The sequence below is a fragment of the Pelophylax lessonae genome (genome assembly GCF_965119305.1).
Source record: "Pelophylax lessonae genome assembly, chromosome: 4".
NCBI lineage: Eukaryota > Metazoa > Chordata > Amphibia > Anura > Ranidae > Pelophylax > Pelophylax lessonae.
In genome coordinates, this window is record NC_138771.1 from 325,380,032 (window position 1) to 325,452,120 (window position 72,089).

General features: G+C 46.6%; 2 protein-coding genes across 2 annotated transcripts; one reads left to right on the forward strand and one right to left on the reverse strand.

The window, feature by feature from the left end:
• Positions 1 to 2,383: 2,383 nt before the first annotated feature.
• Positions 2,384 to 43,408, reverse strand: LOC309552092 (sulfate transporter-like; the record flags this gene model as incomplete). The annotated part of the gene is made up of 3 exons (XM_082252870.1): positions 43,357 to 43,408; positions 7,933 to 8,532; positions 2,384 to 3,979 (listed from the first exon to the last, which is right to left on the reverse strand). Exons 1-3 carry the CDS (start codon positions 43,363 to 43,365, stop codon positions 2,384 to 2,386), a joined length of 2,205 nt encoding a protein of 734 aa, XP_082108996.1. The 5' UTR covers positions 43,366 to 43,408.
• A 14,294-nt stretch (positions 43,409 to 57,702) lies between these two features.
• LOC309552643 (uncharacterized protein) lies at positions 57,703 to 58,905 on the forward strand (the record flags this gene model as incomplete). The annotated part of the gene is made up of 1 exon (XM_082253581.1): positions 57,703 to 58,905. One exon carries the CDS (start codon positions 57,703 to 57,705, stop codon positions 58,903 to 58,905), a length of 1,203 nt encoding a protein of 400 aa, XP_082109707.1.
• Between the last annotated feature and the right edge of the window lie 13,184 nt (positions 58,906 to 72,089).

The following is a 72,089-nucleotide window of genomic DNA, read 5'->3' on the forward strand; positions in this document are numbered from 1 at the left end:
GGCTATACCACTGGCACCATACGGCTATCCTTTTTGTGCTCCCTTGTTGTTTTTGGGTGCTTCGCAGCGTAAAACCTGAGTATTTACTAGTGCCTCCCAAACTTTACACCATTTTCTAATGCGACACCAGATGTGGCGGTGTCTCTAACAGTGTTATCCTTTATTTGCTCTCTCCCTTGTTTATGTTGACCCAGGTTACACCAAGCTGCTGTATATCAAGTTGCGATACAATCGTACTCCAATGGACTTGGTAGATTCTGTTTCGTCTCAACACTGATTGATATTGTTTGTACTAAGCACTTACTTGAAATTCATTGTGTGACATGGCTGTGATTTTTTTCTGTTTGCTCCTTGCTCCTTAGCTTTCACCCATATTCTGTAAAACTCCTTTTTCTTAATAAACTCAGATTGAACTAAAAAATAAGATACACTATATTACCCAAAGTATTGGGACACCTGTCTTTACACACACATTAACTTTAATGGCATCCCAGTCTTAGTCCATATTGTTCAATATTGAGTTGGCCCACCCTTTGCAGCTATAACAGCTTCAACTCTTCTAGGAATGCTGTCCACAAGATTTAGGAGAGTGTCTATGGGAATGTTTGACCATTCTTCTAGAAGCGCATTTGTGAGGTCAGGCACTAATGTTGGAGAGAAGGCCTGGCTCGCAGTCTCTGCTCTAATTCACCCCAAAGATGTTCTATCGGGTTGAGGTCAGGACTGTACAGGCCAGTCAAGTTTCTCCACCCCAAACTCACTCATCCCTGTCTTTATTGGACATTGTTTGTACACTGGTGAATGTTGGAACAGGCAGGGCCCATCCCTAAACTGTTCCCACAAATTTTGGAGCATGAAATTGTCCAAAATGTTTTGGTATGCTGATGCCTTTAGAGCTTCCTTCACTGGAACTAAGAGTCCAAGCCTAACCCCCTGAAAAACAACCCCACACCATAACCCCCCCCCCCTTCCCACCACCAAATGATTTGGACCAGTGCACAAAACAAGGTCCATAAAGACAAAGATGAGCGAGTTTGGGATAGAGGAAATTGACTGGCCTGCACAGAGTCCTGACCTCAACCCAATAGAACACCTTTGGGAAGAATTAGAGTGGGGACTGCAAGCCAGGCCTTCTCATCCAAATGCCCTTCTGGAACAATAGTCAAACATTCCCATAGACACACTCCTAAACCTTGTGGACAGCCTTCCAAGAGGGGTTGAAGCTGTTATAGGTTGAGCCAAATCAATTTTGAACCCTATTTACTAAGACTGGAGTGCCATTAAAGTTCATGTACGTGTAAAGGGAGGCCTCCCAATACTTTTGGTAATATAGTGTATGTAACATTGTGCAACATGTTAAAATATTGTTCCATAGATGTTGTTCAATTTTATTTTTGGTTTTGAATGAGCATCATTTCACATTTGGCTTCAGTTCTTTTTAATTATTTTCCTCAAATTCTGTATTAACTTTACCTGAATAAATGAGCACTTGCTGGCATAAAAAGTAAGGCATGGTGAAAAACAGCTGTCCTATGCAAAGTGCAGTAAACCACAGCAAAAAATAAAAGTAAGAGAAAAACATATTCGGCACTACTGAATTCAAATCAATAAAAAAATAAATTTTGATTGGCTGTCAAGGGTTGCTACTCTAGACATGTCTCTTTACCTGGATTTTTGTTGATTTAGAATAGTAATAAACCCAAAAGCAAACATGTTTTACTGATGTACTCAAAATAAGTGCTTTAAAGGATAGGTTCACCTTTTTTTAACATGTTACATATGCTACAGCCCCCGCTCTTACCCGATCCCGCATTCTGACATATAGCGGGGAATCTTTTCCCCTAGCTGGCTGTCACAATCTAAAAAAGACTTGGCCAAGCAGGGCTCCGCTCTGCAGAGTCATCCATTTACAGTGTTCTGTGAATGGGAAAACTACAAAGTCCGACAGCCTTTTCAGCTGTCGGCTTGGAGTTCTCCATGAACTACCATGGTGCTGTTGAGTGCTGTGGTAGTTCATTGAGCTTCCTATCCTAAGTGTAACTGCTTGCTCGTATCAGAGGTATGGGCAAACAGATACACAGACAGTCTGCGTATCTGCGTAGTGTACACACTAGCTGAAAATCGTACGATTTTACCTCGGAACGGGAATTTTCGGCAGATTTTCTACTAGTGTGTACCCCACTTTACACAGATTTAGCCAGATTGGTGAACAATATTTGAGAGAAATTTTGTGTACTTAGAAAAAGTCTTAGATCTTTGAGTTCAGCTCATGAAAAATGAGGGCAAAAACAAAAATGTTGCCTTTAAAATTTTGTTTAGTGTATATATTGGATTTATATTAAACATTTACTGAAAATGAATTGCCTAATACAACTGAACATTTTCACTTTGTGAGGTCATTGCTTATAGCTTGATCTGGATCAAATGAGAAGGCAGCATCCCTCAACTGAATTTCTTTCTGTTTCTCTTTAAATTGCCTCTCAGCAAACGTCACTGCATCATGTACACTGTGAAAGGCAAGCAGTTCTATATCACCGCTGGAGTTCCTGAAATACCCCCCATCATGAAGGGATCGGCGAACTGATGGATTGCAGTTAACAAGGTACACTCGTACACCTATCTCCTCATAGTCACTTCGGACTTCTTTAAGAACACCTAGCCCCACCGTGTCTATAAACTGCATGGCACCACAATCAATAATAAGAGAGTGGATGTCAAGCTGTGGTACAAAAGTTTTAGTGGCTTTCCTCTTCTCGGTTTTAATCAAATTAAACCTTGCAATGAACCTATTTCCTGTCACTCTTAAAGCTGCTTCTTCTTCTTTCTTTGCCTTCCTTTGTAATGTAGACACTACGGAGGGGTTAATTCCAGTTTTGCTATAAAGAGAACTTCTAAAGTAGTCTTTGTTGGCATAGTAGAGAGAGGCATCAAATCGGAATATTTTAACATTAGGTATGTTGTTCAGCTCTTTGTATGTGAACTGGTCTTCATAAATCTCCGTTCCGCTCACTTTACCCAATAGAGTTGCCCTTGGCCTCTGAGTACGGAAGATCACACAAAGCATTGAGAAGCAAACAGCCACCAATAATCCAATCTCAGTTGAAATTAAGGAAGACGCCAACATGCTGACCCACCAGACCACTGTATCAATTTTACTAATGCGCCACATTTTTGGAGTGTCAGCAAATTTTCTCAGTGCTCCCCTAAGACTGGTTATAGTTATGACACCTAAAATGCAATTTTGTAGTGAATAGAACAGAGGGGCAATGGCAAGCAGTACAAGCAATAATACAGCTGAGCTGATTACACCGTTTAGCTGGGTGTTGGCACCTGTAGATTCTCTTAGAAGACTTTTGGCAAGAGCGGCACAGCTTGAAAAACAAGAAAAGAAAGATGGAATGAGATTACACATGCCTATAGCAATCATCTCCTGATTGGTGCTGATTGTGTAACCATGCTTTTTGGCAAATATTTCAGCAAGAGATACTGTCATCGCAAATCCAATAATTGCAATTGGCACTGCATCAGCCGCTATGCTGGGAATCAAGCTCCAGTCTGGGGCTTTTGGAACCTGGAATCCAGTGGGAATGGTGCCACAGATTGAGGATTTATATTTCACATTAAAACTGAAGTAATAGGAAACCACTGTGGCCACAATAATCACAATTAATTCTATTGGAAAGGGGACTTTCATTTTCTTCTTAAATCGATCATTTATTTCCTTGACCGGGACAATTAAGAATATTGCAGTAATGCTAGTAACTAAATCACATATATTAGTGCTTTTTAAATTGGAGAAGATGTCAATCCAAGTAAGAACCAAAGCCCCAGGGCCATCACGACGAGGGATCTTTAACCCAAGGAGATACTTCATCTGTGAGGTCAGAATTGTTAGTGATGACCCAGTGACAAAACCACTCAGCAGAGGCTCTGACAAATACATCGAGATGAATCCTAGCTGAAAAATTCCCATGAGGATCTGAAAAGTAAACATGGATATAATGAAAATACATCTGTTTTACTTTTTTCTTCTTTTTTTTTTTACAGTTCAAAGTTCAAATAAAATGCTCAAAGAATAAAGAGATGGGACTCTTCTATTTTTTTTTTTTAATTTTCTTGCTTTTTTTCTTGCTTGCTAGAGTTTTTCAATTTTCTTTGAAAGCTTCCATGGTAGGTTAACCACTTGCCGACCGCCGCACGACTATTTACTGCGGCAGTCAGCCCCTACTGGGCAAAGCGACGTAGTGCTACGTTGCTCGCCCACGAGCCTCTAGGGGGCGAGCGTGCGCCGCTCGTTCAGTAACATCCCCGGGCAAGTGACCGGCGGCTCGGATGTCCGCCGGCCACTCGCGATTTCCCGCTGGAGAGAGAGAAAGGAAGGCGGCTAATGTAAACAAAGCCGCCTGTCATTCTCCCTGAAGTAACTGCAGAGACTGTACGATCCTGCTATGTAGGATCGTATGTCTCTGTGGTTACATCACTAGCCACGCCCCCCCACAGTTACAAACATGCCCCTAGGGATACATTTAACCCCTTGATCACCAATAAAGTTAACCCTTTCCCTGCCAGTGTCATTTTTATAGTAACAGTGCATATTTATAGCACTGGTTACTGTAGTAATGTCACTGGTACCCCCAAAAGTTTCAAAAATGTCAGTCAAGGGTCCGATCTGTCCGTCGCAATGTCACAGTCCCGCAAAAAAGATCGCAGATCGCCGCCATTACTAGTTAAAAAAAACAAAACAATAAAAACGACATAAATCTTTCCCGTAGTTAGTAAACGCAATAACTATTGCGATTTTTTCACCAAAAATATGTAGCAGAAAACAAATTGGCCTAAAATGTTAAAAAAATTTGATTTTTACATTTTTTTTTTTGGGGGGGGGATTTCATATAAGAAAATGGGAAAAATATTGTTATTTTTTCAAAATTGTTGCTTTTTTTTTTGTTTATAGCGCAAAAAGTAAAAATCGCAAAGGTGATCAAATACCCCCAAAAGAAATCTCTGTTTGTGAGAAAAAAGGACGTCAATTTCATTTGGGTACAGCGTCGCACGACCGCGCAATTGTCCGTTAAAGTCACGCAGTGCAAAATAGGCCCTGGTCTTTGAGCAGCCAAATCCTCCGGGGCTTAAGTGGTTAAGCTGTAAGAACATTTTTGTTACAGTGAAATGATCTTAGATGCTTTTGGTGCTCATGGTATACTTACCTGCTCTGTGCAACTGTATTGCTGGATCTACAAGGTGTCCCAGCCTCTTCACATCTCCTTTCCAGCCACCCGAGACACTGACGGAGCCTACAGGGTGGTGGCAGACACGACGGGAGTAGTAACACTATGATGAGCGTGACTATCTCTTAGAATTTGTAAGTGTTTTTTACCTTGTGCAATAAATGCTGATGCCCTAATATTACACTCAGATGGCACCTCTCCTCTTTCCCCTTTTAGGGATATGAAGTCTCAATGCTGATCTCAGTGAGGACAGCTCTGAGCCCTGATTGGAGTGAAGGGACATATGCCCCTTCACACAGTGCATGGAGAACAGGCTGTGCTGTGGATATTACTCACAGACTGTGTGCTGGAGTTCTCCTCCCCAGTCACTTTTTTATGTCTTGGTGTTGGAGAAAGCAGTCTGAGATGACTCATGCTGATAACAGAGGAACGAGGCAGCAGAGAGAAATCACATTTAGTGCTTTGGATTGAGAAATGTACATAGTATTAGAATACATAAGATGTGCTTTGTTCACTTTTTATGTTTAAGGTTTACAACCACTTTACAAAGTGGTTGTAAACCTTAAACATAAAAACATAAAAACATCTACAACATACAAACATCTGCTTTATCTGTCTTTTTACATATGTGAAATGTAATAACTGTATGATGTTCTTAACTGTTGCAGTTACCTATGTAATGCAGTGGCGGCCGGTGTACAGAGGGTGCAGGGGCGCCGCCCCCCATCCATGCGTCCAGCCCCCTAATCTGCATGCAGGGGCGCCGGACGCATGGAGTTCAATGGGAATTTTTCTTTTTTTTTTGCATCACCTGATTAGAGCCAGGGCATGTATGCTGGTCACTGCATTGAAGGAGGCATACACGCTGATCTCTGCATTGGGGGCATGTATGCTGGTACCTGCATTGGGGGCATGTATGCTGGTCACTGCATTGGGGGCATGTACGCTGGTCATTGCATTGGGGGCATGTACACTGGTCACTGCATTGAAGGGGACATGTACGCTGGTCACTGCATTGAAGGGGGCATGTACGCTGGTCACTGCATTGAAAGGGGGCACGTTGGCCACTGTGCATTGAAAGGGGGCACGTTGGTCACTGTGCATTGAAAGGGGGCACGCTGGTCTCTCTGCATTGAAAGGGGGCATGCTGGTCTCTCTGTATTGAAAGGGGACACACTATACCCTAATTACTGAAGGCCCCTTTCACACTTTTGCGACCTCAAAGTCATGCAATTTTTTACAGCGTTTTTTGCCGCAAAGCATTGCCTATTACATTTTTCTGTTTGTGTCCCCCCAAAAATTTTGAGCACCAGCCGCCACTGATGTAATGTTAAATGACAACACAATGGCAATTTAAAGTTGCAAGGTTAATTTGAGATTTGTTTCTCAGACAAGCCAGTTTACTATTGACTGATATGAAGTGTCAATGCTCTCCTCATTTTTGGATATGACAACCCCAAGAGACTAGGCAGTCAAGATTAGTAGAATTCCAGCTATAGTTTTTGTTGATAGTTTTTTTTTGTGTAAGGTGCAGTAGATTTAAATTTCTGTGATATGAATTGCTGACTGCTGTCTGTTAGGAAATCCCCTCAGTGGGCATCTTTCTCCTAGTCCAACACAGACAGTAATGTGAACCCTTTTAAATGGTAAGAAAAAGGTTTAGCACCAAGTGAGACATTGATATAGGATGTGTAGAATGGACAAAGAAGGTACATAGCAAATCCAATTAAGAATATATAACAGCAGACTAACGGGTATATTGCAAGTAATGGAGTCCTTACTTGTATGACAGAACACCATTGTTTCCTGGCTGGAAGGAACCCTCAGAAATGATAGTGTTAAGCCAAAACTAGCAAAACTGTAAACTACTCAAATTTCTGGCATCTATTCTTATTTAGATAGGAGAGATAAGATAGGACCTGCATCTAGATGTAGACAGACCTTACAGATAATGTATAACTAAAGGCAAAACCTTATTTTTAGATTTGGATAAAGTGCAGAGGGATTAGAACACCTGTGAGGTTTTAATTGTTGTCTGTATCCCCATTAGGGAAATGTGCCCTCTCGGTTTGTCCCGTTTTCACCAAAAGTGAAAGAAAATCACAAATTTTGGGTTGTTAACAGAACAGGAATAAAGGGGAAAACTAGTTCTGGTGACCCTGGTGACAGCAAACCATTCCCTCACTTTGATGTGATTTCCTCTCACTTGTCTATGGTAAATCTCCCCAACTGGGCACAGAGGGCAAAAAACCCTGACAGGGGTTATAACCCTAATTTAAATCTAAAATTTAAAAAAATTGCCTAAAGCTCTACTTTACTATATAAATTGTATAGAAGATTAGAACTCTGTTAATTAATGGACATGACAAGGCCTCTAGGGCGGGGGGTCTATAGGTGAAAAACAGTGGACAGACCAATTGCTGTGAGACCATGAATAGTTTAGTTCATAAAAAAAAAAATGAACAAGCAAACCCATGGTATGGGTTCTAATAGGCCCCTGTCATTACAGCATAGAATTACTGTTAAGAAACTGGATGGTATTGGGTTTGAATGGGCTATAACAAATTATATACAGTCCTCAGGAAAAAAAGGTGTCTGTTTTATCTCTAAAATGACTGCGATCTTTGTACCCTATGTAGTGCAATTGGGGGCTTTTTTTAACTGTTAATTTTCAAACATGCTACAGAATACTTCTTTTACCTACCTGGTATACACCAACAATAAAGGTCAAAGAGGTTGCCACAGTAATGGCATAGCAGCTTTTACCACATATAGTTCCATTGACTAGTGTTGAGTTTACTACTGCTGTGGTAGTTTCATCTGTAACATAGCCTGCTGCTTTTAACTGTTTGTTGACTGCCTCACCAACCATAAGACATAACACTCCGTATGTGCCAACGCAATTGTGACGTGACGTGGCTGTTAAGAAATAGATGATGCAGCAGAAAAAGTTGGTGTACAATCCATAGATGGGGTCTTGATTGGCTAACAAAGAGTAAGCAATTGACTGTGGAATGGTGACAATGCCAACTACAATACCAGATGTAATATCGCCAGGCAGGTACTTTTTGATCTTGTAACGTGGAAGCCATGTGAGTACTGGGAAGAGGGTTAAAAAGAAGTTGGAAAACACCTTTGGACCATTTCTGCAAACCTCTTTAGATATCTCTGTGATGCGTTCCTTGGTACTGAGTTCCGGTTGGGCATGTTCCTCAAGTTTCACATGCATATAGTTAAATGATTTGGAATCGTGATGTTCATTTGACTCCGGAAAATCATTCTTAGAGTCTTCAGGGTCTTCCACCTTAAAAAAATATGAGTATAAGTATCAGAGTGTAGGACTCCTGTCACTAGACGCAATCCACAAAACTTAAATTTACACATAAAAGCTATGCACCTCCAGGTGTTCCCAAAACTGTTGGTGCCATTAGTATGCAAATGTTAAGAAACACCCCTAGAACATCAGACAGACAATGTACTGCAGGCAGTGCTGAGACAAGGGTTGGGCTAGTTGCAGCAGAACAAATGGAGAGAGAATGGACACAGGGCAGTAAACCCATTCTAAGGCATGCATTAACAATGGGGGAGGGGGCACGGTTACGCATCCTTGCCCTGGGCACTAGATGAACCTGTCCCAAGGCTGATTGTGGGGTTCTAAAGTCATACATAACAGCCTTCATATCCTATTGAGAAGTGCCTAGCATTACACAGTGGGATGAGCTAGAGGTGTTCCACAGCTCAAACATTTTTAAACCAGCTTCCTAAGTTTTAGTACCTGATTTGAAATAATCAACCGCATGCCGTCCTGCCCTATCCAGAGTAAATAGATATACGCTATATTACCAAAAGTATTGGGATGCCTGCCTTTACACACACACATGGACAATAATGACATCCTAGTCTTAGTCCGTAGGGTTCAATATTGAGTTGGCCCACCCCTTGCAGCTATAAAAGCTTCAACTATTCTGGGATGGCTGTCTACAAGGTTTAGGAGTGTGTCTATGGGATTGTTTGACCATTCATTCAGAAGCCCATTTGTGAAGTCAGGCACTGATGTGGACAAGAAGGCCTGGCTCGCAGTCTCCGCTCTAATTCATCCCAAGGGTATTTTATTGGGTTGAGGTCAGGACTCTGTGCAAGTTCCTCCACCCCACACTCGCTCATGCATGTCATTATGGTCCTTGCCTTGTGCACCGCTCCAAGTCGTTTGGTGTTGGAGGGATTATGGTGTGGTATTGTTTTTTTAGGGTTTGGGCTTGGCCCCATAGTTTCAGTGAAAGAAACTCTTAAGGCATCAGTATACCAAGACATTTTGGACAATTTCATGCTCCCAACTTTGTGGGAACAGTTTGGGGATGGCCCTTTCCTGTTCCAATATGACTGCGCACCAGTAATATAATATATAGTAATATAGTGTATGTCACACTTTACGAAATATGTCACACTTTAAAATTGTGCATACACATGCAATGGAAACAAAGCGTTTACATATGCATGCAAAACCTACGTACGTGTTCGCATTTGCATGTAAGCACCGGGGGCGAGGCGATTTTTCTGTTTTTTCATAAATGTAGCAAACATTACTCATTTCAGAAAAGTGATGCGGCTTTGGTCATCTGTGCTATACATTACGTGTCCTGGATGCACAGTTAGCCACAGGGACCTAAAGACATTAATAAATGACCTTTTTTAAAATAAACTAGTAAATGAGTGGATATTCTTAAAAAGTCACTAAAAAACAAGGGATAATGGGGTTGATTTACTAAAACTGGGAAGTGTAAAATCTGGTGCAGCTCTGCATGGTAGCCAATCCGCTTCTAACTTTAGCTAATTCAATTAGTCATTGACAAAAACCTGGAAGCCGATTGACTACCATGCACAACTGCACCAGATTTTGTGCTCTCCAGTTTAAGTAAATCAACCCCAGTGTCTCCTGACAGCCCACCACCCAGTAAATTCTACTCACCAATTTGTGCTCCTCCATTTCCCTTTTGCTTAATTGGAGCTTCTGCTCTGTTGCTCTAATGGAGCAAGAATTCTGACTATGGGGGTGGCGGTCAAGTGACCTCCTCAATGTGATAGTGTTTGGGCCTGAGCAGGCAATCGACAGGGAAATGAGGTCAGCGACGTCATCCACCTGGGTAGCCCTGATACAATCTGATACTTATGGTGGCCATACATGCTTCAATAAATCATGCATTTCTTTTCTAATCAATCTCTCCCGATAGTAATAATTGATCTAAAGTCGACAACCCAACTAATTAATATGTCACACACAGGGAAGTAGATTTTGATTGATAGTAGGAAGATACAATGGTTGCAAAAGGATTGATCATTTTCTGCCCTTGCTGATTGGCTCAGTTTGATCAAATCAAATCAAAATAAGGTCTAAATTGATTGGAAGGGAAGGTAAGGCTATTTGATTATTTGCTGATTTGCTCATCAATAGGATAATAAAATCAAAGTGTATATGGGCACTCTTACTTGGGGTGAACTCCTGCAGTGGGGAGGTGGCGGGAGAGTGTAAATCAGTGAGTATACCTTGCTGGGGGATTATGTGGCCTATCTGGAGACACTTAATCTGCACTGATAGGCTGGCACTTATGGGTAGAGATGTATAGAACTGTTCGCCGGCGAACAGTTCCCGGCGAACTTAGCATGTTCGCGTTCGCCGCTGCCGGCGAACATATGCGATGTTCGGTCCGCCCCCCCATAAGACATCATTGAGGCAAACTTTGACCCTGAACTTTACAGTCAGCAGACACATTTCCAGCCAATCAGCGTACCTCCCTCCCACACCCTCCCACCTCCTATAAATAAGCAAGGGCAGCATCCATCTTAGATCATTCTGAAGCAGTGTGTGTAGTGAGAGTAGGGAGAGCTGCTGCTGCTGCTGCTGCTGTTAAGCTAGGGACAGTTAGTCAGTGTTCCTGGTCTTGCAGTGTTCTTGGTCCACTACTGCTGTAATATCAGCACCCCAAAAAGCCCTTCTAAGGGCTGGTATTTGTGTTTTTTTTATATATATATATATATATATATATATATATATATACCTAGCGTCCCCAAAAGCCCTTTTAAGGGCTGGTAATTGAGTTGTTTCTTCATATATATATATATCTATATCTATCTAGTGTCCCCAAAAGCCCTTTTAAGGGCTGGTAATTGAGGATTTTTTTTATTTATATATATACATATATATATATATATATATAGTGTCCCCAAAAGCCCTTTTAAGGGCTGGTAATTGAGGATTTTTTTTATTTATATATATACATATATATATATATATATATAGTGTCCCCAAAAGCCCTTTTAAGGGCTGGTAAGGTAATAGATTTTTTTCTTTATATATATATCTATATATATCTATTGTACACTGCAGTTGCCTGCCCGCTGTGTGTGAGAGGCCACAGACCTACCACAGACTGTACTGTGTGCACACCACACTCATTTCGGGTGGCACAGGCACAGTACCTGGCATTTTAAAAAATATTTTTTTTTCCTCTGTCATAATTGCAGTGAGTGCTGTGTCAGGTCCACGGAGTGCACTGTACCCACTGCAGTGCACTGCCCACCACTGATATATATACGTTGGCACAGCATCTTGTTGCAATAAATTGAAAAAAAAAATATTTTTTATTATTGCAGTTGCCTGGGCTGCCAGTGACTGTCAGGTCCACAGAGTGTACTGTGCCCACTGCAGTGCCACTGTGTGCCCACCCACCACTGATATATAAGGTGGCACAGCAGCTTGCAAAGTAAAAAAAAAATATATATTTTTTTAAATTGCAGTTGCCTGGGTGCCAGTGACTGCTGTCAGGTCCACAGAGAGTGTACTGTGCCACTGCACACCCACCACTGATATATAAGGTGGCACAGCAGCTTGCAAAGTAAAAAAATATATATATATTTTTTAAATTGCAGTTGTCTGGGTGCCAGTGACTGCTGTCAGGTCCACAGAGAGTGTACTGTGCCACTGCCCACCCACCACTGATATATAAGGTGGCACAGCAGCTTGCAAAGTAAAAAAAAATATATATATTTTTTAAATTGCAGTTGCCTGGGTGCCAGTGACTGCTGTCAGGTCCACAGAGAGTGTACTGTGCCACTGCCCACCCACCACTGATATATAAGGTGGCACAGCAGCTTGCACTCATAGTACAACAGTAACAACACATTAAAAAAAAAAATGACAGGCAGAGGCAGGCCACCCCGCAAGGGCCGTCGTGGTCGTGGTGCTGTGATTTCCTTAGGCCCTAGAATAATGCCCAGTGTTCAGAGGCCACCACAGACCCTGAACTCAAAAAATTCTGAGGCCATAGTTGACTGGCTTACACAAGACACCCAATCGTCTACAGCTTCCGCTCGGAACCTTAATGCACCATCCTCCTCCAGCTCAGCTTCGGGCACCTCTCAATTTACCACTCGCCAGCCCGCCGGCACCACCACCAACACTAGCACCACAGCCGCTTCACTTGATCCGTCAGAGGAGTTATTTTCACATCAGTTTGAAGAAATAAGTGATGCGCAACTATTAGTGCCAGAGGATGTAGATAACGGGGATATGTCTCAGTCAGGCAGCATTATACACATGGACGTACATTGTGATGATGATGATGTTGTACCTGCTGCTGCTGCCTTTGCTGAGTTGTCAAGTGAAGCGGCTGATGATGACGATGTGTCTGTGGATGTCACCTGGGTGCCTGCTCGAAGAGCAGAAGAAGAGGGGGAAAGTTCAGATGGGGAGACAGAGAGGAGGAGGAGACGAGTTGGAAGCAGGGGGAGGAGGTCATCGCAAGGAGCTAGTGGCGCAGTCAGACAGCATGTAGATTCGGCACCCGGGGTCAGCCAGACAGCACGCCAATCAACGCAAGCTGTTGCCACCACCAGAATGCCGTCCTTGCAAAGCTCAGCAGTGTGGCATTTTTTTTGTGTGTCTGCCTCTGATATCAGCGATGCCATTTGTAACCTGTGCCAAAAGAAACTGAGTCGTGGGAAGTCCAACACCCACCTAGGTACAACTGCTTTGCGAAGGCACATGATCTCACATCACAAACGCCTATGGGATCAACACATGAGTAAAAGCAGCACACAAACTGAAAGCCACCATCCTCCTCCTGGTCCAGCATCTTCAGCCACGTCAACCACTGCTGTCCTCCATGCCCCCTATCAACAACCCGCCCCTCCGCCTCTCACCTTCAGCAGTTCCTGCTCGTCACCTGCCCACAGTCAGGTGTCTGTGAAGGAAATGTTTGAGCGTAAAAAGCCAATCTCGCAGAGTCACCCCCTTGCCCGGCGTCTGACAGCTGGCTTGTCGGAACTCTTAGCCCGCCAGCTTTTACCATACAAGCTGGTGGAGTCTGAGGCCTTCAAAAAATTTGTCGCTATTGGGACACCGCAGTGGAAGGTACCCAGCCGAAATTATTTTTCACAAAAGGCAATCCCCAACCTGTACTCTATTGTGGAAAAGGAAATCATGTCACGTCTGGCACACAGTGTTGGGGCAAGGGTCCATCTGACCACTGATAGCTGGTCTGCAAAGCACGGTCAGGGCAGGTATATAACGTACACTGCGCATTGGGTAAACCTGCTGGCGGCTGCCAAGCATGGAATGCGTGGCTCTGCTGCAGAGGAGTTGGTGACACCGCCACGACTTGCAGGCAGGCCTGCTGCCACCTCCTCTACTCCTCCTACTCCATCCTCTTTGCTAACCTCCTCGGCTGAGTCCTCTTCTGCTGTTGCGTCTTGCTCCACACCAACTGCACCCCCCCAGCTCCCCAGGGGCTATTCCACATGCCGGATACGACAGTGTCACGCTGTCTTGGGGTTGACTTGCCTGAAAGCAGAGAGTCACACCGGACCAGCACTACTGTCCGCCCTGAATGCACAGGTGGATCAGTGGCTGACCCCGCACCAACTGGAGATCGGCAAAGTGGTGTGTGACAACGGGAGCAATTTGTTGGCGGCATTGAATTTGGGCAAGTTGACACATGTGCCGTGCATGGCACATGTGTTGAATCTGATTGTGCAACGTTTTGTGCAGAAGTACCCAGGCTTACAGGACGTCCTCAAGCAGGTCAGGAAGGTGTGTGGCCATTTCAGGCGTTCCTACACGGCCATGGCGCACTTTGCAGATATTCAGCGGCGAAACAACATGCCAGTGAGGCGCTTGATTTGCGACAGCCCGACACGTTGGAATTCAACACTGCTAATGTTCGACCGCCTGCTCCAACAAGAAAAAGCGGTCAACGAGTATTTGTATGACCGGGGTGCTAGGACAGCCTCTGCGGAGCTGGGTATTTTTTTGCCACGCTACTGGACGCTCATGCGCAATGCCTGTAGGCTCATGCGTCCTTTTGAGGAGGTGACAAACCTAGTGAGTCGCACTGAAGGCACCATCAACGACATCATCCCATATGTTTTTTTCCTGGAGCGTGCCCTGCGAAGAGTGCTGGATCAGGCCGTAGATGAGCGTGAAGAGGAAGAGGAAGAGTTGTGGTCACCATCACCACCACCAGAAACAGCCTTACCATCGATTGCTGGACCTGCGGCAACACTGGAAGAGGAGTGTGAGGAAGAGGAGTCAGAGGAGGAATGTGGCTTTGAGGAGGAGGAACACCAACCACAGCAGGCATCCCAGGGTGCTCGTTGTCACCTATCTGGTACCCGTGGTGTTGTACGTGGCTGGGGGGAAGAACACACCTTCAATGACATCAGTGAGGACGAGGAATTGGACATGAGTAGCTCGGCATCCAACCTTGTGCAAATGGGGTCTTTCATGCTGTCATGCCTGTTGAGAGACCCTCGTATAAAAAGGCTGAAGGAGAACGACCTGTACTGGGTGGCCACGCTACTAGACCCCCGGTATAAGCAGAAAGTCTGTGATATGTTACCCAATTACCGGCAGTCGCAAAGGATGCAGCAGCTACAAAATAAGTTAAAAACTATGCTTTACACAGCGTATAAGGGTGATGTCACAGCACAACGGGAATCCAACAGGGGAAGAGGTGAAAGTAATCCTCCTCCTACCACCACAACCACGCCGGCAAGGACAGGACGCTTTACAGACGTCTTGTTGATGGAGGACATGCGGAGCTTTTTTAGTCCTATGCTTCGCCACAGCCCTTCGGGGTCCACCCTCAGAGAACGACTCGACCGACAGGTAGCAGACTACCTTGCCTTAACTGCAGATATCGACACTCTGAGGAGCGATGAACCCCTTGACTACTGGGTGTGCAGGCTTGACCTGTGGCCTGAGCTATCCCAGTTTGCCATTGAACTTCTGGCCTGCCCCGCTTCAAGTGTGCTGTCAGAAAGGACCTTCAGCGCAGCAGGAGGTATTGTCACTGAGAAGAGAAGTCGCCTAGGTCAAAAAAGTCTTGATTACCTCACGTTTATTAAGATGAATGAGGCATGGATCCCGAAGGGACTGACAGTGGGGGATGCATTTGACTAAAAAAGGCCTGGTGATGACTGAGATGCCTTGGCCTAAAAATGGTCCACACGCTGCTGTATATAATCATTCTCTGCATGCCGGATGACTTACGTGACGTCTCCGCCACCAAATACGGTTCAAGCCGCAATGTTTTAGTGCACTTTCTGCCTTAAAACCTCAATTTTTCAGGCCACTGCTACAGCAGCGGCTGCAACAATACCTACTTTTTCATGCATGTGTACATGCCTAATTTTTCTGGCCTCTGGTGCTACACTGTGGCTGCAAAAAAACCAAAAACAAAAAAAAAGGCACATACATGTGTCAATTCCCCTTCGTGATCGTTACCTTGTCGTGGTGAAGGGGCTTGCGTATCACAATGAAGCGATCACCTCTAGGATTGTGTTGGCACACCCCAGATGATAAGGTCGTTGCTTCATTGTGTACAGACCAAAAGCGATCCGCAGGATAATTTTTCATAAAAAAAAACATTCATTTTCTTTCATTCTTTCTGCGGAGCTGGGTATTTTTTGGCCGCGTTACTGAATGCTCATGAACAATGGCTGTAGGCTCATGCGTCCTTTTGCGGAGATGACAACCCTGGTGGTCAGTCGAACCCAAGGCAACATCATCGACCTCATCCCATATGCGTTTTTTCTGGAGCGTGCCCTGCGAAGAGTACTGGATCAGGCTGTAGATGAGCATGAAGAGGAAGAGTTGTGGTCCTCATCACCACCAGAATCAGCCTTGTCGTTGTCAATTGCTGGACCTGTGGCAACGCAGAGAGAGGAGTCTGAAGAAGAGAAGTCAGAGGAGGAAGGTGGCTTTGAGGAGGTGGAATACCAGCCACAGCAGGCGTCCCAGGGGGCTTGTTCTCACCTTTCGGGGACCCTTGGTGTTGTATGTGGCTGGGTGGAGGAAGAGACCTTCAATGATGTCAGTGAGGACAAGGAACGGGACATGGCTAGCTTGGTATCCAACCTTGTGCAAATTGGGAGTTTGCGGTTGTGCAAATGGACTGACTGACTGTTAAACGGGGAGTTTGGTCTGTCAGAGTTTGGTCTGTCACTGTGAAGCGGGCGACGGGCGTAACCCTTACACTACTTGACCGATAAAACATCATACCTGATCGTATTCACACACTGGATGTTTTAGTGCTGGTTTACACTGCCGCTACCACTAAAGTAGCGTCGCTTCCAGTGCGACTTTGGCGCGACTTAGCGCGACTTTGGCGCGACCTCATCGCGAGGTGACTTTTTATTTGGCCAATCACAATATCATGTTTTGTGACCGTCACCTAATTTCCTTTTCCTGTTTTTTGTTTTACATATTTCCCCATGTGTGCAGTGTTGTCTGTGTCATAGCTCAACTGATAGGCATGTTTGCCTTGGCATATCATATTTCAGCTTGCCAGAAAGAAAAAAAGACAGCTGGAAAGACACTGCATTAGTTTTCTACTAAAAATCATAAGAAAAATGCTGTTTTTTTTGGGTTGTGGACATACTACAGAGCTGAAACTTGACAGGTACACTTTTTAGACCCCCCAGACACTAAATACAAAAAATGACATGCCTGCCTAAAAAAATGCCCGATAAATGCCTGCAAGAGAAAAAGCCAGCCGCAGAGAAGCCGTATTACTGAAAATATAAGAAAAATGCTGTTTTTTAGGGGTTCTGGACATGCTACAGAGCTGAAACTTGACAGGTACACTTTTTAGACCCCCCAGACACTAAATACAAAAAATGACATGCCTGCCTAAAAAAATGCCCGATAAATGCCTGCAAGAGAAAAAGACAGCCGCAGAGAAGCCGTATTCCTGAAAATATAAGAAAAATGCTGTTTTTTAGGGGTTCTGGACATGCTACAGAGCTGAAACTTGACAGGTACACTTTTTAGACCCCCCAGACACTAAATACAAAAAATGACATGCCTGCCTAAAAAAATGCCCGATAAATGCCTGCAAGAGAAAAAGCCAGCCGCAGAGAAGCCGTATTCCTGAAAATATAAGAAAAATGCTGTTTTTTAGGGGTTCTGGACATGCTACAGAGCTGAAACTTGACAGGTACACTTTTTAGACCCCCCAGACACTAAATACAAAAAATGACATGCCTGCCTAAAAAAATGCCCGATAAATGCCTGCAAGAGAAAAAGCCAGCCGCAGAGAAGCCGTATTACTGAAAATATAAGAAAAATGCTGTTTTTTAGGGGTTCTGGACATGCTACAGAGCTGAAACTTGACAGGTACACTTTTTAGACCCCCCAGACACTAAATACAAAAATGACATGCCTGCCTAAAAAAATGCCCGATAAATGCCTGCAAGAGAAAAAGACAGCCGCAGAGAAGCCGTATTACTGAAAATATAAGAAAAATGCTGTTTTTTAGGGGTTCTGGACATGCTACAGAGCTGAAACTTGACAGGTACACTTTTTAGACCCCCCAGACACTAAATACAAAAAATGACATGCCTGCCTAAAAAAATGCCCGATAAATGCCTGCAAGAGAAAAAGACAGCCGCAGAGAAGCCGTATTCCTGAAAATATAAGAAAAATGCTGTTTTTTAGGGGTTCTGGACATGCTACAGAGCTGAAACTTGACAGGTACACTTTTTAGACCCCACAGACACTAAATACAAAAAATGACATGCCTGCCTAAAAAAATGCCCGATAAATGCCTGCAAGAGAAAAAGCCAGCCGCAGAGAAGCCGTATTCCTGAAAATATAAGAAAAATGCTGTTTTTTAGGGGTTCTGGACATGCTACAGAGCTGAAGCTTGACAGGTACACTTTTTAGACCCCCCAGACACTAAATACAAAAAAATGACATGCCTGCCTAAAAAAATGCCCGCTAAATGCCTGCAAGAGAAAAAGCCAGCCGCAGAGAAGCCATATTCCTGAAAATATAAGAAAAATGCTGTTTTTTAGGGGTTCTGGACATGCTACAGAGCTGAAAATTGACAGGTACACTTTTTAGACCCCCCAGACACTAAATACAAAAAATGACATGCCTGCCTAAAAAAATGCCCGCTAAATGCCTGCAAGAGAAAAAGCCAGCCGCAGAGAAGCCATATTCCTGAAAATATAAGAAAAATGCTGTTTTTTAGGGGTTCTGGACATGCTACAGAGCTGAAACTTGACAGGTACACTTTTTAGACCCCCCAGACACTAAATACAAAAAATGACATGCCTGCCTAAAAAAATGCCCGCTAAATGCCTGCAAGAGAAAAAGCCAGCCGCAGAGAAGCCATATTCCTGAAAATATAAGAAAAATGCTGTTTTTTAGGGGTTCTGGACATGCTACAGAGCTGAAACTTGACAGGTACACTTTTTAGACCCCCCAGACACTAAATACAAAAAATGACATGCCTGCCTAAAAAAATGCCCGCTAAATGCCTGCAAGAGAAAAAGCCAGCCGCAGAGAAGCCTTATTCCTGAAAATATAAGAAAAATGCTGTTTTTTAGGGGTTCTGGACATGCTACAGAGCTGAAAATTGACAGGTACACTTTTTAGACCCCCCAGACACTAAATACAAAAAATGACATGCCTGCCTAAAAAAATGCCCGATAAATGCCTGCAAGAGAAAAAGCCAGCCGCAGAGAAGCCATATTCCTGAAAATATAAGAAAAATGCTGTTTTTTAGGGGTTCTGGACATGCTACAGAGCTGAAACTTCACAGGTACACTTTTTAGACCCCCCAGACACTAAATACAAAAAATGACATGCCTGCCTAAAAAAATGCCCGCTAAATGCCTGCAAGAGAAAAAGCCAGCCGCAGAGAAGCCATATTCCTGAAAATATAAGAAAAATGCTGTTTTTTAGGGGTTCTGGACATGCTACAGAGCTGAAAATTGACAGGTACACTTTTTAGACCCCCCAGACACTAAATACAAAAAATGACATGCCTGCCTAAAAAAATGCCCGATAAATGCCTGCAAGAGAAAAAGCCAGCCGCAGAGAAGCCATATTCCTGAAAATATAAGAAAAATGCTGTTTTTTAGGGGTTCTGGACATGCTACAGAGCTGAAACTTCACAGGTACACTTTTTAGACCCCCCAGATGCTAAATCCAAAGAAATTTTTTATTTTTATTTTTTTTTAATTTTTCAAATAATTGGCTCTCTATCAAAAAATTATAATTTTTAAGAACTTTTTTTTGCGTGATCCCTCTCCGGCATGCCACAGTCCAGGTGTTAGTCCCCTTGAAACAACTTTTCCATCACTATTGTGGCCAGAAAGAGTCCCTGTGTGTTTTAAAATTCGCCTGCCTATTGAAGTCTATGGCGGTTCGCCCGGTTCGCCGGTTCGCGAACATTTGCCGATGTTCGCGTTCGCCGTTCGCGAACGGCGAATTTTAGGTTCGCGACATCACTACTTATGGGCAACAATAGGTAACACGGATAGGCGGCACTGATGGGCACTGATGGACAGCACTGAAGGTCACTGATGGGCGGCACTGATGGGTAGGCACTGATGGGCACTGAAAGGCAGCACTAAATGGCATCACTGATGGGCCCAGATTGGCCTCACTGATGGGCACGCATTGGCATCACTGATGGGTACTGACTGGTGTCATTGATGGGTATGGGTTGGCATCACAGATGGGCACAGAGTGGCATCACAGATGGGCACTGTTGGGGCTGCACTGTAATCAGGGCACTGATGATCAGTTCCCTGATTACATATACATGTCTCCCCTGTGAAGAGATGTCGCTGATCCGCTCTCCTCTCCTCACACTCTGTCAGTGTGAGGAGAGAAGACCCGCAAAATAGCATCTCCTTGTTTACATGTGATCGGCTGTGATTAGACACAGCTAATCACATGGGTAAAGAGCCATATTTAGTATACAGCAAGTGGTAGGCGGTTAAGGTGGCTTTTTTGCCTCTTTAACCACTTGCCGACCAGTCACTGGGACTGTACTGCGGCAAAGTGGCTTGATTCCGTCCAGCGACGTAGACCTACCTCGCTGGACTCCTCCCCCTGTAGGCGGCGTTGCACGCCGCCGGAGGCGCGCTCCCGCTGTTTTCAGTCACAGCGGGAGTCGGGCCAAGGGAGGAGCGGCGGGGAATCGAGTTTGGAGATCCGCCCGCTTGTGTAAACAGAGCGGGCGGATCTCCTAAGTGACAAACAGTGACAGATTGCAGTGTTCAGCATAGCTGAACATGCGATCTGTCCCTGTGTCACTCAGTCACCTCCCCCCACACACGTCAGTAAGCACCAGGCATACATTAACCCCTCCCTCTCCAAAAAAATTAACCCCTTTCCTGCCAGTGTCATGTTTACAGTAACAGTGCATATTTATAGCACTGATTACTGTAGAAATATCACTGGTACCCCCAAAAGTGTCAAAAATGTCAGTCAAGGGTCCGATCTGTCCGCCGCAATGTCACAGTCACACAAAAAAAATTGCAGATCGCCGCCATTACATTAAAAAAAAAACACACCAAAAATGACATAAATCTTTCCCTTTGTTAGTAAACGCAATAACTTTTGCGCAAACCAATCAAAATACGCTTATTGTGATTTTTTTTACCAAACATAGGTAGCAGAAAACAAATTGGCCAAAATTTAAAAAAAATTCGATTTTTACATTTTTTGGGGGGGAATTTAATATAAAAAAATGTTAAAAATATTGTTATTTTTTCAAAATAAACGCTCTTTTTTTGTTTTTAGCGCAAAAAGTAAAAATCGCACAGGTGATCAAATACCACCAAAAAAAAGCTCTGTTTGTGGGAAAAAAAGGACGTAAATTTCTTTGGGTACGGCGTTGCACGACCGCGCAGTTGTCAGTTAAAGTCGAACAGCGCCGAATCGCAAAAAGTGGCCTGGACATAAGACAGCAAAATCCTCCGGGGGTAAAGTGGTTAAATGCACTTTCAATGTCCAGATTCTGATAATAATTTTTTTTATTCACTAATGTCTCCTGCAGGCCTGACATACACTGTAATAACTACAGAAATGAATGGGAGACATCATACATGTTCTAGCATAGGCATGCAAAGGGGATGTGCCAGGTGTGCCTGGGCACACCCTAATCACTGAATGCCCCTATAGCCAGTGCTTCCCCCATGATGCGCCCCCTCACAGTGCTGCTGGCTTCCCTCCTCTCTTCTCCCCCCGACACACGTACCGATCGTCGGCCGAAAAGCTTTGGCCGACGACCGATCTGCCAATTGTAGGCTTGTTAGTATGATGCCTCCGACAGCCGTCAGCGCACATTCTGCCGACAAGAATCTGTCATGCAAGCATTAAAATTTTTGTATGCCGACACCAGAGCGGCCGATTGTTCGCCAGTTAGTACAGAATTCGGCCGACAGACCGCAGATTTGCGAGACTGGGCATGCTCAGAAAAAAAAAAAACACAGGGAAAGTTAACCATTACATGACATCACTTCTGCAGTCGGCTGTAGTCGGCGGACAAAATTCTTGTGCTGTCTTTGCACTTTTCAACAGACACCGACAGCCCGGGGACAAAAGACGGCCGATCGTTCGCCGACGATCGGTACGTGTGTACGGGGCTTAAATGAACACAGTGAACACACTCACTCACTGCATTCCTTGATAACTGAAGCTTAGGAAACTGTGTTTCCTATGCTTCAGTTTGTGAATGAACAGGAAGCTGCTCAGCACAGAGTGCTACTTGGTCAATTCACTTTCCAGTGCAGCTGAGGCTGCAGAGAAAGGCATGTGTGTTTGAGCTTTGGGGTGAACACCCTAATATAATAGGCTGGGCACACCTATGTGTTCTAGTATGTAAGAGCATCAAGCATCAGCTGCTTATCTGAAGATGTTTAATGAACATTGAGTGACCACAGTTGGTTATAAGTCATTGCTCATGCATTGTATATGAATTCTTTTTTAAAGAGCCAGGTAAAACTCTGATCATTTTGGATAATGTCAGCACTTGTGGCTATCTTCAGCACTCACATATTCCTATTTGTCTATTTTGTGATGAGCTACATCAGTGGCCAATAGGAATATACAGAACACAAGATGGGGAGGGAAAGTTTTGTCACCTAAAATGAGGTTCAGATGCTCTACCTGTCAGAATAACCTTGAAGTCCACTGTAACAGCGGTGTCTAATGCCGGCTATACACTAGTAGAATTTTGTTCGTCCAAAAGTCTACTAGTGTACGTTAGATCCCCCCCCCCCCCCCCCCGTTCAGTTTGCACAGAACATCTCGAACAGGGAAAAAGTTCTAGTGAACATGCGAACTCTATTAAAGTCTATAGGACACGAACATGAAAAATCAAAAGTTCTCATTTTAAAGGCTTATATGCAAGTTATTACCATAAAAAGTGTATGGGGACCTGGATACTGCCCTGGGGGACATGTATTAATGCTAATTTTTTTTAAAAAAACAACCGTTTTTACAGGAGCAGGGATTTTAATAATGCTTAAAGTGAAACAATAAAAATGAAAAACGCCTTTAAATATCGTGCTTGGGGGGTCCCCTTAATGTGCCTGTAAAGTAGCGCATCTGTACGATGTATGGAACAAGCCGCAGCAATACTGACATTTCTAAGGAAAGAATATCATTTAAACTTTCTCGCGGCTGTAATGTATTGTTGGCTCCTGGCAAAACAGATAAAAAAACATGAAAAAAACGGCGTGGGGTCCCCCCACCAGTCCATACAATACCGAAGCTCCCCATGATGATGGGGACAAGGGCCTCTTCCTGACAACCCTGGGCTGTGGTTGTGGGGGTCTGTGGGTGGGGGACTTATCGAAATCTGGAAGCCCCCTTAAACAAGGGGGTCCCCAGATCCCGGCCCCCCTGTATGTGAATGGGTATCGGGTGCATTAACGCAGTGCATTATGGGGCACTCATCGGCGGGCAAACTTGCCTGCTGAGTGCCTCGGGTGTTACGTGTGTTCGGCCCATCCAGCCCATCCCTAGTGTATGTCTATGTAGAAGCACCTCTAGGTGTCTGCACCATAAACTTGCATCCATTTTTTTTTTTTAATGGTCTCTTTAAGCAGTATGTACAGAGTAGTACAATATAAATAGCAGTACATTTATGTCTGCCGTACTATTTTTTTTTTTTTTGGCCTGCACATCAGTACACACCTAATGGAAATCTTAATAGGAAATCTTAATAGGTAGGTTTAGTTTGTAAAATATACACTTGCTTTATTGCTGTCCACTGTTGTCACAACAGCTAAATATTTATTGCTATGTTCTCAAATATGACCTAGTTATAAGGACACTTTGAGGTACATCTTGTATTATGTTTTTTTTTACACAATATTTTTCAAAAAACTAAAACTATGTTTAAGTGTTGTGGATGAATAGCACGTTTGCTCTAGTAATATTCCAATTTAAATCTAAAGAACGCTATATTTTCCAAACACTCCATTATTTTTAACCTCTTGCCGATTCCCCATGGATAAGTGTATTGCGGGGCAGCAGCTCCTCCTGGCATAATCATATACAGGTACGTGATTTTGCACCTCTGGAACTGCAGCTCGCACGAGCGTCATCGGTGATCTTTCCCGACAGAGGCAGAACGGCGGTCTGCCTATGTAAACAAGGCACACCGCTGTACTTTTGGTAGGGAAGACAGAGATCCTGTGTTTCTGCTAAGCAGGAACATGAATCTCCGTCTTCCCACAGTACAAGCACCCCCCCCCCCCCCCATACAGTTAAGCTGGATACACACTATCCAACTTTTGTGGTTAGATTTCCTTCAGATTTACCTTTTCTATGTAGTGCAAGGGCCTGCCAGATTGCATACACATTGAACGTGTTTAGGTTTGACCTCATATTATATGGTTTTGGTAAATCTAAAGGAAAAAGTCTTCTGAAAATCTTATAGTGTGTATGGCCCATTACAAAGAACTCCCTAGGAACACATTTAAACCTTTGATCACCCCTGATGGTAACCCCTTCCCTGCCAGTGTCATTAGCACAGTGACAGTGCATATTTTTTAGCACTGATCACTAGAGATGGCCTTGCGTTTCGCTCGGTGGTCAGTTTGCGGCGAATTTTGTTTGTTCGCAAATTCACAAAAAGTCGCCATTTTCTTTTTCATTCAGAAGAACTTTGACTCATGACACAGCCGTCAGGTGGAACGGGACAGCCAATTGAAACATTCCAGCACATGGACAGTCTCCCTACCCTATAAATAGACCCGATCTGGCGGCCATTTCACATTCCACTATCTGTCAGTGTAGGGAGAGGTCTGCTGTGCTCATCAGGGAGAGTTTGCTAGACACATATAGAGCTGTGAAGATCCACAAAAGTCATTTTCAGGGCTGGTATTTCGGTATAGGTCTAGTATCTTTTGAGCTTAGGGAGAGGTATCCTGTGGATGCTGTAGGGGCAGTAAGAGATCGGCTGCAGTCACACAGAAATCGCTTTGTCAATGTCCACAAAAGTCATTTAAAATGCTTCAATGTCGTTTTAGGGTCTATTACAGTCTCTTTACTATAGGGCCAGGTATCCTGTGGTTGCTGTAGGGACAGTTAGAGATCGGCTGCAGTCACACACAAATCGCTTTCTCAATGTCCACAAAAGTAATTTAAAATGCTCCACTGTCATTTTAGGGTCTATTCCATCTCTTTACTATAGGGCCAGGTATCCTGTGGTTGCTGTAGGGGCAGTAAGAGATCGGCTGCAGTCACACACAAATCGCTCTGTCAATGTCCACAAAAGTCTTTTAAAATGCTCCAATGTCGTTTTAGGGTCTATTACAGTATCTTTACTATAGGGCCAGGTATCCTGTGGTTGCTGTAGGGACAGTTAGAGATCAGCTGCAGTCACACACAAATCACTTTCTCAATGTCCACAAAAGTCTTTTAAAATGCTCCACTGTCATTTTAGGGTCTATTAAAGCAGGGGCGTACCTATAGCATTTGGCACCTGGGGCGGATCCTATATCTGGCACCCCCCCCCCAGGCGATGTAAATGTAGGGAGACCCCCTTTTACATTACACAGCCCCCTTACCCCTGGACCCCTTTACATTACACAGCCCCCCCATTGGAACCCTTTACATTACACAGCCCCCATCCCCCATGGAACCCTTTACATTACACAGCTCCCACTTCCCCATGGAACCCTTTACATTACACAGCCCCCCAATAGAACCCTTTACATTACACAGCCCCCACCCCCCATATAACCCTTTACATTATACAGCCCCCCCAATAGAACCCCTTTACATTGCACAGCCCCCCAATAGAACCCTTTACATTACACAGCCCCCACCTCCCATGGAACCTTTTACATTATACACCCCCCAATAGAACCCCTTTACATTACACAGCCCCCCAATATAAACCCTTTACAATACAAAGCCCCCACCAATAGAACCCCTTTACAATAAACCCCCCATAGAACCCCTATACAATACAAAGCCCCCCCATAGAACCCCTATACAATACAAACCCCCCCATAGAACCCCTATACAATACAAAGCCCCCCATAGAACCCCTATACAATACAAAGCCACCCCCCAAAAAAAGAACCCCTTTACAATACAAAGCCCCCCCCCCATAGAACCCCAATACAATACAAAGCCCCCCCATAGAACCCCTATACAATACAAAGCCATCCCCATAGAACCCCTATACAATACAAAGCCACCCCCCCAAAAAAGAACCCCTTTACAATACAAAGCCACCCCCCCAAAGGACCCCTTTACAATACAAAGCCACACCCTCAAAAGAACCCCTTTACAATACAAAGCCACCCCCCTCAAAAGAACCCCTTTACAATACAAAGCCACCCCCCCAAAGAACCCCTTTACAATACAAAGCCACCCCCCCCCCAAAGAACCCCTTTACAATACAAAGCCACCCCCCCAAAGGACCCCTTTACAATACAAAGCCACCCCCCTCAAAATAACCCCTTTACAATACTACCCCCCCCCCCGCCCCCCCCCCTACCTTTTTAGGAGGAGAGCAGAGGAGGAGGAACTGTTTAAAGCAGAGGATGGGAGAGAGTCTCATTGTCACTCACGAGCACTGAATACACAGCGGTCGGCGGGAACTGCAGAAGTGAACTGTGCTAGTTAATGAGCAGGTGATTGGTTGATAGGCAGTCCTAGCAACCAATCGCCTTCTCATTAACTATCACAGTTAACTCCGGCAGCGCCCGCTGTGTATTCAGGGCTCCGTCGGTGACGGCGAGTCTCTCTCCCATGCTCTGCTTTAAACAGTTCCTCCTCCTCCGCGGCGGAGGCAGTCCGGCGGCCGGCCCCGGGTGTCACCCTGGTCTTCCCTGACACCCCCCTAATGTGTGGCACCCGGGGTGGACTGCCTCCCCGCCCCCCCTGTTGGTACGCCACTGTATTAAAGTCTCTTTTCTATAGGGCCAGGTATCCTGTGGTTGCTGTAGGGGCAGTTAGAGATCGGCTGCAGTCACACAGAAATCGCTTTGTCAATGTCCACAAAAGTCAATTAAAATGCTCCAATGTTGTTTTAGGGTCTATTACAGTCTCTTTACTATAGAGGCAGGTATTCTGTGGTTGCTGTAGGGGCAGTTAGAGATCAGCTGCAGTCACACACAAATCGCTTTGTCAATGTCCACAAAAGTCAATTAAAATGCTCCAATGTCGTTTTAGGGTCTATTACAGTCTCTTTACTATAGGGCCAGGTATCCTGTGGTTGCTTTAGGGGCAGTTAGAGATCGGCTGCAGTCACACACAAATTGCTCTGTTAATGTCCACAAAAGTCATGTAAAGGGCTGCAAATATTTTGGTATTGCTGTGCAGTGCACTAAAAAGGGGGGGGGGGGGGTAATCCACAGTATAATATATTTTGTAGAAAGCATATTCTAGTGGATTAGTACTATTATTGTGCATTGTGCAGCATTGTGACAGGTGTGGTGGTGAGACGGAGCGTTTCTGCAGCAACACTACACACAGTGACAAAAGCACTTATAATGTATTATAACTGGTAAACTTTTTCAAGTGTATTTGTGTCATGCAACAATATTGCCTCTTTTGCTGAGTGAAGTCTGATACACACAGTGCCTAACTCACTGGCCAATTTTTTGAACAACTGGTGTGATAAACCAGTGACACCCCAATACCACATATTGAAGTGGGGTGTTATCTGAGTATACTTTTACAAGTGTATTTGTGTCCTGCAACAATATTGCCTCTTTTGCTGTGTTAACTCTGATACAAACAGTGCCAAACTCACTGGCCAATTTTTTGAACAACTGATGTGATAGACCAGTGGCCCCCCAATAGCACATATTGAAGCGGGGTGTTATTTAACAGTATACTTTTCTAAGATTGTATTTTAGTCCTGCAAAAATTTGGCTTCTTTTGCTGTGTTAACTGTGCTACACACATTGACAACAGATACTGGCCAATTATTTGTAGAACTGGTGTGATAAACCTGTGGCCCCCCAATACCACAGATTGAAGCGGGATGTTATCTACACAGACACATGGTCTAGCAAACACGGGCAGGGAATATACAGGCTGACACTTACGGTTCTGTGTACTGTGAATGCCTACCATACCTCTAGCCATCAAAAACTAAGTTTTTTGCTGTCAGTTCAAACCATGTGAGCTAATTTTTGGAGCCTATACAGGCCGACACTTACGGTTCTGTGTACTGTGAACACCTACCATACCTCTAGCCATCAAAAACTAAGTTTTTTCCTGTCAGTTCAAACCATGTGAGCTAATTTTTTGAGCCTATACAGGCCGACACTTACGGTTCTGTGTACTGTGAACACCTACCATACCTCTAGCCATCAAAAACTAAGTTTTTTGCTGTCAGTTCAAACCATGTGAGCTAATTTTTGCAGCCTATACAGGCCGACACTTACTTCTGTCTACTGTGTGAATGCCTAATGTACCTTCAGCCACAGAATACTACGTACTTAGCTGTCAGGTAAACCCATGTAGGCTAATGTTTGGGGCCTGGAATAGGCGACACTTACTTCTGTAACCTGTGAATGCCTAATGTACTTTCAGCCACAGAATACTACATTCTTAGCTGTCAGGTAAACCCATGTGGGCTATTTTTTGGTGCCTTTTATGGCCAACACTTACTTCTGTTACCTGTGAATGCCTAATATACCTTCAGCCACAGAATACTACGTTTTTAGCTGTCAGGTAAACGCATGTGGGGTAATTTTTAGGGCCTGGAATGGCCGACACTTACTTCTTTATCCTGTGAATGCCTAATGTTTCAGACTGGAAATGAAAAACAATGGGTCTGTAAAGGTTCTGCCAAATTGTGGAATGGATGCGGACCCATTTTACAGATGTGTGAATGGACCCTATATGTATTAGACAATGTATTTACCAGCTGCTGTCAGTTCTGGCTTATTAATTAAAAAAATATATATATTTTTTGCTGTAAAAAAAATAAAAAAATTTAGGGCAACTTTTTTAATTGCAATACTTCTGTTATGACATTGTCCATGTGCTGGGACTATTTGTGCACAGCTAGTACGTCTTTTTTGGCTTTTGATCTAAAGGTTTTTAAAGTTCGCCTCCCATTAAAGTCAATGGGGCCCGCAGCGAACTCACGGTTCGCTGACTTTTGAGAAAATTTGCGCCTGGCGTTCGCGAACCGCCCCGGCCGATGTTCGCCCATCACTGCTGATCACTGTATTGGTGTCATTGGTCCCCAAAAATGTATCAAAAGTGTCCGAATTGCCTACCGCAATGTCCCAGTCCCGCTATAAGTCGCTGATCGCCACCTTTACTAGTAAACAAAAAAATGAACAAAAATACGCTATAACTTTTGCGCAAACCAATCAATATACACTTATTGGGATTTTTTTTACCAAAAACATGCAGCAGAATACATATTTGCCTAAACTGATGAAGAAATTTGAATTTTTACTTTTCTTTATTGGATATGTTTATAGCAGAAAGTAAAAAATACTGTTTTTTTTCCCCCAAATTGTCAGCCACTTTTTTTGTTTATAGCTCAAAAACCACATAGGTGATCAAATACCACCAAAGGAAAGCTCTATTCGTGGAAAAAAAAGGACATACATTTTATTTGGGCACAGCATTGCACGACTGCGCAATTCTCGGGTAAAGTAACACAGTGCCATATCGCAAAAAAATGGCCTGGTCATGAAGGGGGGTAAACCCCCCTGGAGCTGAAGCAGTTAAAGATGAATTCCTGGCATTGAATACTTTTTCATAGTTAAGTTTGGATAACTAAGTATATGACATGTCTGGCCGATGCCCCTGGAAGTTGTTAATTTACTGTTATAGACACTGTTACTTTAGTGATCTCCACTTGTTTCCACTTTCCAGGTCCTGTGCTGAGTGGCCAGTCTAATGCATAATAGACAGGAGGTCGGCTGCTTGGAATAGAATGAATATAAAGGGTTCTTAGATTGGATAAGGTACAGATTGTGACATCACTGCCCCGTCTCGCCGTTTCACCTTGTCCAATCAGAGAAGGCTTTGTATTTAATCAGAAAATGCTGTGCAGCTTTCAGGGGCATCGGCCTGGTATGGTATATACATAGTTGCATTGGTCCAAGCTGGACCAATGCAACTATGTAAAAATATACCCAGCCTGGAATTCATGTTTAAGAAAAACTTACTCCAGATATATACAACCAAAATGATCACATAGTTACATAGTTGATAAGATTGAATAAAGAAACCAGTCCATCTAGTTCAACCTGTGGTGTGTGTGTGTGAGTTTATATCAGTAGTAAATCCCATATCCCTGTATGTTGCGATCATTAAATGCCCATCTAATAGTTTTTTGGAACTATCGATGCTCTCTGCTGATACCACTGCTTATGGAAGGGAATTCCACATCCTTACCGCTCTGACAATAAAGAACCCTCTACGCAGTTTAAGGTTAAACCGCTTCTCCTCCAAATATGCAGCATAGGCTTGAAGGGGTTGCACTGAAGGCAGCTGCAGGCATCACCTCGATACCAAGGGTGCTGACCCTTGATAATTACAGTCTACGTGCTGACGAAACGCGTTCGGACGTTTGATCGCAACCACGCAACTACGTCTGGGATCAGGTGATACGCAATTTGGAATGCGGAAGTGGTGTCCACCTCAGAATCCACGGCTTGTGTCTCTCCTATATGCTTTTATCTTTCTGCAACCATGTAAGTGCAATTGCTTTGTATTTAAATAAACCCGTTTAAGCATACTTTACTATATGAGCCCCCTTGTTATTTACCATAATATCTGAGGAACACGGAGCTTGGCTGTGAGGACTGTATCAGGTGGATACCAGGTGGATGTTTTCTGTCGGGTGCAGACACTTACTGGATGCTGGATACATACCCTGTATATAACTCCTGCTTGTACTGACCTCCTATAATTAAGGGGTCTGTGCATTCCGGTAAGCATTTTGTGCACGCCGGGTGGTCCTGTCTTGGTGTTAAGATTCCAGGTGGCCATGGCAACAGGAAGGGGCGGGTCTCACATAGAGATACTCACCCAGCCAGCTTAGACATGGGATACACGACGACGGGGAATCCGTGGCGGTGGGCACGGGGAGACCATGCCCCTAAGGTTGTGGTATCTTTAGCAGACACAGAGTGCCACAGGGGAGAACAAGGCTGGGTAAGTACACAATACATACTGCCCATTAACCTGACTCCCAGGATGCAATGATCCCACTCAGTGCGTGTGCATTTAGCATTATGATATAGAATTGTGCTTTTCCCTGTTTTTGTTTTGGTCCTGCCATTGACCACAGGCCAGTGGCTATTTTGAGGCATTTGTTGTTTTTTTGAGGTGGATGAGGACAGAGGGCTGGTCTGTGTACTGGACGTTCCCGCCCACCGCCCGTAGGAGGCGGGAGGAACTGGTTCAATTGATGTTAGTATATATTTGGGTCTGCTGTTGATATGACCAGCTCTGATGAAGTGAGCTTGACTCCCGAAACGCGTTAGCGGTCCTATCTACAAGGACATGTTCCATTCCATGCGTGGTGGATTCTTGTAATGCGATTTTAACATTCTTCTTATCTGTGAGTATGCATTTGGCATTTTATTAAAATATTTTTTTACGTTGACCACGGGTAATGCACTAGGTGTTTGCGCCTCCTTTTTCTTTTCTTAAAAAATCATCCGACGGACCCAACTCCTCCAAGGAGGAGATGGGTGACAGAAGACTGTTTGTGGAACATAGGAGAGCAAAAGGGAGCTGCTGCTCCGTCGGATGATTTTTTTAAAGTGCACTGTCTCAAGTTTTAATGTGAGTGGATATTATGCAATATGGTTAGAAAGTAAGGTTTTGGTTTAACCACTTCTGTACCGAAAGGTTTTCCTCCCTAATGACCAGGCCATTTTTTGTGATTCAGCACTGCGTTACTTTAACTGACAATTGCGCAGTCGTGCGATGCTGTACCAAAATAAAACTCTTGTCCTTTTTTCCCCACAAATAGAGCTTTCTTTTAGTGGTATTTGATCACCTGTGCGGTTTCTATTTTTCACGCTATAAACAATAAAAAGCGACAATTTTGAAAAAAAAAAAAACAATACTTTTTACTTTCTGCTATACACCATTCTCAATAAAAAAAATGTAAAAATCTAAATTTTTTATCATTTTAGGACAATATGTATTCTGCTACATATTTTGGTTAAAAAAAATCCTAATAAGCATATATTAATTGGTTTGCGCAAAAGTTATCGCATCTACAAACTAGGGGAAAGATTTATGTCATTTTTATTACTTTATTTTTTACTAGTAATGGCGGCAATCAGCAACTTTTAGCGGGACTGCAATATTGCCGCAGACAGATCGGACACCTAACTGACATTTTTGACACTTTTGGGGGGGACCAGTAATATTAATACAGTAATCAGTGCTAAAAATATGCACTGTTACTGTACAAAGAGTTACGTGTGAGCCTAGGTGAGTGTTTACTAACTGTGGTCATTTCACAAGACCATCCCCCATACAGAGATCTGTGATCCTATCAGGGGCGGATCCAGGGGGGGGGCAACGGGTCAATTGCCCCCCCCCCCCTCGACATCCAAAGGAGCCTCCCTGCAAATTGGTGCTCTGATAATAGCACCGCAGAGAGCACTGGGGACACAGGAAGTAGCGCTGTATTACACAGCCAGCAGAGAGAGGGTGGGGTCGGGAGCTCCACTGACGCTCTGACTCCGCCCCTTTCAGCCTGTGCACTTGGTAAAGAGCCATTGTATTTGGAGCCGAGAGCCCCACCCCCGGACTTCTGCATTGCTTAGCCAGCAAAGTGGAGCTCCTGGCCCTGCCCCCCCCCCCCCTCATGCAGCCTGTGTACTGGATGGAGTAGAAGGAGAAGAGCTATGAGTGGATGCCCCGCCCCCGGACCTCTAAAAGTTCCTGATGGCCAGGTATGTTTTTCCCTCCATAAACAGCATGAATGCTAACCTGAAACCCTGAGCTGTGCAAATCTGTGCATTTCTGAAAGATCTCTGACCATCTCCTGTGTGTCCCCCATATGTCTCCTGTGCTGCGTCCCCCATCTCTGTCTCCTGTGCTGTGTCCCCATCTGTGTCTCCTGTGCTGTGTCCCCCATCTGTGTCTCCTGTGCTGTGTTCCCCATCTCTGTCTCCTGTGCTGTGTCCCCCATCTGTGTCCTGTGCTGTGTCCCCCATCTGTGTCTCCTGTGCTGTGTCCCCCCATCTGTGTCTCCTGTGCTGTGTCCCCCATCTGTGTCTCCTGTGCTGTGTCCCCCATCTCTGTCTCCTGTGCAGTGTCCCCCATCTGTCTCCTGTACAGTGTCCCCCATCTGTGTCTCCTGTGCTGTGTCTCCTGTGCTGTGTCCCCCATCTGTGTCTCCTGTGCTGTGCCCCCCATCTGTGTCTCCTGTGCTGTGTCCCCCATCTGTGTCTCCTGCAGTGTGTCCGCAGCCTCTGACAGTCTCCTGCAGTGTGTCCGCAGCCTCTGACAGTCTCCTGCAGTGTGTCCGCAGCCTCTGACAGTCTCCTGCAGTGTGTCCGCAGCCTCTGACAGTCTCCTGTAGGGTGTCCACAGCCTCTGACAGTCTCCTGTAAGGTGTCCGCAGCCTCTGACAGTCTCCTGTAGGGTGTCCATCTCCTGTACTATGTCTGCAGTCTCTGATCATCTCCTGTAGTATGTATATTAATGTGCTGTGGGGGCCGTAAAAATGTTTGCCCAGGGTCCAATCACTATTAAGGATGGCCCTGCCTCCGCCACCTCACCACGGCAAAACCAATGAAGGAAGGCTGTATGGGCATGAGTACCGGATGGAGAGGTGTTCTACAGCAACAGAGTTCTACATTCACTTCTGTAAGCAACACTTTATTTTCTAGCAGTGCCCCTCCCGTGACTAGACTCTGGATCCGCCCCTGGATCCTATATAGAAGGATCACAGGCGCTCTGTGATCATTCCAGTGAGAACAGTCAGCTGTGTTTACAACAGCTGACCGTCTTTCTCTCTCAGCAGGGAGCGATCGCGGGTGCCCGGCGGCAATGAATCATGAATCGGCATCCCCGCTGCCTAGTAGGGGCAGGAGCGCGCCGCCACCGGTGTGTGCTCGCCCCCCAGCACCACGCGCGTGACCGAAGTAGATCTACATCAGTTCACGCAGGAGAGGCAACCTGCCGCAGTAAATGTGCGGTGGGCGGTCGAGAAGGTGTTAACTGACAATTGCGAGGTCGTGTGACACTGTACCCAAAAAAAGTCGATGTCCTTTTTTTTTCCCACAAATAGAGATTTCTTTTGGTGGTATTTGATCACCTGTGCGATTTTTATTTTTTGTGCTATAAACAAAAAAAGAGTGACAATTATAAAAAAAAAAAAACAAAAAAAAACCAAAAAAAAAAACAATACTTTTTACTTTCTGCTATAAAACATTCCCAATTTAAAAAATTTAAAAATCTAATTTTTATTTATCATTTTAGGCCAATTTGTATTCTGCTACATATTTTGGGTAACAAAAATCCCAATAAGTGTATATTGATTGGTGTGCGCAAAAGTTAACGTGTCTACAAACTAGGGGAAAGATTTATGTAATTTTTATTTATTTATTTTTTTTTTACTAGTAATGGTGACAATTAGCGATTTTTAGTGGGACTGCGACGGACAGATCAGACACCTAACTGACATTTTTGATACTTTTTTGGGGACCAGTGATATTACTACAGTAATCAGTTCTAAAAATATGCACTGTTACTGTACTAATGACACTGGCAGGGAAGGAGTTAACACCAGGGGCAGTCAAAGCTTTAAATGTGTCCCTAGGGGGTGCTTTCTATCTGTGTGGGGGATGAGCTTGCTGCATGAACACAGAGACCTGTGCTCCTAATTAGAAGAAACTCGGAGAAACCGACGCCGTTAGTAACATAAGGGGTCGGGGCCTCCCGGTGACGTCACCGGGAGGCCACACCCCTAATGGCTATATAATAAGCTGCAGAGACCGGAGACCGGCATAATCACCGGGAACAGCGTTGGAGGAGGACCGGAGGAAGAAGAAGACCAGAGGAGGCAAAAGAGCAGAAGAGTAAAAGAGCAGAAGAGCAGAAGAGCGGAGGGCAGAAGAGCGGAGGTCAGAAGAGCGGAGGGCAGAAGAGCAGAGGGCAGAAGAGCGGAGGGCAGAAGACCAGATCGGAGAAGACCAGAATGGAGAAGACCGGATGAAGATTTTTAATAAACTTTTCAAAACGTCTGTTATTATTTACATACACTGCCTTTTATGGGGTACAATGTACCCCGTACCCATTCACATAGGGAGGGGGTCCGGGATCTGGGGGGCCCCCTTGTTAAAGGGGGCTTCCAGATTCCGATGAGGCCCCTGCCCGCAGACCCCCACAACCACCGGCCAGGGTTGTGGGGATGAGGCCCTTGTCCTCATCAACATGGGGGCAAGGTGCTTTGGGGCGGGGGGGTGCAGAGCCCCCCTGGCCCAAAGCACCCACACCCCCTCTGTTGAGGGCGTGTGGCCTGGTATGGTCCAGGGGGGGTGGGGCTACTCGCTCGTCCCCTCCCCTTTCCTGGGCTGCCGGGCCGCATGCTCGGATAAGGGTTTGGTATGGATTTTGGGGGGGGGCCCCACACCGTTTTTTTTCGGCGTGGGGCTACCCTCAAATTCCATACCAGACCCGAAGGGCCTGGTTTGGAACCTGGGGGGGAACCCCACGCCATTTTTTTCCCCATTTTGGCGTGGAGTTCCCCCTCAAGATTCTCACAGCGCAAGTCGCACATTCAAAATTAATAGGCTCCCCTAGGGAACCATTTTTAATGGAAGAAAAAAAAACGTATAACGTGGCTTAACGCACGTTAAGCCACGTTATCCAGCCTTTAGCAGCGTCAGACGTTTTTACAGCTTGACGCTGCAGCTCCAGAACGCACTGGTCCTGGTTTTTTTTTGCAGCTATTAAACGCCTATGCCACTTGGAGCTCCTAAAAGCTCTATGTGTGCATGAGGCCATAGAATAACATGGATGGGCGTTCTGCAGCTGAAAAAAAAAACGTCTGACGCTGCTAACAGCAGCTCCAAAAACGTCCAGTGTGCATGAGGCCTTAGTCACACAATTTTGTGCATACAGAAAAAACCTATTCCCTTTTCAAATGATTGGAAATTTAAACCTCCAACCAAGTGAACATTCCATCAATAAATCAACCCTACCTTGTTGCACAATATCTTGAAAAAAATAGATAATTAATTTGATGTTTACACTTTTTTTTTTTTAAACAAATGCAAATTCAATGTATGTGATTTCAACAGGCCTCGTCATGGTCGACCAATGAAGTTGAGTGCACGTGCTCAGCGTCGAATCCAGAGGTTGTCTTTGGGAAATAGATGTATGAGTGCTGCCAACATTGCTGCAGAGGTTGAAGGGGTGGGGGTCAGCCTGTTAGTGCTCAGACCATATGCCACACACTGCATCAAATTGGTCTGCATGGCTGTTGTCCCAGAAGGAAGCCTCTTCTAAAGATGATGTACAAGAAAGCCTGCATAAAGCTTGCTGAAGACAAGCAAACTAAGGACATGGATTACTGGAACCATGCCCTGTGGTCTGATGAGACCAAGTTAAACTTATTTGGTTCAGATTGTGTCAAGCATGTGTGGCGGCAACCAGGTGAAGTGTACAAAGACAAGTGTGTCGTGCCTACAGCCAAGCATGGTGGTTGGAGTGTCATGGTCCGGTGCTGAATGAGTGCTGCCGGCACTGGGGAGCTACAGTTAATTGAGGGAACCATGAATGCCAACATGTACTGTGACATACTGAAGCAGAGCATGATCCCCTCCCTTTAGAGACTGGGCCACAGGGCAGTATTCTAACATGATAACGAACCCAAACACACCTCCAAGATGACCACTGCCTTGCTAAAGAAGGTGAGGGTAAAGGTGATGGACTGGCCAAGCATGTCTCCAGACCTAAACCCTATTGAGCCTCTGTGGGGCATCCTAAAATGGAGGGTGGAGGAGCGCAAGGTCTCTAACATCCACCAGCTCCGTGTCGTCATGGAGGTGTAGAAGAGGACTCCAGTGGCAACCTGTGAAGCTCTGGTGAACTCCATGCCCAAGAGGGTTAAGGCAGTGCTTAAAAATAATGGTAGCCACACAAAATATTGACAGTTTGGGCCCAATTTGGACATTTTCAATTAGGGGTGTACTCACTTTTGTTGCCAGCAGTTTAGTCATTAATGGCTGTGTGTTGAGTTATTTTGAGGGGACAGCAATTTTACACTGTTATACAAGCTGTACACTCACTACTTTACATTGTATTCACCGTCACTGGAGATGAGGAGCAGATACTTAATGGTTTGAATTGCTTCAGATGGGACAGTAATATTTGTCAACCATATCTTCATATAGAAATATGAAGATTTAATACAACCTTGCACAGTGTATTTCATGTGCTTGAGAGAGACACACAGACTGTCATTGGCAGACTTCCCTATTGTTTGTGTATTGGGAGGGAATGTGGATTGTGCCTGTCTCATTATTAAATGTTAATGATCTCACATTGTTCTGTCTGCCTTAAGATAAGCTTATTATGGGATGTATATGTGTATGTGTATTGGCTGCTAAAGGGAGGGGGGGGATTGTCCCACAGTGAATATCTTTGTGTACACTGTTCTGTTTTCATTGGATTGTGTATGTTAGGGCATGTTTTCAACAAGGTCCACCTGGGCGGTAACCTTGTGGGGGAAAACTGTATAAAAGTCTGTTTCTTGTTCAATAAAGTTGAGTTATACTTCACCATCAATCTAGAGTCCTGTCTCTCATTGGGGGAATATGCTACAAGGGATTGCTATGTCCTTCATACTCCCTTGGATAATCACTAAGCTCTTGTAAGAGCTTGTGTAAGAGCTTGTTCCTATTCCTGCTACACACTCTGGTGAAAGAGAGGTTCACCCATGGGAACCTGCAGCCTTGTCAAGGGTGGGTAGAAGATGGCGAGACCCTAACCAAGCTACGGTGGTTTGTCGTGTCTGAAGTGGTTACGGTGTCTGGGGGAGTGCTTGGAGCCCTCGGGAAGCACTAGGAGCATCCGTCTACGGAGGTGCCCGGTCGGGGTGCCGGTTGATCCGTTACATTGGTGGCAAGCGGTGGGATGGCATCCTAGTGCGAGGAGAAGCAGCTCGGAGACACCGGTAACGTTATTGAGTGAGCTAACACCCGTGCAGCGTCGTCATGGAAGAGGAATTCCTAAGAAGGTTGCGAGAGATGCAGATACAGCACAAGGGACCAGTGTCATACCAGGTCCTGCTAGGATGGCATGTTTCTGTGCGCTTGGATCTCTTGAAGGAAATGCTAGCCTGTGAGCTGCACCACCAGGGAAAAATCCTCCCCTCCATCCAGAAAAGGTACTGGTCGCAGTATGGATTGCGGGAGCTGTTTTTGGGAGATAAACCGCACAAGGAGCAGACAGCTGAGTTAAGCAGGCTGGTCTGGGGAAAGATGTGTCCTCATCATGTCCTTCATTGCCGTATCTGTAATAGCCTGTCCAGTGGTGGGATAAGCATCAAGTTGCTGGCCATATGAAACGGTCTGTTCCATATCCTCCCCCTCCTCCATATCAGGGCCATCCTGCTCCCTGTCCTCACTATCTCCCGTCAGCCGTCTCCGCTGCTTGAGAGGGCTTGTAAAGGGAGAGAAAGGCTGTGTAGTAGGGTCTGTTGAGGACTCACCAGTGTCCAGGGTTGCCGTAGTGGAGTGGCTTGATCCTCCCTTGCTCGCGGCGGGAGTGCCGGACCTCGCGCCGGCGCCATTTTGGTTGAGGCGGCCCGATGCAGGGCTGAAGAATTCAGTCAGTTTTTTGGGCTTGTCACGCTGTTTGCGCTTCCCGGTGGAGGCCATACCGATTCCAGGCACCTTTAACGGGGTAACCGACCGGATGGAAAAGCTGAGTGATCGCTTAGGAAGGCTTAATCAGTCCCGTTGTAGCAGAGCGGCGTGATCAGGCGTCCATCCGCTCCGGCTGCCGGCTCCGCCCCCTGGGGAAAGATGTGGTTGGAAGAGAGCTATAGAGCCCTCCAGTGGCATGTATCCCAAACATGCCCTTGGATAGCGGATGACAGCCCAACAGAAGGCTTTGACTATGGCGGCCGGGGACTGTTGTACGAGAAGCTGTCAGGGGACCCTAACTGTGGACCGATTTGGAGTGGCGGTTAGAGGAAATTATGGATTACAGAGAAAGGATTCTGAACATCTCAGGAGGGGTTGGGGCACTGAAAGATGTGGAGTTTCTGGCTGTTCAGGATTGGGAGCTGGAGATCACCTACAGACGGCTGCTGGACTCTGCTCAGCGCCAGGGCTGGGCTCCCCTTGCCTGGGAATATCCAGAAGAACCAGCTGACGGTCCAGAAATCCTGGCTGAAGAATCAACAAAATGGCACAGTAGTAGTAGGCTTTGCTCACCTGCACCCACGGTCTTGGATGCGGATGTCTGATGCTGGATGCAGCAAGTGCTGACTCACCTGGATGAACCTGTTTCTGCACGGGACGAGCTTGGATGGAGGAATGCACATCTGTCCAGCCACTGGATGAAGGTATGGGAGAAGAGGTGGCCATCTTAATTTCCCAACCACAGGGAGACAGCAGCCCTGACCCAAATGGTGCAGATGAGACCGCGGTCTCTGCACCAGACCTACAGGGATGCTGGATGGCCGGTCCAGATCCCCAACCTACCCCCCAGGAGTACCAGGAGGAGGAGGTAGGCGATCCCTCCTCTCTACAGCAGACGCCCAACCAGGTCCTGGGGGTAGTATTCGCCAATCGCAAACCCCAACCCAGCAGAAGAGCTGGCAGCAGGGCAGAGTGCTACCAACCTCTGCCCAGCCCCCACAAAAGCTACAGAGTTCCAGGAAGCTGGGGAAATCTGCCCCTTGCCCCAGCAACAAGTTGATGAAGTAAAGCTTCTACACCCAGCTGAAGCGCTGGCAGCCAGACAGAGAGTCAATGACCTCTGCCCCACACCTGTGGCAGTTCCGGAGGCCCATGGTGTGAAGGGGGAGGAGGTTGCTGTCCTCCCTCCCCAACAGTCAGTCAGAGCGGAGGAAATTGTCTTCCCTCTCCAGCATCTGGGAGACAGTACCGGAGAAAGGTTGTCCCAACCGCCGGATGGGGGTAAGGAAGATAGAGCAGCTGACTCCCCTTCCTAGAAGCAGTTGATGCCCCAGAATGATGACACCAACCCAGCAGAGGAGCTGGCAACAGAGTAGAGTGTGGCTGGCCTCTGCCCTCAATATACAAATGATGGAGTTCCTGTGGTAGTGGGTGGGACTACAGTCTTCCCTTGTATACCCCAGGGATGCTGGACAGTCGGCCCAGATCCCCAACAGCTTGATGAAGTGAGCCCCACCACCTTGTCTTCTCTCCAGTGGCTAAAAGGACTCCCGGGAGAAGGGCCAGTCCATGCTTATCCCCAGCGGCGGGTATATGCTACCAGAGAGGCAGAGGTTGGCTGGGTGAGTGTTTTCTGGACGATTTGTTTGGGGTACTGGTTGGGTGCAGACATTGGGAGGGCCTGTGGAACACAGCCTACCTTAGAGAGGTTGGAAAGATCCTCTCTCAGCCTACTAGGCTCCTTTTATGTCTTGGGCACCCTGTGTCTATTAGGGACACAGGGTGCCCAAGAAGCCCAGTCTGGCCTGCCCAAACCAGACTTCCACATACTGATCGGCTATGAGAGCTCCATGCACCTTGCCAAGACAAACTTACAAACTATGTGGAACTTTGTCAAGGAAGCTGCCATGATGGATTGACTCTTTGGGACTTGTTACCCGACTAACTCAGGCACAGACCAGTTGGAGGTCTGGTACCTGGTTAGTCTACCTTTTGGGGGGAAGATATGTGACGGTATTCACCGTCACTGGAGGTGAGGAGCAGATACTTAATGGTTTGAATTGCTTCAGATGGGACAGTAATATTTGTCAACCATATCTTCATATAGAAATACGAAGATTTAATACCATCCTACACAGTGTATTCCATGTGCTTGAGAAAGAGACACATAGACTGTCATTGGCAGACTTCCCTATTGTATTGTTTGTATATTGGGAGGGAATGTGGATTGTGCCTGTCTCATTGTCAAATGTTAATGACCTCACATTGTTCTGTCTGCCTTAAGATAAGCTTATTATGGGATGTATATGTATATGTGGATTGGCTGCTAAGGGGGAGGGGGGATTGTCCCACAGTGTATACCTTTGTCTACACTGTATGGCAGTATAAAACTCTGTTTTCATTGGATTGTGAATGGCAGGGCCTGTTTTCAACAAGGTCCACCTGGGCGTATGACCAGGGGCGTGTATGGGTATGGGCGTGTAACCTTGTGGGGGAAAACTGTATAAAAGTCTGTTTCTTGTTCAATAAAGTTGAGTTATACTTCACCCTCAATCTAGACTCCTGTCTCTCATTGGGGAAATATGCTACAAGGGATTGCTATGTCCTTTATGCTCCCTTGGATAATCACTAAGCTCTTGTAAGAGCTTGTGTAAGAGCTTGTTCTTGTTCCTGCTTCACTCTCTGGGGAAAGTGAGGGTCACCCACGGGAACCTGGAGCCTTGTCGTAGGTCCAGGGTGGGTAGGAGATGGCGAGACCCTAACCAAGCTGTGGCGGTTCGTGGGGTCTGAAGTGGTTTCGGTGTTTGGTGGAGTGCTTGGAGCCCTCAGGAAGAACTAGGAGCATCCGCCAATAGAGGTACCCAGTCCGGGGTGCCGTTTGATCCGTTACACTGTATGTATATATATATGTACTGTACATATATACACCATAGTGCTTTTGCAGTGTCAGTTGGCTCTTTCTATGTTGTGGAATACCTGGTTGATCCTGCCGAGTCCTGTGTTCCCCTGTGTGTACTGACCACGCTAATCATGGCTGCTGATCCATGAAAGCGTGGTCAGATTAAGTGTCTCCATCATCCTGCTCTCTCCTCAGTGTCTCTGTATCCCCCCCCCCCCGTCATTTCAGTAGTCTGTGTGTGAACTGTAAAGCCAATCTCCTCCCCATCCCTCCCCTCCTGTCTTGAGTAATACTATACTCTGCAGCTGCTCCAGTGCTTGTAAAGACACACCTAATAATTTGATCCCCTCTGTTTTAGGTCCAAACTTAGTGCAGTGTGTGTGTTTGTTTTCTTAAAGTACAGTCATGTGTCCTCCCTCTGCCATCTATTATACATCAAAAGGGAATCTCAGCCCCTCCCTCTGTGCTTTCTTAGATCAGGAAGGGAAGCAGAGGGAGGACACATGACAGCACAGCAGCACTGTGCAAAGAAAGTATTTAGCGTTCTAATTTTAAAGGAGAAGTACAGCCAAAGCTCGTTTGGCTGTACTTCTCCTGTGAATCACAGGAGTGAAGTTCATTCTGCCCTCCTGTGGCCCATTTTCAGCAAACAGTGGGCTGAAGCCGACTGTTGGCTGACGTCATAGCCGGTACAGGCTCAGGGAAAGATTGTGACCATATGGTCGAGATCCGCCTAAATGCCTGGACCTGCACCCGGCTCGAGCCACTGAGAGCCTGAGCCATCCGCTCCTGCCCCCTTCACAGCCCAGGGCTCCAGTGAGCACGGGGTGGGGGGGGGGGTAGAGCAGAGAGTCGATGACTGACAGTCACCAGCTCTCCGCCCAGGGTTCTCTGAGAACCGAGCAATCGGTCGTGTTTGATCGCTCGGTCCTCAGCCTTAAAACCAGCAGGGGACAGATGCAGCATCGGACCAATGCTGGGTCAACCTACAAAAGTAGGATTTCCCCCCCAAAAAATCCCATACTTCTCTTATAAAAAACAAACACTGTACTAAACATGGACCTAAAACAGAGAGGATCAAAATAACTAATAGATGGAACTTTACAGCCACTTTAAGGCTAACTTACTAAAGGATATGAGAATTGTTGCTGAATAAATTGAATATGGAATTATTTCAGTTATCCAAACAAATACAGATAAAATAAATAAACAGGAAATAAACAAGAAAACAATGCAATGCCTCCAATTATAGAATATAGGAATTTTCTTTTCACATGTTTAAACAATTGAAGTACATTTTTCAAGTCAAGATTCTCAATCCCTTTACTACATCAGCCCCCTGTTTGTAAGCATTTCCTCCTACAATCCAAAATACACTGCTACGTGGATTGGAAGCTCCTTCAGAGGACAAAGTCCATATATCATCTGTAAATATACAAGTTTCTTAGGGCAAGTTTCCCAATTTTTCATGTCTTTGTGCATCTGTAATTATGGGTTATATCATGTGTGTGTCTCAATATTACTGTTCAAGCTCTTGTTCATATGCAAACAATAATAATAATAATTATAATAACAAACCTGTCTCATAATGGATAGGTCTCCTATTCCAGCCTAGTCTGCAGAGAATAAGGTGTCAAACGTACCATCACACTCTATTTGTGACAGATTTATAGGTCTGATTGGCAATTTTACAGTGGATATAGCCAATCAGGCTGCTCCTCTGTAAAACAAAAACAAGACAACTGTCCATTCAAGTTCAAGCAGTGGTTGGAAAAATTTTATTTAGGAAACAGTGCATTCGTTTTCAAATAAACAAGTTGAAATTCCAAGTAAAATGTCCATATAACACATGAATTTGTGATTTAGAGATATCTTAAATGCTTAGAATAATAATATTAAAAAAGTATATTTTTATCCTATGATCCAGACTGTTGAACAGTGAACTGAATACATAGTTCACAAAGTCATTTAAAGGTTTTCTTTGCTTTTCTAAGAAACTTGTGTAAGGAGTTATATAATACCTGATGTCATCTATGTGATGAGACCTCGATGACCTTATCTTTATAGAGCCTATCATTTGAAATCTCAAATTCCTTGATCTTCTTAGATTTTGTTTGTTGGGTTCAAATCTGTTGTGATTCTTAAAAACAGAAATCATTTTATTATTTTTTTATTTTAGTTTATTCAGAAAAAAAGTAAAAGTCTGGTCTCTTTAGCTTGGTCCATTAGGTCAGGAGCAACACACGGCAGCAGTGCACAGCAGGAGCACACAACCAGGGGAGGGCTGGGCCGGGGGGCAGGGTGGCAATTTCCCCCCGGGCCGATCTGATCCCCCTCAGAAAAGGCCGCCCAGTTTCTTGGATCAGTCGGTATGCATTGCATTGAAAATGGGAGGCACTCACACTGTCACTTACTGGCCGTGGCCGGCGACTGCCCTGCCCTGGAGACCTGGTTGCTAGATCACCAGCCGCTTAGCGTCTAGCAACCAGTGATGTTACGGTCTCCAGAGCAGAGAGGAGGACCTATCATGCAAAGCGCCGCGGTCAGCGTAGGAGGATCTTCCTCGTCCTCCGCGCTGATTACTGGCCCCAGCCGCCCGGCCCCACCCACCTCCGGCTCCTCCCTCCATCCATCTTCCAACATGGGGCCGATGCAGAAGAGAGGGATGGCCTGGCCTGGTAAACTGCAACGGGCGGCAATCCAGATTTCAAGACAAGACACTCCGCAGGTGCAGCAGCACAGCAGATCCACCATCTGAAGCACCTCTCCAGTCTCAGTCCAGAGAAGTTACCTGCTGGGGTGTCGACGAAGTGGTCGGGACTCGGAGAAGAGCAGCCAGTGAGTGCCAAAAAAAAAAGGGTCATGTGTGGACAACATGTGGAGCATTTTTTCCCTGTACTCTGCTACCCGGCACTGTATACATGTACAGTATATTGATGTCTAGCTGTTCCTGGCACTATATACCTGTCTCATACCTGTATTATACAGGTATGAGACAGGTATATAGAGCCAGGATCAGCTAGACATCAATATACAGGCTGTATACAGTCCAGTTAAAGGTATTGGGTCCCTGAGGTCCCCTAGGGCTCCCTCTTGTGTCATGGGAGCGTAAGCTTGCCGCAAAGAAGGAGGTCACATGATTAGATCTCAGCCAGGGTTCATGCTGGGACTTGTAGTCCTTTGCTTTTGGGGATGTAACCCCACCAAAAGTGAAGGACTACAGGTCCCAGCATAAGCCCCTCAGAGCTCAGCATGTGTCACACACCCCCGATCCCCCAACTAGTGAAGGACTACAGGACCCACTCTTCCAGCTTAACCACTTCCAGACCGCCCACCACATATATAGTGTGGCAGGGTGGCCTGCCTGCGCAAAATCACATACTGGTACGTGATTTTGTGCATGGGTTCTAGGGGGCGAGACACAGCCGGAGCCAACCAGCAGGTCACCTGCGATCATGCAGGAGAAAGACAGAACGGCGGTCTGCCTTTGTAAACAAGGTGTACAAACTTTGTAAACAAAATTTTCGGTGTTTTTTTATGTAGATCTTACAAAAAAAAAAAAAAGTGGTGATCGAATTCCACCAAAAGAACTCTATTTGTGTAAATAAAAAAAAAAATGATATAAATGTAATTTGTGTACAGTGTTATATGACCGTGCAATTGTCATTCAAAGTAGCGCAGTTCTGAATCTGAAAAAAATGGCCTGGTCATGAAGGGGTAAAACCTTTCGGAGGGTAAGTGTTTATACTATGTGTAGGCTTTAACTCTAGTTAACCCATGCTCCTTCAAAGCCAGTTCAATATTAAAGGCATTTTCACCACAGTGTGCTCCACATGTCTTTTCTTACCCTAGTTGTCCCTCATTCTCAAGTCCCAAAGTTGGAATGTATGCCCTTGTACAACCTTGTTTAGCTGATTTGAATGTTTACATTCTATACCAGCTTGAGGCATATGTCCAAGACATCCCAAGTCTCCTGCGATTTGCGGGAGTCTCCCGCCTTTGGCCGGCGGCTCACAGACTCCGGCTAGTGCCGTGCGACCTCCGGCTGCTGCGGGAGACTTAGGATGTCAGAGACAGAGCCGCTGCTTCCTGTATAGTCCTGGCTAGGTCACTGGTGGAGTGATATGAAATGCACCCCTCCTCCTCCTGTGACAGGAGCCATACAAGAAGCATCGGCTCTGCTCTCGACTGCAACCACTGCTTCTTCCAACAGTACCCGCATGACCAGCATTACCCGCCAGCAGTGCCAGCACTACCCACCAGCATTACCAGCCAGCAGTAACTGCCAGGAGTACCCGCCAGCATTATCAATGGGCCACTTGACTGGACTTGCCCCCCAGGCCTAAGGCTGCCAGCCCTCCCCTGCACACAACAGCCAGGGTCGTAGATACAGTTGGGGGGTTGGGGGGTTTGGGGGTTCGAAACCCCACAGAGCATCTAACCACAGCACAGTAGCTAGGCTAGTGCAGCCTTTCAGCTGTGGCAGCAGCAAATCCACACAGCAGCCTGTCTCCTCCACGTACTGATGGGACAGTGCTCAGGGAAAGTATGCTTGCCAGCTGTCCCACAACCATGTCTCAGGATCCGAGTTCTGAGCTGCAGTGTTTTCTTACTTCCCTTGTGTCATTACCACCAATTCAACATGGGGATGGGGGGGGGGGTTAACTTTCACTGCCACTGCCACACACATCAGTGATAATGGCAATGGCAATGACATTTTAATCCACCCCCCCCCTTCTCCATTAGTGGTCATATAATGAAAGTTAACCCACCTCCTCCCCCATTGGTGGTCAAGGGGGGGGGGGTTGAATTTCAATGCCACTTACTACCAATGTGGAAGAGGTGGAGATAATAGTTATTATCGCATTAATTGACACCAGTTTTGGGGGTTATTATTGTGTCCACTGGCACTGGTAATGGGGAGGGGGCATCCATTCACATCAGTGCCGGGGGGTTAATTTTGCATCCATTGACACCAGTGCTAGAGGTTAATATTGTGTCCACCAATGTTGGGGGTAATTGATGTGTCCACTGACTCAAGTGCTAGAGGTTATTATTGAATCCACTGACACAAATGCCGGGGGGTTATTATTGCATCCACTGACACCAATGCGGGGGGGGGGGGGGTATTGTTGCATCCACTGACACCAGTGCCCAGGGGAGGTTATTATTGCAACCACTGACACCAATGCAGGGGGTTCTTACTGCATCCACTGACACCAATGTGGGGGGTTATTATTCCATCCACTGACACTATTGTTTGGGGTTATTATTTCATCCACTGACACCAATGCAGGGGGTTATTACTGCATCCACTGACACCAATGTGGGGGGTTATTATTGTATCCACTGACACCAATGTTTGGGGTATTATTGCATCCACTGACACCGGTGTTGGGGGTTAATATTGCATTCAATGACAAGAATGCAGGTTTTTTTTATTGCATTCACTGGCACCAATGTTGGAGGTTATTATTGCGTCCACTGACAATAATGCAGAGGGTTATTATTGCATTCACTTGCACTAATGTTGGGGGTTATTATTACGTTCATTGTCACCGATACTGGAGGTTATTATTGCATCGATTGACACTAGTGCTGGGGTAATATTGCATCCACTGACACCAGTGCTAGGGGTTAATATCGTGTCCACCAATGTTGGGATAATTATTGTGTCCACTGACTCAAGTGCTAGAGGTTACTATTGCATCCACTAACACCAATGCTGGGGGGCGGGGGGGTTATTATTGCATCCACTGACACCAATGTCGGGGGCGGGGGGTTATTATTGCATCCACTGACACCAATGCAGGGGGGTTATTATTATGTCCACTGACTCAAGTGCTAGGGGTTATTATTGTATCCACTGACACTAATTCAGGGGATTATTATTGCATCCAAAGCATTTTCTGAATGGTGCTCATGCTGAGTGGCTGACCTCCTGTGTTCAGAATGCAGCTGGCCAGTCGCTCGGTTCAGAAGAGATCATGGGAAGCGGAGATCATGGGAAAAGCAATGACTCTTACAGTGATTTCCAGCTTCAAGGGGTTTTGGTCAGATAAAGCATATTTTCTGGGTACAAAGACTGTGGCATATGTTACTATGTACGCAGTGAGTAGGTTAAAATTTAAAGTCCCTCCCACTGTTAGCGCAATTGTGCCACACCCACAAAATTTACCACAACAGGGCAGGCGCACTGCCTAACTATTCTTCTCTGGGTGCCCAAGGCTGAACTCCCCAGGAGAAAAATTATCTGTGGCCTTGACAACAGCACATAGCAAAGACACACAGCATGGGCACACAGCAGCAACACACAGCAAGGGCACACAATAGCAACACACAGCATGGAGCCCTATCCAATATGGGACAGATCTGGTATTATAATTATTATTATTATTGCATATAATCAATTGCATAAGAAGCACTGTCATGTGACATACAAGGGGCACAAAGCAGAACAGAGAAGTGACACAAAGAAAGAGCACACAGCAGGAGCATACACAAAGGGCACACAGCAGTGGCACACGGCAGAACAGAGCAGTGACACACAGAATGAGCAAACAGCAGAACAGAGCAGTGACACACAGAAAGAGCACACAGCAGCAGCACACACAAAGGGCACACAGCAGTGGCACACGGCAGAACAGAGCAGTGACACACAGAATGAGCACACAGCAGAAGCACACAGCAGAACAGAGCAGTGACACACAGAATGAGCACACAGCAGAAGCACACAGCAGAACAGAGCAGTGACACACAGAATGAGCACACAGCAGAACAGAGCAGTGACACACAGAATGAGCACACAACAGCAGCACACACAAAGGGCACTCAACAGCAGCACACAGCAGAACATAGCAGTGACACAAAGAAAGAGCACACAGCAGTAGCACACAGAAAGGACACACAGCAGCGGCACACAGCAGAACAGAGCAGTGACACACAGAATGAGCACACAGCAGGAGCACACAGAAAGGACACACAGCAGCGGCACACAGCAGAACAGAGCAATGACACACAGAAAGGGCACACAACAGTGGCACACAGCAGAACAGAGCAGTGACACACAGAAAGGACACACAGCAGCGGCACACAGCAGAACAGAGCAGTGACACACAGAAAGGGCACACAACAGTGGCACACAGCAGAACAGAGGAATGACACAAAAATAGCACACAGCAGCAGTACACAGAAAGGGTACACAGAAAGGGCACACAGCAGATGCACAGAGAACGGGCACACAGCAGAGGTACACAGAAAGGGCACACAGCAGAACAGAGCAATGACACACAGAAAGAGCACACAGCAGTGGGGCACAGAAAAGGCACACATCAGTGGCACACAGCAGAAAAGAGCAATGACACACAGAAAGAGCACACAGCAGCGAAGCACAGAAAAGGCACACATCTGTGGCACACAGCAGAAAAGAGCAATGACACACAGAAAGAGCAATCAGCAGTGGGGCACAGAAAAGGCACACAACAGTGGCACACAGCAGAACAGAGCAATGGCACACAGAAAGAGCACACAGCAGCGGAGCACAGAAAAGGCACACAGCAGTGGCACACAGCAGAACAGAGCAATGGCACACAGAAAGAGCACACAGCAGCGGAGCACAGAAAAGGCACACAGCAGTGGCACAAAGCAGAACAGAGCAATGACACACAGAAAGAGCACACAGCAGTGAAGCACAGAAAAGGCACACAGCAGTGGCACACAGCAGAATAGAGCAATGACACACAGAAAGAGCACACAGCAGCGGCACACAGAAAAGGCACACATCAGTGGCACACAGCAGAAAAGAGCAATGACACACAGAAAGAGCAATCAGCAGTGGGGCACAGAAAAGGCACACAGCAGTGGCACACAGCAGAACAGAGCAATGACACACAGAAAAAGCACACAGCAGCGGAGCACAGAAAAGGCACACAGCAGTGGCACACAGCAGAACAGAGCAATGACACACAGAAAGAGCAATCAGCAGTGGGGCACAGAAAAGGCACACAGCAGTGGCACACAGCAGAAAAGAGCAATGACACACAGAAAGAGCAATCAGCAGTGGGGCACAGAAAAGGCACACAGCAGTGGCACACAGCAGAAAAGAGCAATGACACACAGAAAGAGCAATCAGCAGTGGGGCACAGAAAAGGCACACAGCAGTGGCACACAGCAGAACAGAGCAATGACACACAGAAAGAGCACACAGCAGCGAAGCACAGAAAAGGCACACATCAGTGGCACACAGCAGAAAAGAACAATGACACACAGAAAGAGCAATCAGCAGTGGGGCACAGAAAAGGCATACAGCAGTGGCACACAGCAGAACAGAGCAATGACACACAGAAAGAGCACACAGCAGCGAAGCACAGAAAAGGCACACAGCAGTGGCACACAGCAGAACAGAGCAATGGCACACAGAAAGAACACACAGCAGCGAAGCACAGAAAAGGCACACAGCAGTGGCACACAGCAGAACAGAGCAATGACACACAGAAAGAGCACACAGCAGCGGAGCACAGAATAGGCACACAGCAGCAGAACAGAGCAGTGACACACAGAAAGGGCACATAGCAGCAGCACACAGTAGCAGAGCACAGTGGTGGCGCACAGCAGCACACAGCAGCAGAACAGAGCAGTGACACACAGAAAGGGCACATAGCAGCAGCACACAGTAGCAGAGCACAGTGGTGGCGCACAGCAGCAGCACACGGCAGAACAGAGCAGTTACACACAAAAAGGGCACATAGCAGCAGCACACAGTAGCAGAGCACAGCGGGGGCACACAGCATCAGCACACACAAGAAGTGCAGAGCAGCAGCAGCGCACAGCAAAGGCACACAACAGTGGCACATGGCAATGACATACACCAGCAACATACAGCAAAAGTAGACAGATGTATCATTAACAAATGTAATTTTGTGCTTTGGTAAAATACTTGTTTTCACCTGTTTTCATCCTTTGTTACATCTCAGTGATACTGCAGCTTCTTTGTAGCCACTTCCTGGCTACATGCTAGCACTCCAGAAATAGATGCATGTAATTTTTTAGAATTCTAGATGGTGATAACGATTGATTATATTTGTGTAATGTCTGTTTAAAGCCGGTGTTCCGTGAGAATTACCTACCCGTGAGAAAAACCTACCCCTCGTCACTTCCGTTGCTCGGCACTGTATGTAATGCAGCGGTTACATTAAAACAGCTGTGCTGAAATACGAGAGATCTCCGCTCCTGTCCCTGTCACTTCCCTGATCTCGGATAGTAAATATAAAAGCGGCGGCGGGTGTATGAAAACATAAATCACGGAGCCGAGAGCCGCTTTTATATTTACTTGCCGAGAGCAGGGAAGTGACAGGCACAGGAGCGGAGATGACTCGTATTTCTGCACAGCTGTTTTATGTAACCGCCGCGTCGGTAGGTTTAGTTCACGGTACACCGTGATCATTTCATACTAGTGCGCATGCGCACTAGTAAGCTCCTCAGTTCTTCCATTAGGTATCCGGGGCTCTGAGCATGCGCACTGCTGCGCTGCTCAGCTGTTTCTGACGGGAAGTGACGAGAGTAGGTTTTTCTCACGGGGTAGGTAATTCTCACGTTACACTGGCCATAGATGGATTAAATCTTGGCCAGTTCAGCAGGGAGATTCAATACATCTATAGGCAGGCTATTTGTGCTGAAGTCTATCCACGATTGACTTCAATACAGCCAGCATGTTGGATTTTGTGCATACCAAGCCGGTGTTTTGTCAGAATCAGCGACTCATCAGATTGGGTAATGGAAGTGACGTGTTGTCAGCTGCGCATGCATCCACCACTACCAGGTTTGCTAATCTGACAGAACACCTGCAGTCAGATGAAGGCGGCAGCGGACATCTTGCTACACCCAGTTAGGTCTTGAATTTAACAGTAATTTTAGCAATAAAGTGAGCTGATATAAAAAATATATAGTATGGTGACATCTGTAATGCTGTTTTGTTGATAAATTTTCAAAGAAGCTGGACGCCAGCAGTAGGAAGGTGGCGGAGACCATCTTGGTATACCCCGCACTGCTCAGCGCTAAACCTTTAGGCTTTCAAAATTAAACACGCAAACAGCATCACAGATATCAATATACTATATTTATTTCTATATGCTCACTTTATTGCTAAAATTACTCTTAAAGCGGAGTTTCACTCAAAAGTGGAACTTCCGCTTATCTGTCTCCTCCTCCCCTCTGGTACCACATTTGGCACCTTTCAGGGGGAGGTGGGAGTGGGTACCTGTTTTTGACAGGTACCCTGTCCCCACTTCCGCCGGACCTTGCTGTGGCAGAAGTTTGGCTCCCTCCTCCTCCTGTCTCCTCCTTCCTCTGCTTCCAGGCCACTAACTGAGCGCAGGGCCCTTCACGCATACTCAGTAGAGACCGTAAGGCTTCACGGCCGGGTTACCTTACCGGCAATTTCGGCGGCGGCATCGGACAGCCTATGGAAACATTGGTTGGGGTGCCGACATCGCTGGAGTCCAGGACAGGTAAGTGTCCTAATATTAAAAGTCAGTAACTACAGTACGTGTAGCTGCTGACTTTTTATTTTTGGAGGGGGAGGCCGGAACACCGCTTTAAATTCAAGGCGAAGCTGGGTGTAGTAAGATGTCTGCTGCCTTCTTCTGACTGCAGGTGTTCTGTCAGATTAGCAAGCAGTGGACGCATGCACAGCAGATAGAACATCACTTCTGTTACATTGTCTGACGGGTAGCCGATTCTAGTGCAACACCAGCGGCTATAGTTACTAGCAGTAATCATCATGTGCTGTCGGCAGGGAAGGCTCCCCGCATTTCCCCGCTGGCAGAACACAATAGCACTGTGGGAGGGATTCCCCCATCAACACTGAATGTTTTGATGGAGGAATCAAGCAATATTCTTTCCTGCACACCGTGGTGGCAGGAAAGAAAATCGCATCATCTTTGGCTTGCCTAACTCTCTACCCAAAACAACAATAAACGTTTTAATATAGAAGAAATCAAAAAGAAGTTTTAGTATAATTACTATGTACTTTATAAATAGCGGATTGTAGACACAACATTTAATTCAGATTTAAATAGGTCGACTGTTTAATTTAATTAGAACAAAAATACTGCGCTACTCTTAGGGTGTATAGTGAAAACTAATTAAAGTGCTATAGTGATTGTAAACTTATGCAATTATAAAGTGCTAATTAGTGATTATATTGCAATTTAATTGCACTATTTGCTATTAATAGCTCTGATTCGTCCTGTCAAAGTGACCTCTGAAGCAACATTTACATGTTTGATAAAATTGCATGAAAGCTAAAAAGCACTATGTGCTATTGCAGTGTGAAGAAAAGAATGATGTTCCATAAGAATTTAGGTTAGAATGTTCGGCAACAAATTAAGCCTGTCTATGGCATGATACTGCTCCTGTGTGGTAAGGAAGCACACCTAGATGCTGCACCTAATGCAGCTTGATTTAACAGTAAACCCTTCCCTTGTGAACAGACTACTATGAGTAGAAAAGTATAGAAGTGTATTTATGAAAATACTACTAAAAATTGTCACTTAATAAATAAATATTTTAAAATGTCACCAAATAAATGAACTGATTAGTGCAAATAAAAACACCGAACACCCAAATTTTTGGTGCGCTCAGTGGGATGTTTGCTGGCCAAGCGCACAGTCACTATGATGTTAAGGAGCGGGGCCGGGAACCTGGCCGCCGCATCCTTAAAGCGGAGTTCTGGCCACCAAAAAAAAATTTAAATGGAAATACCCCCGGGACAGTCAGGGCTAGTACATTCCACAATTGATAGCCTCTGATCTGTCCCGGTTCGCACTTACCTTTTAGAAGAAATACTTACTTTGAAAATTTCTTCACCAGCGCTGCCATCTCAGGTGTGGGCAGCTTGAAGCCAGCGCGATCCTCTTCTGCGTCCTCTTCCGTCCTCTTCGGTCCCATGATGCACTGCGCCGGCCCCGCCGTCACTTCACCTATCCAAAAATGCAGCAAAAAACTCAGGAGTATCCCACAAACCTGGAAAGGGGGAAAAAGGAAATAACAAATTTATAAAAACATTAGGTGGAAAAATATAGATATACATTTCTCTACTGTACAAATATGCAAATAATTTTAGGTGCATGAAACTGATGCACCCCCCACCAAACAAACTCGCTTGGTGGGGAATTTTCAAATAATATGCAATTTATATTCCCTCACTGTCTATCTCTTCTGCGAGCCCACCTGTAGAGAGAATGGAAGAACATGTTAGTCAACTGCATACATGAAGAAATACAAGACTAACCGACTGAGCATTTGAGTGAGAAGACCCTCTTATCAGGGCGGCCTTCTCACTCCCTTCCCTAACTACCTCTGCTGGTCAGTGTCTTGACTCGCCGGTTCCACTTTTCCCCTCTTCTGGGGAATCTGTACCCTAACACTGGCTATCTATGCAGAGTCATTTTCTTGAAGTGAGACACAGCGCCTCCTGGCTGTTCCTCAGAGCACTTCTTATCAGGAAGCAGGGCAAACCACTGAAGCCTGAATGGCCTGCAGTTCTGCTGAGTCAGGGAAGTAGAAAGGGGTCTCTCAGAGTCCCCCCCCCCCCCAAATCTTCTGAATACACCATCACTTGTGTCAGTTACTTGTCTCGTCTTCTTGCTTGAACTGTGTAAAGTCTCTCATACAGTATTTGTAATCCACACATAGCTCCTGGCCCAATGGCCAAAGGGATCTGACATAGCAAAATATTCTCCTTAAGACCCTGGCCCGATGGCCCAAGGGGTCTGCAAATGAACATAACATCTTTTAACAAAAAAGAACTGTAGAATTCAGCCTTATATTTTTTCTTGCACAGTCTTTTTGGTCAGTTGTGATGGCTAGCCCGCCATGAATGCACAGTTTGAAGCTTTGAGTAGAACTTTTCTTGTTCAAATATAGTAGTCTGGATAAGGAACCCGAACATAAGCACCTTGTTTATCCTTGACTCTTACAGACCAGGCCTGGCCCGATCCATCTGGGTGGCGGACTTCCACCCTGTCGATGTAAATTGAACGCCCGTAGTTCTATTGGGCCTTAACAGCAGTAAATCTCTCTTTCACCTCAGCTTCTGGCAAATCTCTATAGGGCTTCGGAATAAAGAGAAAGTCCCATATAGCCTCATCGCACCAAAAGTCTCTTTGCTTTTCTATCAGTATCAGTAAATCTCTCTTTCAGCTCAGCTTCTGGCAAATCTCTATAGGTCTTCGGAATAAAGAAAAAGTCCCATATAGCCTCATCGCACCAAAAGTCTCTTTGCTTTTCTATCAGTATCATGAAGGCCTCTTGATCCCTTTAGGGAAAGAGAGCCTTGATTGTTGGGGGCATGGCCAGGGGGCTTGGTTTAAGCAGACTAGATTGGACAACGGATTGGATGGAGCCTTGGGTATGGGGTTGGGCCTGAGCTTAGATAAATACCTTTCCCAAAGGAATTCTGGGTCTTTTAGAAGAACGTGACTGAAGATCTATCTATAAGAGCTGGACATTTGGGGGGTTTTTGGGCCTATTCAAGTATGGATCCTGAACTTCTACTCTCCAGGGTTCGTGAGCTCATGGACCATTGCCAGGCTGATTGGCTGGCTTCCCTCCTCTCACCTGCGTTCCCCCCCCCCTGCCCCTCCACCTTTGTCACCTGAAGTGAGGCATGCGGCCTCAGGTACTCGTAGGCGCTCCTGCCCCCTTCTCGCCTGAGCCCCAGCCCTCCTAGGGCCTGTCGTGGAAGAGGGGTTTCCTGCCTGGATCCTTGCGCCACTGGCTCCGCTGGGGCTGGCGCTCAGCGGCCATCGGTCCTCCGCACATCCGCCCGCAGTCGGCGGGGCTCCTCCCGGCATGTCCGCCACCAGACTGGGGCTGTCCCTGCTGCCGACCCTCCTCGGACCCGCTCTGCCTGCTCCGCCCGCTCCACGAAGGCCTAGGTCCCCCCCCTGATCACCCCTCTACCTTGCGCTGCAGTGTCCATGCCTCCTCCTTCCCCGCGGCCTGCTGCTCCTCCCGGTACGGGGTCTGCCTCTCCGAACCCTCGAGTTGCAGCTGACATGTCCCCCCATCAGATTCTTGCCTGCGGAGCGGCGGTCGGTGCGCGGCCTCCGGCTGTTCCTTCCTGCATGTCTGCTGCCTGTGTGGCGGAGCTCCTGACTGACCGGACAGCGCCACCTGCTGGCTGGTCGGGGGATCGCGCCTCTTCACGTCTCCCTGCGCCCTGCAGGGCGGGAGATTCAAACTTCACTACAAATTCCTCAATAAGTTTACAGCTGTCCACCCCAGTTGAACTCCCTGTGCCCTACAGGGCAGGTGATTCAGTTGGCACTTTTCCTTCCGCGGTTTTTCCTCAGCTTCCCACCCCTGCTGATCTTCCTGCGCCCTGCAGGGCAGGAGATTTCATTTCCACTGCTCCTTCAATTAGATTTTCCCAGCTTCCCACCCCTGCTTATCTCCCTGCGCCCTGCAGGGCGGGAGATTCCCATGCCTGCCGTTCATCTTCCCTGTCTGGTCTCCCTGCGCCCCTCAGGGCGGGAGATTATCGAGCCCTGCATCCCTCTGGTGGTCCCAGCGTGCCCGCAGTCTCCGTGCGTCTCCCTGCGCCCGGCAGGGTGGGAGATGCTTTAGAGTCGCATTCAGCTGTCAGTCGCTCCGTGGCGGAAGCCCCTCCAGCCTATCCCCCCCCTGCCCCCGGCTGGGCGGGGGACAGACTCCTGCCTCATTGCCACTCCAGCGCAGTGGTTTCTGCTGCCTCTGCCCTACTTCCTCCCGCTCCGGACTCCTCATGTTCCTGCTCTTCTGTAACTCATCGCCACGTGGGCCCGTCTGGACCTCCGCCTTTGGATCTCTCGGTGCAACGTCCTTCATCGCGGTTCCCTGAGGTTCCTGTGTCCGTTGGAAATCGCGGGCATCTGCCAGACCACCCCTCCGATGGAGCATCCGGGTCGATGGGTTCTCGTGACGGGCAGCCCGTGCTGGCTCCCCCTCCTCATCTCAGTGAGTATGATTGTGGTTTGGTTTGGGGTAGGCCCGAAAGCGCTGCGGTATCAGGTCCGCCAGACGAGCACATTTTTGCGGCGGTCAAGTCGGTCCTCTCTCGCATGGGTGTATCTACCCCGTCGAGTGGTGGCGTTTTTTTGGGTAGCCATTTGTGGGCGGTTTCGTCGTCAGCCGTGCATCTTGCGGCTGAAGTACGGGAAAAGATCTGTCGGCGGGAATTCGTCGATTTACTGACTTTGGTTCCTCCTGATCAGGAAACGGTGGACAAATCTCGGCGGGTCGACGTTACTGCATGGGGTGACAAGCCCAAACAGCTTCCTCGCACTTTCGGGAACTGGCTGCAGGGTTTCTGTGCTTATGCCGGGGTGCTTTGTGAGCGTTTTCCAGAGTTGGGCCCTTCCCTCTTCTGCTACCTGGATCTCATTTGGGGTGCCTACAAGGTCTATGGGGGACAGTGCTGGTTCCACTATGATACTCAGTTTCGACAAAAGATGGCAGCGCAGAAAGAATTTCGTTTTGATTGCCAGGATGGCAGTCTGTGGTTGTTGCTCATGTGCCCTCACAGCCCGTCGCCCTTTCAATCCCCGGCCGGCGCTTCTCACGGAGCGTCGGCTGCCCCCAAGAAAGGAGTCTGCTGGCTTTTTAACGAAAGCCACTGCAAGTGGTACACCGCGTGCCGTTTTAAACACGAATGCTCGGTATGCGGGGGTGCTCACCCCGCCATCTGGTGCTTTCGGAAGCACAAGCCCCCGCTTGCCAAACCCGGGGCAAAGCCTGACCTTTCTAGGTCGGAGGACCCCGGTGAACGTCTTAAGGATGCTTCCCTGGCTAGACCATTACCCTCGGCGTAGAGAGGCTTTGATATTGCGTGACGGGCTGGATATTGGCTTTTGGATTCCCTTTACTCACTCAGACGAGCCTACTATGGCTGCGAACTTGAAGTCGGTGTTGCAGTTTGAGTCTGCACTGGCCGAGAAGCTATGGAAGGAACTGGATTTGGGACGTATGGCGGGTCCGTTTGATTTGCCCCCTTTTCACAACCTACGGGTTTCACCTCTGGGCGTGGTTCCCAAGAGGGAGGTGGGCAAATTCCGCCTTATCCACCACCTTTCCCATCCTTCCGGCTTTTCTGTCAACGACGGTATTGATAAGGAGGAATCCAGGGTCCAATATGCCTCTTTCAACAAAGCCCTCGGGTTGGTTCGATGTGCTGGCCAAGCTGCATTACTGGCTAAGGCGGACATTGAGTCCGCCTTCCGCCTTCTACCCGTCCATCCGGAATGCTTCCACCTGCTGGGCTGCTTCTTTCGGGGCAGTTACTTTTTTGATATGTGCCTCCCCATGGGGTGTGCGATCTCCTGTTACTACTTCGAGTTATTTAGTAGCTTTCTCGAATGGGTGGTTTCCCAGTCAGCCGGTTTGCATTCCCTGCTTCATTACTTAGACAAATTCCTTTTCGTTGGCCCGGCCGGCGGTGGGCAGTGTCAGGCACTCCTTTCTGTTTTTCAGTCTATGTGCAAGCGGTTTTCCATCCCGCTCTCGGCTGACAAAACTGAGGGCCCGGTGACGGTATTGTCCTTCCTGGGCATCAAGATTGACACGGTGGCCATGGTTTTTCGCCTGCCGGGCGACAAATTGGACAGACTTCTTTCCCTTATCCGTTTGGCCAAAGGGGCCAAAAAGCTCCAGTTGAAGCAGTTACAGTCCCTGTTGGGTCACCTTGTCTTCGCCTGCCGGGTTCTGCCCATGGGGAGGGCTTTTTGTAGGGGCCTGTCGTGGGCCATGAAGGGCGTGTCCGCACCTCACCACTATGTCCGCATTACTAGGCCTATGCGGGATGACTTGGGGATTTGGCTCTCCTTTCTCCAGAATTACAATGGTCACTCCTGTTGGTTGATGGAGGAGGTCCCGAACTCACAGCTGGAGTTGTACACGGACGCGGCAGGCTCCTGTGGCTTCGGGGCCTTTTTCCAAGGGGAATGGTCTGCTGAACGTTGGCCGGCCTCATGGGCCCACATGGATCTGTTGCTCAACCTCACCTTGTTGGAGCTTTTTCCGATTATTGTTGCCATTGAACTGTGGGGGGAGAGGTTGCGCAATCGCCAGGTCGTTTTTTTGGTCAGATAACATGAGTGTGGTTCAGGTTGTTAACCGCCAGTCTGCTAGATCCCCTCCTGTCGTCTCGTTACTGCGTTTTCTCGTTCTCAAATGTTTGCAGTTTAATATTTATTTTAGAGCTAAGCATGTGCCCGGTGTCTCTAACGAAATTGCTGATGCACTCTCTCGTTCACAGCTCGACCGCTTCCGCTCCCTGGCTCCATCTGCGGCCAGGGAGGGCCTGCCCTGCCCCCCCTTCTTGTGGAACCTCGTTTCCGACGTTTGTTAGACCTTCTTCGGGCTTCGCTTTCTCCTCGGACGTGGGCGTCGTATCTTCGAGTTTGGGATGAGTGGGTGTCCATTTCCCGCGGTGAGTTTTTACTCTCTTCACACCATGACAGACGCCTTTCGTTTTTTTCCTACGTTATCCATTTACTCCACAAGGGCTCCTCGGGTTCCACTGTCTCCGCTGCCATGTCTGCCTTGTCTTTTTGGTTTCGCCTTCTCGGCTAGGAAGACGTCACCAAGGATTTTCCGGTGCGGCGGATTTTGCACGGCTGGCGCCGAGCAACACGGTCCCCTGATTCCCGACGTCCGGTTTCGCTTCCCATCCTGTCCAATATTCTTTCCCTATTGCCATCGGTGTGCTCATCCCCCTTTGAGACCCTCTTATTTAAGGTCGCTTTTTCTTGGGCCTTTTTCGGTGCTTTTCGCATTGGGGAACTGGTTGCTAAGTCCAGAACTTCCCCCGTCGGTATTTGGGCGGACGACGTGTCTTTTTCTGACCATTGCGTTACCGTTTTTCTTCGCACCTCAAAATCGTATAGCTTTGGCAGGGGCAGACGCGTTGTTCTGCATTCCTGTAGAGGCCCCTTTTGCCCGGTCTCGTTGTCGCTTCACTTTAGGTCTATTCGCCCCTCGGCCCCCAATTTTCTTGTACACGCGGATTCGTCCTCCCTCAGCAGGTTTCAATTTTTGAGGGTTTTCAGGCTTTGCCTGACCAAGTTGGGTTTACCTGCCTCTGATTTTTCAACGCACTCGTTTCATATTGGTGCTGCTACTGTGGCTTCTGGCATGGGATTTTCTGACGCAGAGCTTCGGCGCTTGGGTAGGTGGGAATCTTCCCGTTTTTCCTAATATGTTCGTCCACATCTTTTGTTTTAATTTCAGGCCTCCACCCTGCCTTGGTATGGATCATCGGGGATTCCTTCATTTATTGGGCACACCGCCGATCTGGCGTTCGATGTGATGGGACGAATCTGGGCTTTGACGACTCGGTTGCCAGAGTCCGCTGGCGCAGTTTGCGTGGACTACGGTGGTCCCAAGTTCTCCAAGAGTGTCTTGAACTCCGTTCGCACGTTTCCGGCCCCATTATTTTGATCCTGCATGCCGGGGGGAATGATATCAGTTACACCCAGTCTGTTGACCTCATCTCGGCCGTTAAACAGGATATTGGTCATTGTTACGCAGCCTTCACTGGATTGGTTCTCGTTTGGTCCGAGATAGTGCCTCGTCTACTTTGGGCACGTGACATCCCGGGGCCATGCCTGGAAGTCTCCCGCCGGAAGATGTCCAAATGCCGGAAGGTGTCGAAGTTTGTTCGGCACTTGGGAGGTGTCGTGATCCATCACAGGGACTTGGAAGGTGACAATGCGGATTTGTTGCGTCCGGATGGGGTGCACCTTAACATCATTGGCCTGGACATTTTCAACCTTGGCCTTCAGCGGGGTGTTGAACAGGCGCTGGCTTCGGTGGGGTGCACGCCAGTTAAATCCTGACGTGCGGGTGGCGGTTTTGACCTTGCCAGCAGTTAAAGTTATGCCAATGGGTTATGCCCTGGGTTGTAATTTGGGGGGTACGCTGTCTGTCCCTGCACTGATGGTAACGACAGACCCCTTCCTCCCCCATTTTTCCACCCCTTTTGGTATTTAAGTTGTTGATGACTAAGAGTGCTCGCAGTACAACTGTGACTGGCACTGGTCTAAAAGTTTACTTGTTTGGTATTGGAAACTAAATAAAGCTGTGGCCTTGCCCTTTCCAACTTAATCGTTGTAAGTATGGTTTTTATGGGGAGGGGGCAAGCGGAATTGGTTATTAAGGTAACATGGTTACTGGACCTATGCACCTCAGCAATCATGAAGGCTTCTTGATCCCTTTAGGGAAAGAGAACCTTTGATTGTTGGGGGCATGGCCAGGGGGCTTGGTTTAAGCAGACTAGATTGGACAACGGATTGGATGGAGCCTTGGGTATGGGGTTGGGCCTGAGCTCAGATAAATGCCTTTCCCAAAGGAATTCTGGGTCTTTTAGAAGAACGTGGCTGAAGAGCTGCCCACCCCCCCGCCCCAATTTCTGGTGGTATGTCACAGCTGTATTGGCGGTTTTGACCTTGCCAGCAGTTAAAGTTATGCCAATGGGTTATCCCCTGGTTTGTAATTTGGGGGGTACGCTGTCTGTCCCTGCACTGATGGTAACGACAGACCCCTTCCACCCCCCTTTTTTCACCCCTTTTGGTATTTAAGTTGTTGATGACTAAGAGTGCTCGCAGTACAACTGTGACTGGCACTGGTTTAAAAGTTTACTTGTTTGGTATTGGAAACTAAATAAAGCTGTGGCCTTGCCCTTTCCAACTTAATCGTTGTAAGTGTGGTTTTTATGGGGAGGGGGCAAGCGGAATTGGTTATTAAGGTAACATGTTTACTGGACCTATGCACCTCAGCAATCATGACTTCTCTTGGGGCATAAGGGTAATCATACCCATGCTCTAGCGCCACCTTGCGCTTCATCCACCTCTGCATTCTACACAGTCTGGGAAGGGTTTTCCTGTTGCCCCTCCCAGGCAGAGAAAATGGAGTTTCCACTTGCTGAATTAAGTTTTCATAAGCTGCATTTTGATCCCGAGCCTGGGCAATGTTAGCAGGAGGAGTTAAATCGGGAATCCTTTTCACATAGGTTTCACAAAACCCCAACTTTTGTGCCAACTCCCCTCTTTCCATTGCTTCCTTGGCCTCCTTATCAAAGGGGACAACCAGTTTAGGACCTGGGGAGCTGCTCCTAACTTCTGACCCCCAGTCCCATTCTGTCTCATCAGCTGATGACCAATCGTCCATGGAGTCCTTACTTGCATTGGAAGGATGAGGATCCTAGGTTCACAGCAACAGCCTCTTCATCCTCACCCACCAGTACTCGTGGGTGAGGCTTTAATGGCCGCAGGCCTGATACACTGTGGAATTGAAATAGGAGCAGATCCTGCTAATGCTGCAGTAGATGCATCTTCTGGCCACCCTCCAGCTGCTTGCACTGACATGCATCCTCTCCCCAGAAAGCTTTCCCCCTTGCAGATAATGCTGGCCCATTGTCCACTGGCATGGCCTCCAGCTTCATCATCAACCGTAGCATGCCCCTCCCGGCTCCGCAGAGGAATTTGGACTCTGTACCAGTCACCTCCTGAGTGAGTCCAGACTCCCAAGTCACATAAAACTTCTTGGGCTGGCCCTCATTCCTCTATGCCCGCAGCAGCAGATAGCCACATTGCCCACACTGGACCCACGCTTGCACTTTCAAAGTTATACTTGCACATTGAGGACATACCACTCCCAGGTACTCCAGGCCACCTCCCGTGCACAGCGTGAGTCCTCCTTCAGGGACCATCTGGATGCCTGTGTCCCATACGATAACTGGGCTAAGCTGTTGGATCTGCTCCGATGTCTGCCTGGCAGGATCTCCGCCAAATGAACATAACATCTTCTGCGGTGATAGCGCATCACACTCTTCTGCTCTCTCGAAAACAACATGTTTCTCTCCCCTACACATGTCTCCCTCGCAGCCACACCCGAAGCAGGGGGTATTAATAGGACTCCCTTGGTCACTCCTGATTGGCTGGATGTTCCCGCTATCTCCACCCTCTTGCCTTGTTGGGCGGTGGCTCCTCCTGGTAGGCAGGTCTGTGTGGATCGCGCTTTCCCGTGCGGTACAGTAACTCTTCCCCTGCCATGCTCTCTCTCTCTCTAGCCCACAGGGAAGTTACTGTAAATCGGACCCCGTCACTTGCCAGACGCGCATCCACTCTTCTTACTTGCACCCGGGCCACAACTGTGCCTTCTTCTCCTGAAGCCAGCTGTCCCTCCTTGCTAGGCAAGAGTAATCTCCTGCTGTCATAAGCACAGTCAATAGTCCTCTCCCTGACAACACAGGTGCAAGTAAGTCCCTCCACACTGTCTCCGAAGATAGTCCCACTGCCTCTCCCGGCATGGCCGACTGCAATCTTCACAGTATCCATGCACCCACTATACAGAATAAATGTCCCACTGTCAGCAGCATGGTCAACATCAGTCCATATAGCTTGTACACACACCTGGCCCCTGGCACCTTGCTCCTTGTGCCCCCGGCCACCATATTCTCCGTCCCCATCGGGACCTCTGCCGCCATTTTCTCTGTCCCCACCGGAACCTCTCCCTGTTAAGCAGTTGCAGCATTTGTACACTTTCACTCCTTTTCCCCCTGCTTTCCAATGCCTGATAGCAGAGTACATGTCATATTCCATGTGGAAGGTTCCCATCATTTTACAGGATTTGCTTGGACACTTGCATTGCCATGGGCAACCTTCCATGTGCACTTCAATCTTCATCCCACTCTACCTGCCTCCCGCAGATCTGGACTCACACTTGGCTTGAATTTTAAAGAACAGTTCTGGGCATAAAAGATTTCCAACTTTTTCTTTGGCCGTTGCTAGGGGCAACCGACCCAGTAACCCATGGCAAAATCCCGAACAAGCCCCCAAATGTAGCAGTATTTCCAGGCATTGGGCCTGATGTGGGTTTGCCATGGTTACCGTTAACACCAACAGCGCATTTAAGCTTGTTGCCCAAGTCTGAGATCTGAGTCAATGAACAGTCCGGCATCTTTGGTTTTTAGTTTTATTGTAGGAACTTGGATGGGAGAAGGGAATGAGTGGGATACTCCTCTGGCTCAACTAGGTACAAATTTGGGACGCTTGAGAAAGATGCTGCCTAGCGCTGTCTTGGCGCCGGCTGAAGGCCGACCAATGCTTACTGGCGCTTGTGAATCTGACTTGCGGTCTGTGAACTGAAACTTGATTTTTGCTACTTCCTCACAGATCAAAAGTCCTTTACACTGCTCCCTGTAGTCTTCACTGACTGAGGTAGCTACTTGCAATGCTGCTGCAACACTCAACACTTTACACTTCAGGGTCCAACCACTGGCAAGCCCTTTACTCTTCAGGGTTATCCCTGGCATCCCCTTTACTATCATTTCTGCATCGGCTAGCAAGCTCCTGGATCCCTCTGACCTGAGTGGTCCCCTCCACTAGGCAGACCCCCAGGGACAGTTTGCAGTACTCATGACTCAGAATGCTTTCCTGAAACTCGACCCCAACGCTCCGCTAGTCCTCAGCACACCTGTATCCTCACTGCAGCTCAGCCCTGTGTCCACTCAGGCCAGCCACCTGAGACACCGGATTCTTCCTGATAGGAGGAGAGACAGCCGTCACCTTCCTCCTGGGACTCTGCTTCCCGCCAAAGACGCTGCGTCATGTGCTCCCCTCAGACTTATACCCTCTCCCAGAATGCTGTGCGGCATAATCTGCCCTCCTGTGATAGATACAAGCCCGGGTGTGCTATTGGCCAGGTTTCCTTCACTGCCCAATGAGAGCCCTCATTGGGTTACAGTGGGGAGACTCCCCAGTCTCAACAGTTACACCTGGGAACCATGATGACCTCACTGAACAATCTGGCCCTGCTGTTAAGCAGGCAAGGCCTCTCTTATAATTTACCTAGCACCTACCTTTTAGGGTGCTACAGTAGTAATGCCTCAGAACAGGGCGGAAGCTATATGTGGAGGTTCCATATTGCTCGGGCAGTAGAAGGACTGGTAGAACAACCAGACAGCACCAGAGGACGGTTGCGGCCTCTAGTGCGGCCCTTGCTCCTTGCAGGCAGTCAGGATTGAGGGAGTGGAATTGTGGGTAAGTCCAGAGTTCCTCTCCAATCCGGAAAGTAAGCCTGATCTAGCCCTAAGGTGGACAGAAAGTGTGGGAGATCATCCTTATTACACAACATGACTTGCCAACCGTCTTTAGGAACCTGCAGACTAAAGGGGAAGCCCCACCTGTAAGTGAAACCTGCCTCTTGAATGGCGGCCAGTAGGAGGCCGAGTGCCCTGCATTGCATGAGAGTGCACCTGGAAAGCTCTTGGTAGAAAAAAATGTGGGCCCCATTAAAATCAAAATATGGTTTCCTGCGCATTTTTTGCATGATGGGATCTTTAAGGGTATTTTTTTTTTTGTAATTTTTTAAATGTCCCCGGGATTATCTGGATCCTGAGAGGGGGGTCAAAGTGCCCTGTGGCCCAGATCAATTTCGATAGGAACAGTATCAGGTAGCTCCAAGAGTTCCCTGAAAATACTGACCAGAGTAGGGATAATGTCTCTGGGAGCCGTGGCCGCAAATGCGAATGTTCGCTTTCCGGCTACAATTTTCAAAGTCATCAAGCTGACAAAATAGGGTTTCAATTTTATGATCCTGAACTGCACATCTATCTTTAAGCAAGGATATAGTAGGGAGGGCCTCATCAAATCTCTGCTCAAGTGTCTCCATTCTGTTCCCAAACTGTGTGGTATCTGATTTAAGCTGTTCAGTATCTTGCTTAAAAGCCTTCTCCACCCTATAAGTGAAGTGTTGCAGGTCTTTTCTAGCGGGGAGAGACAAGATATGCCATTTAAGGTCCCTATCCTCAAGGAGGTCAGCCAGGTCAGAGCCTCAGTCTTGTGATGCTGTGGAGCCTGGAGAGGCTGGGGGAGCAGAGTGACTCACCGACCGCCGGGAGGGTATCAGGGATACCGCCACCTGAGGGAGCTGGGCTGCATGGTGCTGCGAAGCCTCCTGTTCATCTTTGATTTTCCGTTTGCTGACCAATGGGTCTTGGGTAAGAATGCCTCCAGTGATCCTTGCCACAGCCAATTGGTTCTTGTGGCTGGGAGGAAATCTGGCAATGCTGGGACATAGTATGTGCCCCTAGAAGCTGGAATCTCCCCTGTAAAAGCTGCTGAAAGCTGTGGTGAAGACGGAGCTGAAGACCCATGTGTCTTCACTCATCCATAGCCAGGACACGCCCCCAAAATTGACTTTTAATGTTTTAGCAGTGTAGGAACTCTGGGATTTTTGACTGCATTATGGTTAACTTCAGTCCATAGCAGAATTTCAGAAATCTTCATTGCTAAGACAGCTAACAGAGGATCTGTGAATAATGATGATCCTAAGGTCTAAAGTCTTCTATTCTGGAAACTTCACGCTGTAGTTTTCCATAACAGCCTCCTTCATGGAGCCCCCCTTCTACCCCAGATAGAAGGCTACACTTCTATGTGGCCTTTTAGATGATTAGCTTCACAACTCAGGAGAGGTAATGTCTATTTACACATTTTACACATCTGTTACAGAGATATTTCTAAATCACGGATTTCCGCTTTTATTTCTATTTTTTTTACATTTTGTTTTTCCACGCTTTATTTATAATGAAGATTCATACACTGGATGCATGTGGTGCCCACTTTGACATAATTTTGATAGTTCACAGGGTTTCAAGCAAAAATGTGGAGAACAGATTACAACTTATGAAATCACATGAAGACTAGTGTTGAGCGAACACGGACTGTATTATTCGTGTTCGTACCGAATAATTGGATTTTTTGTACCCGAACACGGACACGGACACTTTACTGTATGTTCGGGTAAAAATCCGTGTTCGGTCGTTTTATTTCCGGGTTTTGCATGCTTTGGCGCTCTTTTCATGGCGGGCTTTCAACAGCCAATCAACAATCGTTTAACTGGTGTGCCTTAAGCCATCCCAGCCATGCCTGCAAATGTCTCAGTAGCTGTGATTGGCCGTCTGAAGCATGTGACCAAGTCTTTATAAGTTCGAGGCAGCCGCAGCGGCGTCATTATGCTGCTTAGATTCAGGGACAGAGCACACATCAACGTGCTGGCTGCTGATTAGGGAAAGATAGGCAGGAAAAAAACATTTGTGTCCGGATAGAATTGAGGGACAGGTCGGAGTGTTTAGGCAGGGCGAGTTGTAGGCATTTTAGGGATAGAGTCTGCTGAATTATATAGGGTCAGTGTCTTCTACAAACTACAATCGATATTGCTGTGTGGGGGGTGGGGTGAATCTGCACTCAATCCTGATCTACGATCTCTTCTCAATCCTGTTAGGGACAGAGTCTGCTGAATTTTAGGGAAACTGTGTTCTACAAACTACAATCGATATTGCTGTGTGGGGGGTGGGGTGAATCTGCACTCAATCCTGATCTACGATCTCTTCTCAATCCTGTTAGGGACAGAGTCTGCTGAATTTTAGGGAAACTGTGTTCTACAAACTACAATCGATATTGCTGTGTGGGGGGTGGGGTGAATCTGCACTCAATCCTGATCTACGATCTCTTCTCAATCCTGTTAGGGACAGAGTCTGCTGAATTTTAGGGAAACTGTGTTCTACAAACTACAATCGATATTGCTGTGTGGTGTGGGATTGGAGATAGGCAGGTGTCAGTGATCCACATCCATTTTTCTGTGTGTGAGCTGCAGTGAACACAATCTTTTTGGGCTGCAGTGAACACAATCTTTTTGGGCTGCAGTGAACACAATCTTTTTGGGCTGCAGTGAACACAATCTTTTTGGGCTGCAGTGAACACAATCTTTTTGGGCTGCAGTGAACACAATCTTTTTGGGGTGCAGTGAACAAAATCTTTTTGGGGTGCAGTGAACACAATCCTTTTTGGTGTGCAGTGAACACAATCTTTGTGGGGTGCAGTGAACAAAATCCTTTGTGGGGTGCAGTGAACACAATCTTTTTGGGGTGCAGTGAACAAAATCCTTTTTGGGGTGCAGTGAACAACATCCTTTTTGGGGTGCAGTGAACACAATCTTTTTGGGGTGCAGTGAACAAAATCCTTTGTGGGGTGCAGTGAACACAATCTTTTTGGGGTGCAGTGAACACAATCTTTTTGGGGTGGAGTGAACAACATCCTTTTTGGGGTGCAGTGAACAAAATCCTTTTTGGGGTGCAGTGAACAAAATCATTTTTGGGGTGCAGTGAACACAATCTTTTTGGGGTGCAGTGAACACAATCTTTGTGGGGTGCAGTGAACACAATCTTTTTGGGGTGGAGTGAACAACATCCTTTTTGGGGTGCAGTGAACAACATCCTTTTTGGGGTGCAGTGAACACAATCTTTTTGGGGTGCAGTGAACACAATCTTTGTGGGGTACAGTGAACAGAATCTTTGTGGGGTGCAGTGAACACAATCTTTGGGGGGTACAGTGAACACAATCTTTGTGAGGTGCAGTGAACACAATCTTTGTGGGGTGCAGTGAACACAATCATTGTGGGGTGCAGTGAACTCAATCTTTGTGGGGTACAGTGAACACAATCTCATACTGAAGGTTTGAGGGTGCTGCCTGTTCCATACTCCCCCTACTCCTCATCTAGCCTTTTAGGGGTACAAACAATAGTAATTGGGGCCTAGTGTGGTTGTGTACGTGTGATATACATACACTTTTTTGGGATCATATTTTCTATTCCGCTATTTAATCAAAAACCTTTGGGGATCAGTTAAATTGGGGGATAGTCTGTGTTGGTACGTGTGAGAGAGATCCACCTTTCCAAGTTGTTGGGGTTCATCTCATACTTCTGAAGGTTTGAGGGTGCTGCCTGTTCCATACTCCCCCTACTCCTAGCCTTTTAGGGGTACAAACAATAGTAATTGGGGCCTAGTGTGGTTGTGTACGTGTGATATACATACACTTTTTTGGGATCATATTTTCTATTCCGCTATTTAATCAAAAACCTTTGGGGATCAGTTAAATTGGGGGATAGTCTGTGTTGGTACGTGTGAGAGAGATCCACCTTTCCAAGTTGTTGGGGTTCATCTCATACTTCTGAAGGTTTGAGGGTGCTGCCTGTTCCATACTCCCCCTACTCCTAGCCTTTTAGGGGTACAAACAATAGTAATTGGGGCCTAGTGTGGTTGTGTACGTGTGATATACATACACTTTTTTGGGATCATATTTTCTATTCCGCTATTTAATCAAAAACCTTTGGGGATCAGTTAAATTGGGGGATAGTCTGTGTTGGTACGTGTGAGAGAGATCCATCTTTCCAAGTTGTTGGGGTTCATCTCATACTTCTGAAGGTTTGAGGGTGCTGCCTGTTCCATACTCCCCCTACTCCTAGCCTTTTAGGGGTACAAACAATAGTAATTGGGGCCTAGTGTGGTTGTGTACGTGTGATATACATACACTTTTTTGGGATCATATTTTCTATTCCGCTATTTAATCAAAAACCTCTGGGGATCAGTTAAATTGGGGGATAGTCTGTGTTGGTACGTGTGAGAGAGATCCACCTTTCCAAGTTGTTGGGGTTCATCTCATACTTCTGAAGGTTTGAGGGTGCTGCCTGTTCCATACTCCCCCTACTCCTAGCCTTTTAGGGGTACAAACAATAGTAATTGGGGCCTAGTGTGGTTGTGTACGTGTGATATACATACACTTTTTTGGGATCATATTTTCTATTCCGCTATTTAATCAAAAACCTCTGGGGATCAGTTAAATTGGGGGATAGTCTGTGTTGGTACGTGTGAGAGAGATCCACCTTTCCAAGTTGTTGGGGTTCATCTCATACTTCTGAAGGTTTGAGGGTGCTGCCTGTTCCATACTCCCCCTACTCCTAGCCTTTTAGGGGTACAAACAATAGTAATTGGGGCCTAGTGTGGTTGTGTACGTGTGATATACATACACTTTTTTGGGATCATATTTTCTATTCCGCTATTTAATCAAAAACCTCTGGGGATCAGTTAAATTGGGGGATAGTCTGTGTTGGTACGTGTGAGAGAGATCCACCTTTCCAAGTTGTTGGGGTTCATCTCATACTTCTGAAGGTTTGAGGGTGCTGCCTGTTCCATACTCCCCCTACTCCTAGCCTTTTAGGGGTACAAACAATAGTAATTGGGGCCTAGTGTGGTTGTGTACGTGTGATATACATACACTTTTTTGGGATCATATTTTCTATTCCGCTATTTAATCAAAAACCTCTGGGGATCAGTTAAATTGGGGGATAGTCTGTGTTGGTACGTGTGAGAGAGATCCACCTTTCCAAGTTGTTGGGGTTCATCTCATACTTCTGAAGGTTTGAGGGTGCTGCCTGTTCCATACTCCCCCTACTCCTAGCCTTTTAGGGGTACAAACAATAGTAATTGGGGCCTAGTGTGGTTGTGTACGTGTGATATACATACACTTTTTTGGGATCATATTTTCTATTCCGCTATTTAATCAAAAACCTTTGGGGATCAGTTAAATTGGGGGATAGTCTGTGTTGGTACGTGTGAGAGAGATCCACCTTTCCAAGTTGTTGGGGTTCATCTCATACTTCTGAAGGTTTGAGGGTGCTGCCTGTTCCATACTCCCCCTACTCCTAGCCTTTTAGGGGTACAAACAATAGTAATTGGGGCCTAGTGTGGTTGTGTACGTGTGATATACATACACTTTTTTGGGATCATATTTTCTATTCCGCTATTTAATCAAAAACCTCTGGGGATCAGTTAAATTGGGGGATAGTCTGTGTTGGTACGTGTGAGAGAGATCCACCTTTCCAAGTTGTTGGGGTTCATCTCATACTTCTGAAGGTTTGAGGGTGCTGCCTGTTCCATACTCCCCCTACTCCTCATCTAGCCTTTTAGGGGTACAAACAATAGTAATTGGGGCCTAGTGTGGTTGTGTACGTGCGAGATACATACACTTTTTTTGATCATATTTCCTATTCCGCTATTCAATAAAAACCTTTGAGGATCAATTGAATTGCGGGATAGTCTGTGTCGGTACGTGTGAGAGAGATCCACCTTTCCAAGTTGTTGGGGTTCATCTCATACTTCTGAAGGTTTGAGGGTGCTGCCTGTTCCATACCCCCCCTACTCCTCATCTAGCCTTTTAGGGGTACAAACAATAGTAATTGGGGCCTAGTGTGGTTGTGTACGTGCGAGATACATACACTTTTTTTGATCATATTTCCTATTCCGCTATTCAATAAAAACCTTTGAGGATCAATTGAATTGCGGGATAGTCTGTGTCGGTACGTGTGAGAGAGATCCACCTTTCCAAGTTGTTGGGGTTCATCTCATACTTCTGAAGGTTTGAGGGTGCTGCCTGTTCCATACCCCCCCTACTCCTCATCTAGCCTTTTAGGGGTACAAACAATAGTAATTGGGGCCTAGTGTGGTTGTGTACGTGCGAGATACATACACTTTTTTTGATCATATTTCCTATTCCGCTATTCAATAAAAACCTTTGAGGATCAATTGAATTGCGGGATAGTCTGTGTCGGTACGTGTGAGAGAGATCCACCTTTCCAAGTTGTTGGGGTTCATCTCATACTTCTGAAGGTTTGAGGGTGCTGCCTGTTCCATACCCCCCCTACTCCTCATCTAGCCTTTTAGGGGTACAAACAATAGTAATTGGGGCCTAGTGTGGTTGTGTACGTGCGAGATACATACACTTTTTTTGATCATATTTCCTATTCCGCTATTCAATAAAAACCTTTGAGGATCAATTGAATTGCGGGATAGTCTGTGTCGGTACGTGTGAGAGAGATCCACCTTTCCAAGTTGTTGGGGTTCATCTCATACTTCTGAAGGTTTGAGGGTGCTGCCTGTTCCATACCCCCCCTACTCCTCATCTAGCCTTTTAGGGGTACAAACAATAGTAATTGGGGCCTAGTGTGGTTGTGTACGTGCGAGATACATACACTTTTTTTGATCATATTTCCTATTCCGCTATTCAATAAAAACCTTTGAGGATCAATTGAATTGCGGGATAGTCTGTGTCGGTACGTGTGAGAGAGATCCACCTTTCCAAGTTGTTGGGGTTCATCTCATACTTCTGAAGGTTTGAGGGTGCTGCCTGTTCCATACCCCCCCTACTCCTCATCTAGCCTTTTAGGGGTACAAACAATAGTAATTGGGGCCTAGTGTGGTTGTGTACGTGCGAGATACATACACTTTTTTTGATCATATTTCCTATTCCGCTATTCAATAAAAACCTTTGAGGATCAATTGAATTGCGGGATAGTCTGTGTCGGTACGTGTGAGAGAGATCCACCTTTCCAAGTTGTTGGGGTTCATCTCATACTTCTGAAGGTTTGAGGGTGCTGCCTGT